This window comes from Castanea sativa, chromosome 6 (genome assembly GCF_040712315.1).
Source record: "Castanea sativa cultivar Marrone di Chiusa Pesio chromosome 6, ASM4071231v1".
NCBI lineage: Eukaryota > Viridiplantae > Streptophyta > Magnoliopsida > Fagales > Fagaceae > Castanea > Castanea sativa.
The window spans coordinates 49,937,685-49,992,382 of NC_134018.1; the positions used below are offsets into that span (position 1 = coordinate 49,937,685).

Here is a 54,698-nt window from a genome sequence, read left to right on the forward strand (position 1 = left end):
ACATATTTACTGACTAAAGTGTTATACTCATTTACAAACTAGAATGTCATACTAATTTTTTACAATAAATCTCACAATAACTGAAATGGTCGACCGTAAGTGATAGACATACTTTACAGACATGTTACATTTTCTCCGCCTCTCAAAATCAACCAAAAAAAAAACGATATTTGCATCTCTACTGAAAAATAAAATGTGAAACTCGTGATTTCAATAAACTTATTTGATATAATATACTCTACAATTTCTCTCATCCTTGGTCGAAAAAAAAAAAAAGTCAATTTGTTCTAATTGGTTCGTTTATGGCCATATAAATATCTTGGGCTTTTAAGCCCACATTTATTCAAGCACCTTTTCTTGGACTCTCTCTCTTTCTCAGTTTCTATCTACAAAATTACAGCTAGTGTGAAGTGCTTGCTTGCTTCTTCAAAGATCAAAGTTCAAACTCAGAACCAAAGCCCAAACCTCTGAGAGAGAGAGAGGGACTAATAATATTATCATGGCAACGCCACCGGTGGCGGGTGGTCCGGCAATGAACCCGGAGGGTCCAACGGCGTTGGCTCCTACTCCGGGAACAGACATGACAGGGATATGCTTCAAGGACCAGTTATGGCTCAACACTTACCCTTTGGACCGAAACTTGGTGTTCGATTACTTTGCTCTCTCACCATTCTACGACTGGACTTGCAACAATGAGCAACTCCGCATGCGCTCCACTCATCCACTCGACCTCTCTCACCTCTCGTAAGTTACCAACTTTTCCTGTTTTTTCTTCTTCTTTTTTTACCTTTTATCCAATTTGTAATTGTGGGTATGTGCTTGATTTGATTGGATTTTTAGTTTTAGAAGCTTTTTTGAGTTATTTTGGCACATGGGTTTGCTTTGTTTTTTTTTTTTTTGAAGTTTTGAGTGTGTGCTGAATAGAGGGATTAAGAAATGTGATGAATTGGGATACTTTGATTGGATGGGTTTGTAGGTTTAGAAACTTGTTGGGATTTTGATTTTTGGGTCTGTGAGTTTATGTATGGTTTTTAAGTGGTGCTCATGTGGTTGTTGAATAAAAGGGGTGAATGAAATGGTTTAAATTTGAATTGTTTCCTTGTTCTTCTTAGGGTGTTTGATTAGGATTTTAGGATGGAATCATGGAATTGGGGAGAAGGGATGAAATGCAAGGGGCAATCTTTTTTTGGATTTTTAAGGAAATGAACCAATTTTTGAGAATATTTTTTTAAATTTGGTTAATTGACTTGGGTCTTTTTGTATATATATTTGGAAATAGGATAAATGAACTTTGAAAGTGATGGCAAAGGTGTGAACTGCTTTTGAACTCGATTGAGTAAGAAACATTTTGATCCATTTCATAGCTAATGGTTAACATGATTAGCCAAAAACTTCTGCGGTTTTTGAGTTATTTTTGAATGTGAGGTGATAGTAGTTCTTTGAACTTCTGGAGATCCAGTTTTAAAGGCAATGCTAAAGATTTGGTTCATGTGGTCAGCCCCAACTGTTTGAAGTATGGCACAGTTAAAGAGTGTTATTGTTTTTATTGTATAGAAAAATGACAGGCACAGAATACATGCTATATGAAGTTATGGAGCCCCATTTATTTGTTATCCGCAAGCAAAAGAGGGATAGTCCTGAAAAAGTTACGCCAATGCTGACTTACTATATTTTGGATGGTTCAATTTACCAAGCGCCGCAGCTTTGCAATGTTTTTGCTGCTCGAATTGTAAGTGCCTTTTATTTTACATCTCTTTTCTCACTATGATAATCTTGGAACTGTAGACAATGTTAGTATGTCAGCACTTAGTGGAATAAGATATACATCCATAACTTTTGGGATATGATGGAAATCTCAGTTTCCTAAGACCCAAAGATTTCAAATTCATACTTAGGGTATGCTCTGGACATATGGAAGCCGAAGTTAGTCTCTCTTCTGCCAACGAGCTATAGCTGAACTGGTGCTTCCTTCACCTATAATAAAGGATGGAGGGTGAGATCATGGGTTCAAGACTCACTGGGTGCGTAACCTACCAATTATAAAAAAAAAATTCACTATTCGTTTTTGTAGAATATGGAGTAGTAAATGTCATCGCAGATGCCAGATAGTGATACAGCAGAATATTGGATGTCTACATCCTGCTTATAATAATAGAAAGACTGCATTGAAATTATTCTTCATAGTTTTTTATTTTAATTTTAGAAAAATAACCATCATATGATATTGATTATGTACTCTGTTGCAGAGCCGGTCTCTTTATCATATATCCAAAGCTTTTACAATTGCTGCTTCAAAGTTGGAGAAGATTGGATACGGTAACTGCTTGCCACATACTTTGCTCCTTTTCATTATGCTCCCTGCCTCCAAAATGTACATTTCTCCTCGTTCGTTTTTGCCAAAATTATTGTCAATTATCGAAGCTCTAAGGACAGTACTGTAAAAGCTAATGTTTACCTCATTGACCTATTGTTTATCTATAGTGTCTTTTCAAAAAAGAAATTCATCTTGGGATGGTGTATGTGCTTTTGACTTTTTGTTAGTATAAGATCTTGGTTTTTGGAGGTGCATTTCTTAAAATGTTAAGAATCTTTTTTTTTTCTTTTTTTTTTTTGTGGGGGGTGGGGGTGGTGGGGTGTTGTTGGGAACATAGGCTTGATCAATGAAATTTAAATTACCTGATATCATTATTGAGAAAATATAGGGTTTTTTTTTTTTTCTAGGCACGGTATTTGAAATGGCACTAATGCATTTGTGGAATATATGAAGTTTCTAATCAGTTCATATCACCTTTCATATGGCACTAAAAGTCTTTAATTTTTATTGTATCTAATACCCCCTCAATCTTCCCAGTATGTTGGGGCACTGGGGAGAAGAAGAGTAAGACTGATTGAAAACATTTGAAGCAAAGAGTTCTCTAATCAACTCTGTATTTACTTACTTTTATGTAAAACTTAGGCTAGGGTGGGCCTGAATTTTGAGAACTGAACCTCTGATTGTGCAATTAATGTTATCTTTATAGATTACTTTGATAGTTTTAAGTATCACGTAATTATGATAATCATTACAGCTTCACCTTCATGTTTCATTATTGGGATTTGTTATAATGAAAATGAGAATCTTGGTTTTGTTATTGCAAGTTCCTTATGGATAGAGAGATTTATAGAAGAATAGTCACTAATGAACGAACTCAACAAAGCCTTTCAATTTAGGGCCATCATGTTTTTTAGTTATGGGTCGATTGGTCGTAACCCCTGCTGATTGCACATCTAACTTTAATATCTTGACGGTGTAATAATTGATTTTTACCTGTACTAAACGTGTGTCCAACATTCTCTTCTCTGTCTGATTGGTGCAATATCTGATGTGTACGTTGATTTATTTCTTATTTCACCTTTTATTGTCTTGTCTTCTAATATTCTTTTTAGATAAGTAATAAAATTTAATTGCATAGTGCAAAGAAAGGGGCTGAAAGTAAACAGCCTTGGTTTTAATTTTGGCAATCTTGGATCTAAAGCATGGGTGGCTGGCTTGGTTTTATTATGATATCAAAGATAACAGATATCCAATCCTGATAATCTATAAATGAGGTTTTTTTTTTCCAAAACTTCAAATGTTTGAAGGGTTTTATTTGAACTCCAGTGTACAACGGCGGCACACCCCTTTTTTTCTTTTTTAATGCATTTTTATTACATCAAAAAGAAGATGATGAAGTCTTTTGCCATCAATCTCTCTCTGTCTCTCTATGTGCACAGGCACATGTGCATTTATGCAATTACAATATGTTTTGATTGTGGTCTTTTCTCCTTTAAATTTGTGTCATTGTTATCTTGTTCTTATCGTGTTTATTTGTTGTCATTTCTAATGCAGTTGATGCTGATGAGAGTGCAGCTGTGGAATCAAAGGTTGCTAAAGAGACAATTGATTTTAAGGAAGTTAAGCGAGTAGATCATATTCTTGCATCCTTGCAACGAAAGGTAACTTCTTTATATCTCTAGAAAATTTCCCCCATGTTATTCATTGAATTGTTTCCCCCCCTTTTTGGGCCATTGCCATAGATGCAAATTGATTAAGATAGCTGAGGTACTTGTGACTATTTCATATCTATGCTTGAAATCAATTGATTGCTTGTCAAACATTTAGTAATAAGATCTTTGTTCCTCCTCTCTGTTCGGTCAGCTACCACCAGCTCCTCCGCCACCACCATTTCCGGAAGGCTATACTCCTCCTGCCAGTGCAGACACAGAGAAAGCACCCGAAGTGCAGCAATCTGGAGAAGTACAACCTCCTCCAGTTGATCCCATTATTGATCAAGGTCCGGCTAAAAGAATGAAAATTTGAAGAACATCCGTTTCCCCAACTTAAATGTCAACTAACACTAACAATATTTTCTTTGTATGTTTATTTATCTTTTAGACCTTAATGCTGAAAGTTTCCTCTATGATATTTAGTTTTTTACTTTCATAAAATGTGTAAATCATTCTAATCAGGTTTGTCCAATGTAGTCGTTTGACATGAACATGAATGTTAATTAACAGTTCTCCATTTGATGCTGGGTGTAAACATTTTACATACAGCTGGTCAAATAAGGTTGAAAAGGATAAGGATACATAACGTGTGCAATTTGCTTTTTCATCTTTTTTGTCCTTTTGATATGTTGGTGCTAATTTGCATCTAGCAGTTTTTTGAATATACTTTTTTCTTACCTATCCAAAAAATAAAAAAACATAACATGTGCAATTTGTTCTATCAGTTCCATGCGACTCCAAGCAAATGGTGGGTTCTTTTCTCTCTCTCCCTCCTCCTCCCCCCCCCCCCAAACCACAATTTGAGCTAAGAACATATTAAAATTAATTTTACTGTTTTAGGTGATGAGAAGGTTCTTTCTTTCTTTTCTTTTTATTGATAATGATGGTTCATATATGGACACTAGGGCCCCGTTTGGTTGGGATGAAAACAAAGAGGATGGAAAAGAAGGAGAGGAAAATAGGGTGGAAAATGGAATTTTTCCTTGTTTGGTTCAGGAGAGAAAATAAGAGGTAAAGAAAATGGTATAGAAAATTTTCCCTCTAGGCCCACAAAATTTTATCCTCCTAATTTGGGAGGAAAACTAAGGAGAAAAGATGATGTGGATAGTAAATTATACAAATACCCTCATTTTTACATACAGTACGTCTCCACGTTCTCCTATTTCTTTTTTTTTCTTTTTTTTTCTTTTGACTTTTCATTTATCTAGTAATGCTGGCTTTTTGTTTTTGTTTTTGTTTTTTGTTTTTCTTTTTTCTTTCTTTGGTTTTACATACAGTTGCTTGTTTTTTTTAGTGGGACTCTCTTTGATTGGTCGCGCGCGTGGGGACTCACGTCTAGTGACTCCCTCCCTTCTTTTCTTTGCTCCCTTTTCCTTTTCTAATTTTCTTGTTGTCTTTGTTTCTCTTTGTTTTCTTTTTCTTGTATCTCCTCGGTTGTTCTGTGTTTTTTCAGGCATAGAGTAACCCTTCGTATATATATCATTCTTACTTATCAAAAAAAAAGTATGTGATAGGTACTTCTTCTTTTCCTTTTTCTTTTTTTATTATTTTTTTAAGAAAACGCTTTTGGATGATTTCTTATGCTATTTTTTGAAATGTCAATTTTCATTTATACACAATTAAAAAAAAAGTATAATGTATTACTTTTTGTTTTATTTAATAGGGATATAATAGTAAATTTATACAAATTTTATTTCCAACCAAACCAAAAAGTTTTTCATCTCTCCACTTTTCCACATTCTCAACCAAATACAAATGAGGAAAATTAAAAACTTTTTTATCCTCTCACTTTTCCATTCTCTCTCTATTCTTTAACCTTTCACTTTTTCCATTAAAGTTAATGTATATACGTAAGGTATTCATGTCCTCTCCTCTCCCTCCATCCAAAATAGGGTCAAGGCAAGGCCTAGTTTAGGTATTGCTCAAATGTAATAATGTTGAATTAAGAACTAAGCATGTGGAAACTAGACTAAAATGTCATACACATTATAGAAAACTTTCACCCTTGCAAGGTTTGGGAGAGGTGACTAGTAGGTTTGGAGAGACTTTTTTCCAAATCAAACTCAAAGCATATGTAACATCCCAGTCCAATTGCATTACTAATTTTATGGGTTTATATACTTGATATTAACATGTAGGTCATGCTCGAAATTCTAAAGTACAGATTTGGGTCGTGACAGTGGTGGTATTAGAGCATAGATTATGATTCTATAAACTTTTAGATAGATGTAAGTGTTTCTAGAAGTCAGAAATGGTAGCTTCGGTAGATTAGTAAATGTATATCTCTTCGAAGACATTTGAATTTTTGTTATGTGAATTCTGTTGTGCTCTATGTTTGTATAACGGCACGCCTAATATACTGCACATACATGTTATGCTTATCATAATGTTCATAAATATGAATATGTTAAAAAAAAAAATGTTATCCTAGTATGTATTATGTCGTTTCTTAATAGGATGCAAGGTGCCAAAATAAGTAATGTGTGCCTCAAAGTGTTTGAGGAAATTGCCCAAAGGCAGCTAATCTCCATTCTCCAGCCGGAGTTAGTCAAGGTTCTACCCAAAAGGCTTTGCTAAAGCAAAGGCCTCCTTCTTTTAGCGGCACCATAGAACCATTAAAAGCAGAAAGTTGGGTTTTTAAAATGGAGAAGATCTTTAAATTTATTGGATGCACAAATTCTCAAAAAGTTAACTATGCTGCATACATGTTTGAAGGTCCAGCTGAAATATGGTGGAAGTCACAAGAGAATCTTCTATTAGAAGGAAGAGGTGATAATGCCCATATTAATTGGGCAGAATTTTTGAAGAAATTTTATGATCAATATTTTACAGAACGCTTTAGAGATAAACAAACTACAAATTTTGATGGACTTGTCCAAGGGAGTATGGGGGTTGCTCAATATGAAGCAAAGTTTACAAAGTTGTCTCGTTTTGCTCCCCATCTTGTTTCTATTGAAGCTTTAAGGGTTAAGAAGTTTCGCAATGGGCTGGAATTCAAAATCAGACAGCATTTGACTACTTCTCGAGTTGATGACTACAAGAGTCTAGTTGTACTTGCTAAAGCTGTAGAAGAAGACCTCTAAGAACGTACAAAAATCAAAGTTGCGTTGCAACAGACTAAAGGCAAGACAGTGAAGTTCAACCAGCCCTAGAAAGAAAAATCATCCTTTAACTCCTCCAAGAAGAATACCATTCAGTACCTACCAAGAGCTATAGAAAAATGCGCACAATGCGGAAGGCCTCATTCTGGGGAATGCCGTGCTGCCAACCATACATGTTTTCGTTGTGGGAAACCTGGTCATTTTATTAAGGATTGTCCAAATAATTCTAATAAAGGAAACTCCACAGCTAGAAGTGGACAAAAGAGGCCTATGGTTTAGGGAAGAGTTTTTTCCCTCACTGAACAAGATGCACAAGTGGTATCAAATACTCTCAATATTTGCTCTAAGGCTGCCCATGTTTTATTTGATTCCAGCTCTTCACACTCTTTCATATCTCCTGCTTTTGCTGATATATTATAAATGAGTCTTGAGTTGTTAGATTGTGAACTATGAGTGTCTACTTCTTCGGGTGTAATGTTATGTGCTCAATGGTGTATAAATATTGCTGGTAGGGATCTAGTTGCAGATTTAATATTGTCACATGTGCATGACTTTGATGCCATTTTGGGTATGGACTGGTTGTCAACTTACCATGCAATTGTTGAATGTTTTGAGAAACATGCAATCTTTCTTATACCTAGGCAATCTGAATTTTGTTTTGAGGGAAATATGAAGGTTAAATCGTTGAGTATAGTTTCTGCTCTTCAAGCTAGGAATATGCTAAGAAAGGGGTGTATTGGCTTTTTGGCATATATGATTAACTCTAGAGTTTTATTTTATATAGGTATGATTAACTCTAAAGCTACTAATGAGAAGTTAGAAGATATTCCTAATGTAAAGGAGTTTCCTAATGTTTTTCCAAAAGAATTACCTGGCCTACCTCTAGATAGAGAGATTGAATTATTTATTGAACTTTTGCCTGGTATTGGTCCTTTATCTAAGGCTCCTTATAGAATGGCTCCAGTTGAACTTAGAGAGTTAAACCTACAATTACAAGATATGCTTGATAAGGGTTTTGTTAGGCCAAGTGTTTCACTTTGGGGTGCACCGGTTCTTTATGTTAAAAAGAAGGATGGAAGTTTGAGGCTTTGTATTGATTACCGGGAATTGAATAAGGTAATAGTGAAGAACAAGTATCCCCTTCCCTGAATAGATGATTTATTCGATCAGTTTACAGGGAGCATCAGTTTTTTCAAAAATTGATTTGCATTCTGGCTATCATCAATTGAAGGTGAAGAAGGATGATATATTGAAAACTGCCTTTCGAACCAAATTTGGTCATTATGAATTTCTCGTGATGCCTTTTGGATTGACAAATGCCCCAGCTGCTTTTATGGATTTAATGAATAAAGTGTTTCAGCCTTACTTAGATCAGTTTGTTGTGATACTCATCGATGACATTTCAATATACTCTAAGAGTCAGGAAGATCATGAGAAGCATTTGTGGATTGCATTGCAAACTTTAAGTGATAAGCAACTTTATGCCAAACTAAAAAAGTGTGAATTTTGGCTAGCACAAATTTCTTTCTTAGGACATGTGATATCAAAGGCTGGAATTTCTGTTGATCCAAAGAAGATTGAAGCTATAGTGAATTGGGAAAGACCAAAGACTGTCTCGGAGATTCGTAGTTTCTTGGTTGGGCTTGGCTGGTTATTATCGGAGATTTTTAGAGGGTTTCTCCAAGATTTCAGGGCCTTTAACCAATTTAACTAAGAAAGCAGTGAAGTTTGAATGGTCTGATAAATGTGAGCACAATTTTAAGGAGTAAAAACAAAGATTAGTTACAGCTCCGGTACTTACTCTACCTTCAGGTTTAGGAAATTTTGTGATATACAGTGATGCTTCTAAGAAAGGTTTGGGATGTGTTCTCGTGCAACAAGGGAAGGTCATAGCTTATGCCTTTAGACAACTAAAGTCATATGAACAAAATTATCTTACTCATGATTTGGAATTAGCAGCAGTAGTTTTTGCTCTTAAAATTTGGAGACACCATTTGTATGGTGAATCTTGTAGGATATACACTGATCACAAGAGTCTCAAATATTTGTTTACACAAAAAGACTTGAATCTTAGGCAAAGAAGATGGCTGCAATTAATAAATGATTATGATTGCTCCATTGAATATCATCTTGGCAAAGCAAATGTGGCGGTAGATGCTTTGAGTAGAAAGTCTTCGGGACAATTAGCTTGCATGCTAACTAGTCAAAAAGAAATTTTGGCAAATTTACAAAGAATGGGGATTGAGTTTATAATCAAGGGTTCAAGTACATGTTTTTCCGCTCTAGTTGTGAAGCCTACCTTATTAGAGAAAATTAAGGCCTCTCAATTTAATGATCCAGAATTAGCTAAGATCAATGATAGAGCATCTAATGGCAACATACCTGGTTTTCTCATTAGTAAGGATGGTGTTTTAATGCATGGTTTTAGATTGTGTGTTCCAACAGTTAATGAATTAAAAAAACAGATCATGGAAGAAGCTCATTGTACTCCTTATACCATACATCTAGGCAGTACCAAAATGTATCATGACTTGAGAGGAAATTTCAAGTGGAGTGGTATAAAGAGAGATATTGCTAAATTTGTAAGTCGTTGCTTGACTTGTCAACAAATAAAAGCTGAACATCACCAACCTGGAGGACTATTGCAGCCCCTCCCTATCCCTGAGTGGAAGTGGGAGCATATTACTATGGATTTTGTTGTTGGACTCCTAAGATCACTTCAAGGTTATAATTCGGTTTGGGTGATTGTAGATCGAGTAACCAAGTTAGCTCATTTTCTTCGTGTTAAGGTTAACTATCCTTTAAATAAGCTTGTTGAGTTATATATACAAGAAATTGTGAGATTACATGGGGTTCCGGCATCTATTGTCTAATAGAGATCCTAAGTTTACTTCACATTTTTGGGAGAGTTTGCAGGCAGCGATGAGTACTAAATTGACATTCAGCACAGCTTACCATTCTCTGACAGATGGACAATCTAAACGTACTATTCAGACCTTTGAAGACATGTTGTAGGCTTGTGTTCTTGATTTATGAGGCAGATGGGATAGTCATTTACCTTTAATTGAGTTTGCCTACAACAATAACTATCATTCTAGCATTGAGATGGCTCCTTTTGAGTCTTTATATGGACAAATATGTCGGTCACCAATCTGTTGGGATGAAGTTAGAGAAAGGAAGTTGATGAGACCTGAGATTGTGTAGATTACAGTTGATAAAATCCGGCTGATTCGTGAACGACTAAAGGCTACTCAAAGTAGGCAGAAAAGCCATGCTGATAAGAAACGATGAGACATTGAATTTGATGTGGGAGATCATGTATTTATCAAAGCTTCACCGTTGAAAGGAGTGTTGAGATTTGGGAAAACAAATAAGCTAAGTCCTAGGTTTGTTGGACCATTTGAAGTACTTGAAAGAATTGGATGAACTGCATATTGAATTGCCTTAACTCCTGCATTATCTAAGATACATAATATATTTCATATTTCTAATCTTAGAAAGTATGTTCTTGATTCAAAGCATGTGATAGAGTATGAACTACTTCAAATCCAAGAGAACTTGTCTTATGAAGAGATCCTAATTAAGATTTTAGATTGTAAGGAGCAAGTTTTTCGCACCAAGATAATTCCTATAGTCAAGGTGCTGTGGAGAAACCACTCTACAGAAGAGGCAACCTAGGAGGCAGAGGACGAAATGAGGCAAAAGTATCTGAATCTCTTTGTTGAGGGTATGTGTATAATTTTCGAGGATGAACATTTTTAAGGAGGGAAGGATGTAACAGCCCAGCCCAATTGCATTACTAATTTTATGGGTTTATATACTTGATATTAACATGCCGATCATGCTCTAAATTCTGAAGTACAGGTTTGGGTCGTGGCAGCATACCACCAGAAGACACTTGCCATCACACTCTAATGCACGGCTAAGTTTAGCCCAAATATAAAAGAAAAAGAAAAACATAAAAAATAAAAAGATGAGGTCCAAATAAAAAGAAAAAGATAAAAAAGATGAGATAATTTTATATGCAACAATGCACACCTTCAGTAATAGTAAATTAGCAGGGTCCGAATAATGCATTTGTTAATGAGTTATTTTAGAAAAGTTTTAATACCATATTTACGAAAAATAACAAAAAAATAATATAAAAAATATCAATTATTTTTTCCCTTTTTTCTAGAAAAGTTTCTAAAAATATACTAACGCACCATTATGGATACTTGCATTTCTAACTTTGCCATTTTAGCATATGAAAAATAAATAAGACACTCGCTCAAACGCGACACCTCAAATCTCAATAGTCATTACTAATGGTAGCATGCATGCATTCATTTTACATTTTTTTTTTCTTTTCTGAGAAAGATTCATTTTACATTTCTTGATTTGCAATTGTACACCAAATAAAAATAAAAACAATAAATAGTAAAGCTTGACTGGTACACCGTACAAGGGTACAAGTCCAACCCTCTCTTGAATCTGGAGTAATTTATATAAGTTAGGTATCCTTAATATGGTAAAGCCTTACACACCAAACAAATACCCTATCATTCTTTATATAGGAATATAATTTAAATATCCTTAAGATGGATTTGGATCCCATAATTGCAAGCTGCAATTACCATGTTATCGTGAGATGTAAAGTTTTAAAGGTAAAAACATTATGAATATAAAACACTACCAAACCGTAGGGTATTGCACTAGATTTAGATCCCCTTAAAATGACAAATAAAATCGGTAAATAAATTAAATAATTGTCCGCAAAAGATAAATTGATTTATTGGGGCTTTTAATGTTTACCATAAGTTTTTATTTTTTTATACAAGATAAAATTTGTACTCTAACTTAATCTAAGTGTATATGTGTGTGAAGCTCCCTTTTGGAAACTTGAACCTTGATCTTTGATCCCCTAAAGTTTTGGAGTATTTGAATTTTACACCCTAATGTTTCAAGATTTAAATTTTACCCTCTAAATTTAAAAAATGTTTGGATTTTACTCCCTAAAATCTGGGGGTGTTTGGATTTTATATCCTAAGGTTCTAGAATTTTGAAGTATAAAATCCAAACAGTTCCAAACTTTAGGGGATAAAATCCAAATTTTGAAACGTTAGGGTGTAAAATTTAAACACCTCAAATTTCAAAGGGTAATATTTAAAATTTAAAATTTTGAGGGTAAAATTCAAATATGAGTGTAATTAAATTACCATAAGCTTTTAAAAAAGAATTAAAAGTAAGTAGAATTGTCAAACTTTTGAACACTTACGATTGGGCCCCAAACGAGTTCAATGGGCTTTCTATTCTCCCAAGCCCACTGGCAACCAAAACAAAAAAGAAATTATTTGACTCACCGTTCATGCGACGTCGTTCTCGTCTAGACTTCGTGTTCCATCATAACACTGTTAATACATTCCAAAGAGGGAAAAAAAAAAAGCAAAAAACCACGCGCTTCATAGCGCGTGTAATACAACCTCTAATAAAAACCACAGGCAAGGCCGAGTCGTCAACAAACCCTCTTTATTTATGGTAACAACATTTAAAAAAAGCCGCGCGTACAGATCAGCACGGTCCCAGAATTGACACACTTTCTAATTCACACTCAAGGGTATTTTCGTAAACTCATCACAACCAGCTGTCGTATAAATATCCTCCAAACCCTACTTCTCTCATTCCTCGTTACTCGCTAGTCTCTCTCTCTCTCTCTCTCACACACTCTCTCTTATTTTCTCTCTCGCGGCTAGGGTTTTAGCGCAGCTCCTCTCTTTCTCTCGCTCCTCAGGTTCGATTTCTCGCTCTTAATCTATGCCTCTCTAGCTGATTCTATATAGCATTTGATTTCATTGTTATGTTTTTGTTTGAATCTGTGGAATCGATTGCTTTGAATCTTAAATCTGTGTTGGTTCTTGATTTATCTCTATACGCAATTTACATGATAATTGATGTTGCTGTTGTTGTTTTTCAGATCTGTGACATGTAAAACTATACCTGCATTGTATTTTTTCGAGTTTTTTTTTTTTATAGATCTGATTTTCTATTGAATATGTTCTTGGTTATTGACTCTTTGATTAGCTTTTGGTTTTATCTATTTGCATCTATGGTATACGAAGCTGTTAGATCTGATATACTTGAATGTGTATATATATATATATGTTTTTATTTAGTTTTGTGTTTGAATGTTTAGTTTATGGTTTTATTCGTTTTGCTGTTCTTAATTAAACGACCCTGAATTTTACGATTTGTATCAATTGTTCTTTGGCAATAAAGCTTTAAAAATTAGTTTGTTTCTCATGTCAGAGATTCATACTATTAGTTACTCCTTCTGTCCCAGTTTGTTTGTCCTCTATTTCATTTTATGATGTCCCAAAATATTGCCAAATTTCTAAAATTAAAAGTCATTAATTTACTAATGTTTCTATTATATCCCTACCTTATTGTCAAAACTATTTGAAATTTGAAAAGAAAACTGACAAATATTTAAAAAATCAATCTGATTGGGCACTTTTTTAGTTGCCTCATTTAAAATAACTAAAAAAAAACTGATAAATTTTTTTAAGGGTAGTTTTGTAAACTTATACATTTTTATAAGAAGACTAGACAATAAATAACTTTTCTCTTAAAAAGTTTGACTTTTCAAATAAGACAAACAAATTGGGACGGAAGGAGTATTTACTTATCATCCAATATTGTTTTGCATGCAATAGCTTTTTGTGCTATAGTTTATGTGCACTCAAACTTATGATCGATGCTTGTTTTATTTTATTGAGAAAATATCATTTAAACTTTGTATATCAAGGGTGCAAGAAATCAAAGAATTAGACCAAAATTGTAACAAAATAAATCCTATAGTTTTAAAAGTAACAAATTAGAGGTTTAAGAAAAAAAACAAAGTAAACCCTTATCTTATATTAAACTTTAAACACAATGCCTATTGCTTGCGCTTGAATTGGTTGAGCTGTAATTTGTTGCTTTTGGAATTACAAGGTATTATTTGTTGCACCCTCTAAATAATTGGGTTTGTGTGATTTCCTCATCCCCTCTTTATCAATGCTCATATTTATCTAGAAGAAATTTATCTATTGTTGATTGCTGTTATTGGGTTTTCATTGTGCTCGAAGTAAATTGTATTCTGACTGTTATTTGTTCATTAACAGTTGATTCAGAATGGGTAAGGAAAAGGTTCACATCAACATTGTGGTCATTGGCCACGTCGACTCCGGGAAGTCGACCACCACTGGTCACTTGATCTACAAGCTTGGAGGTATTGACAAGCGTGTTATTGAGAGGTTCGAGAAGGAAGCTGCTGAGATGAACAAGAGGTCATTCAAGTACGCCTGGGTGCTTGACAAGCTCAAGGCTGAGCGTGAGCGTGGTATCACCATTGATATTGCCTTGTGGAAGTTTGAAACCACCAGGTACTACTGCACAGTCATTGATGCCCCTGGACATCGTGATTTCATCAAGAACATGATTACTGGAACCTCCCAGGCTGATTGTGCCGTCCTCATTATTGACTCCACCACTGGTGGTTTTGAAGCTGGTATTTCCAAGGATGGACAGACCCGTGAGCATGCTCTCCTTGCTTTCACCCTTGGTGTCAAGCAAATGATTTGCTGCTGCAACAAGGTACGATGATACCATCTTATAACTAAGTATATTTGTTCTTTATATTGAGTGTTATGGTTGTGAATAATATATTTTATGCTTTGGTTAACAGATGGATGCCACTACCCCCAAGTACTCAAAGGCTAGGTATGATGAAATTGTGAAGGAAGTCTCTTCCTACTTGAAGAAGGTTGGGTACAACCCTGACAAGATTCCTTTTGTCCCCATCTCTGGATTTGAGGGTGACAATATGATTGAGAGGTCCACCAACCTTGACTGGTACAAGGGACCAACCCTTCTTGAGGCCCTTGACCAGATCAACGAGCCAAAGAGGCCCTCAGACAAGCCCCTCCGTCTCCCACTTCAGGATGTTTACAAGATTGGAGGCATTGGAACTGTCCCTGTGGGTCGTGTTGAGACTGGTGTTGTCAAGCCTGGTATGGTTGTGACCTTTGGGCCCACTGGGTTGACCACTGAAGTTAAGTCCGTTGAAATGCATCATGAGGCTCTCCAAGAGGCGCTTCCTGGTGACAATGTTGGTTTCAATGTTAAGAATGTTGCTGTGAAGGATCTCAAGCGTGGGTTTGTTGCCTCCAACTCCAAGGATGATCCTGCCAAGGAAGCAGCCAACTTCACCTCCCAAGTTATCATCATGAACCACCCTGGCCAGATTGGAAATGGTTATGCCCCTGTCCTTGATTGCCACACCTCCCACATTGCTGTCAAATTTGCTGAGCTCTTGACCAAGATTGACAGGCGGTCTGGTAAGGAGCTTGAGAAGGAGCCCAAATTCTTGAAGAACGGTGATGCTGGAATGGTTAAGATGATTCCCACCAAGCCCATGGTTGTGGAAACTTTCTCCGAGTATCCCCCACTTGGTCGTTTTGCTGTCAGGGACATGCGTCAAACTGTGGCTGTTGGTGTCATCAAGAGTGTGGAGAAGAAGGATCCATCTGGAGCCAAGGTGACCAAGTCTGCTGCCAAAAAGAAGTGAATTGTGCTGCACCGGGTTTCTGAAAGTGGTGGGTATCGTAGTCCTTACAGTAAGGACTGGGTTCTTGCTATTAAGCTATCCATAGAAGGTCTAAGTGTTTGTTTTGTTGGTAATACCTTCAAGTCTCTGCCATCGTCATGTAGCTTCAATTCACAGAATTGGGTGCTTGACCGGCGGTGGCGGGGCTACGGCGTGCCTAGTGTTTCTTGATTTACTTAAGGTGTCATGTGAGACTTATTTATTTTCATAAGCAGCTATGGAGTTTTAGGTCTGTTTTCATGCTGCCCGGATTTTTGCTATTTACATTTATAGTTATCTAGTCTGTGTGTTTTCAATTGAACAATTTTACTTGCTTTATCTCTGCTGTTAAGTTTTTTAAGGTTCGCTGCTTTTCTTTGTTATAGATCCTTACTTGTTGAATTGATTTCGGAAGAATTGACGTTATTATTATGGATTGGAGTTTTGGACTGTTGGTTCAGCTCTACAACATCTCCAATTAACAGACTAAAGAATTGAACAGTTTGTGACTAGGACATACTTGATCCATTCAGAGGCAACGAAATAAATACAGGGTCAAGGCTTTAAAGATGAGTTGAGTGGAGCTTTGTTTTTTTATTCATTTGTCTCTTTATCCAATTTATTTTCATGAGCTTATTCAATGCGATGATGTAGTAATTTATAGAATCAGCCGAGGAAAAAAAAAATTTGATGAACGGCCGTACGGCCTTAGAATGGCCTAAATGCTTTTCGTTAGAATGGCCTATCGAGCATTAATGTTCGATAGTAGCCATTTGGACAATTAAAATGAAAATAACAATTTTTATGCTCACAGTGCAACCTGCTTTGTCATGGTCGACAGAGATAATAAGGATCCAATACAACGCATATGGCAGGAAAGAAACAACACAGTAAAAAACATTAGCCTCGTGGCCGTACGGCTTTACATTCTTAAATCCTCCTTTTGGTTAAGATGATGACCTGAAACAAAAACAAGATTTGTATTTGGGAGCCAAAATATAGACACAAAACTGACAAAAACCTATTAGAAACTGTAAGATACTCATGCAGTTAGTTGTAAAACCTACTTTTGATGTGTGTGTGGGGTTGAAAATGCTCAGTTCAATAATTTCGTTAGGAACTGGAAGATAAAGTACAATACAATCACTTTATAAACAAATTAGCAGGACATTAATTATCTAGCCTTTATTAGCTATTGGGCGATAATTAAAAATATTTAACAATTTTATCCAAACGAAAATGCCTAAGATTCTACAAAATTTATTACATAATTGCCTATTTATAATTGGCTAAATATTATTTATAGTTTTCTTCTCCCCCAAAGCACAAAGGGGTAAAGGCCTCTACACATTTAAGGGAAGTCATTCATAATTCCTAGTAAGAACATCTCCATGTGCTTTCCTAGGCGATGTAAGATTCCGTGTAACGATCTTGTTCTAACTATGTAGATATTGTCCGCTTTGGAGTCTATACCCCTCACAATTTTGTTCTTCCTCCAAAGTACATAACAGTAGAGAAAAAATCTCTACACATTTAAGAAAAGTCATTTCTTATAAGAACATCCTCATGTGCTTCCCTAAGCGATGTGGGATTCAAGACCCCCTTTTTGGGCTACAACATGTAAGCTCAATGTAATAAAACTTATAGTAGCACTTATTTTAAAATATAGATGTTGAATTATATTATACTAATTTTATATAGATGTTGAATTATATTATATTCATTACCGCGAAGTTCTATTTTTAACTGTAATTGTTTTTATGATTGTATTTTGGTTATCTTAGATATTTAGAGGGTCCTTCTATCATTTTAGAGTTTTACCTTTCTTGGGTGTATGTTCTTCCTTTATGGATCATCAAGATCTCCATAGCATTCATAGAAGCTAGTGTTTGGGTATTCATGACCTATTATGTAATTGGATATGTAATTGGAGCTTCTAATTCCTCAATGAAATTTGGAGTCTATAACTCCTCAAAAGCATGATAAGACCTTCAAAAGACATACCAATGAAGGGACAATATTATTAAGCCAATGAAGCTTTGTGCTAACATAGAGGTGCAAGTGAGTACAATAGTGAGAAGCTACTGTTGGTAAGTCTTTAATTATACAATCAGCTTGACATGGCACTAAGGGATATGGAAATGACATCCTTAGTAGTATTGGGAATTTATTACTACAAGGAAATACCTTTTAGGCTTAATGATGCAACAACCACTTATCAACTCACCAGTCACCATTGCAATAGAGATAACACGTGTTCTTATGGTGGTCATCGCCTGCATTTCCATTAGCGGTCATTGTGTAACACTCATAATCAATACAAAAAAACTTACAAAATGTCGCTTGTGATATAAAGATAACACATGTTCTTATGGTGATCATCATCTGCATTTCCATTAGTGGTTATTATGTGACACTCATCATTGATTACGTACAAAAAATCTTACAGAATGTCGCTTGTGATATAAAGATAACATGTGTTCTTATATTACGAATCAATTATTGTCACTTGATTTTTGTAACGGTACTTTAATGAGTGCCGTCCCTGAATTTCTTAGATCTTTGTCTATAAATTTGGAGTCAAACCAAATCTTAACGACTTAATATATATAGAAAAATCATCTAGCCATCCAAATTAGGTAATGACAATCTAACTCCTAACCATTTTTAGGTAGTGGATTGAAGGAGACTACCCTGGAACTCAAAACTAAAAATCTATCTGAAGAAAAACTAAAAAAATCATTCACATTTATAACGTTGTAACACCCCCACACATACGTTTAGTACCATGAATTGCTGTCGCTCTCTCTCTGTCAAAACCACCTGCCATTCCCAAACCCAAAAATTCTAACCCTCACAGACACACAGTGACAGTGACAGTCACCGCCCAATCAGAAACCAGACTCAAAATACTCCTACGAACCACGCTAGCAAAACCCGGACGTGAAAAGCAAATTCCAAACTCGAAATAAAGAAAAAAAAAAAAAAAACCCAATTTGATAAAACCACAAAAAAAAAACCTTCACGTCCGGATCGTCTCGTCTCGTCCCAAAGATAACGTCACTGATGATGGCTCCAAGTCAGTACTAGGTCTCGCAGTAACTAATAAAAACCCAAGCCAAGCAGAAACGGCAGCGAACCCTAACTCGTTCGTCAACTCAACGATTCTCTTCCTCACTCGTCCTCCCTCCTTGACTCACTGTGTGCAAGCGCGTTTCTCTGTGTGAGAGTGAGTACTCAACTCGTTCTCTACAATTCTTTTGTTACAATTTTTAATATTTTTGGTAAATTATTATGCTTTTCTGTTTCTCGGTTCAAGAATTTGAGTAGTCCATGCTTTAGGTTCAGTCTGATTTTGACTTTTTTTTTGTTGTTGTTGAAATTATTGATATATTTTGGTGTTGATGATCAGGAACTTGTTTAATTGTTTGTGCGCTAAGAAATGGATTTGGAATCAGATTGTAAGGTAAAGAATGCGATCAAATTTGGTGGATTGGTTGTTGATTATTCATAGTGTTTTTTTTTTTTTTTTGGGATTGAATTGTTAAGGTAAAGAATGGAAAAGCAAGAAATTAATGTTGAGAGAGAATTAAAATGGGCAATATGGTGTTTTGGTATTAGAGGCAAAATATTTGTTTGTTTGTTTGGTTGTAATTTTACTTGGTGTACATAAGATATCTAATTTTTTTTTTCTCTAAGTGTGGTACTTAATTATACACTTGACTTTTAGGAGAAGTTGACGTCTTTTCGAATTAGAGAGCTTAAGGATGTTCTCACCCAGCTGGGTATTTCTAAGCAAGGGAGGAAGCAGGTATTTTTTGTTTTTTTTTTCCGAATTACATGCATGATTTTTTATACTTCGCAAGGACTTTAAATGTTGTGTAATGAACTCGAACAATTTCTAACCAGTGGGTAGTTCGGGCCTTTTGGTATACAGTCACTCTTAAGTGTCGATAAGTTATCAGGATGGCGGTTAATTGGGTTCACAGTTAGTTTTGAGTACAGATACTATCTAAACAAGGGTACAACAAGGTGAAGTTTTTCAAATATGTGTCTGCTTGGCGGTGCTTTGCGTTAGAGGATGCTTGCATCACCTTGTGATGCGCATTGAGTTTTCTTCAACTTGTTCAGACAATACGTGGTTAATTAGTTTGTGGCATAATCTAGCAGTTCTGTTCTCAATATATTATAAATTCTATATTTCTTCATTACCTGTTTGCCTGCAACCCTTCTATTAGAATTCTGGAGCAACTCTTGTTTATTGTTACAATAGCATGGTCTCACGCTTTTAGATAGGCTTGTTCATCCAGAACATCAAAAGACTAGTATATACAATTTTAGTACCGCACCGTGTGCATAAGTTTTTTTTTGTTTCAATTGGCTTTTCCTGGAGGATGGTTGTTTGTTATTTGAGGTGAACTTACTACTATATATCTCTATGTTCTGTACAGGATCTTGTGGACAGAATCTTATCCTTGCTTTCAGAAGAGGAAGGTAATTTGTTTAATTACATCATTATCTCTTCCATTGTGTATGTTGTTATCTTTTTTTGGTTGCTAGAATGTATGTTATTATCTTGTCGTTCTCTTTGTTATTTGTAATTATTTTTGTTCTATCATTCTCATACTTAAGTTGATTGGATTGTTTCCGTTACAAGTCTAGGTGTTGGTCTTGCTTTTTGTCTCTTTGCATTTTGGATTTAAATATTTTGCCTTGGATCAAGCATCTCATGCACGATTGTTTAACATTATCTGCAGTTTCCACTACTCGTGGTTCAGCAAAGAAAAACTTTATTGGAAAGAATGGAGTAGCAAAAATAATTGATGAGGCGTACAGGTGCAAATTTTAATGCTTTGTATACAAACCCTGATGGGTATCTTTGATATGCCATTTTCTTTTTGGACTTATTTTTAAACATGATTTTTGTTGATATATATCGTGATTGGATATGTTATTTTTGTATGATTGATACCTTAATTTATTCCAATTGTTCATTGTCTGCTTCTTCATTTTCTTGGCAATCATTTCTTTCGTCATCTCATGATCTTTTTTTATGCAATATCCTCTGAAATGCTCCAGAAAAATGACGCATGCGGAGCCTGCTGATTTGGAAAGGAGCAGTCTGAAGCCTGAAGAAGCCATTGAAAATTCCATCAATACATATGTGAACATTTGCTGCCCCTGTGGAAATTCAGTGCCTACTGACTCCATGATTCAGGTTTATCATTGTTAATTTTGCTTTATTTTTGAAAATTGTTTGAATCAATTTGGGTTTTCTTTGTGTGTGTGTATATATATATGTTCTTAAATATTTTTTTTGATAGGTAAGAAAATTTTGTATTAAAAAGAAACTACTCCATCAAAGAGATGAAGTAAAAGAAGGAAATATATACAAGCAACAAAGGAAAACAAATCAACTTATGTACAAGAAGATGAATCTAAAAACAGCAGATGGATGTTGTAGAAGTAAAACCCCTAGCACGAGACCAATCAAACAAAGTGGTCGCAAACAGCTCTAGGAGCTTATCCTCCAAAAGCACTGAATCTTCAAATATGCGATTATTTCTCTGCCTCCAAATAATCCACATCACACAATGTGGTACCAAATTCCAAACATTTGAAGAATGCTTCCCTAACAATTCCACCAACTAGCCAACAAGTCAATAACCCTTTTAGATAGAACCCAAGAAACACCAAAAGATCTAAGGGCAAAGCTCCATAACTGAAATACCTCACCACAGTGTAGGAGCAGATGATACACACTCTCCCCATTACTTTTACAAAGGCAACACCAATCCATAAGAGTACAACTCCTTTTCCTCAAATGGTCCTTTGTGAGAACCCTCTCCCATGCAGCTGTCTTGAAAAAAAAATCATGCAGCTGTCCTGAAAAAAAAATGACACAGTGTGTAGCCCTTACACCCCAAATACTCTTCCAAGGAAAAGTAATAGAGCTAGATCCCCTCAATGCACCATAAAAGGATTTTATATTAAAATCCCCCTTTGACCCCAAACACCATCTCATCTTACTGTAGTGATCCATGGCATATACACCCCATTTTTATTTTTTTAATTCTCATTTATTAGTTTTGCAAACTGTTCACAAACACAAGAAGAGTAGCAGCTTGGACTTAGTGCACTCTCAAGCAAGCCCTTCAATGTTATAACCCTTGATGTGTATAAAGAGTACTCTCTCAAGCCTCCAAACGTACTTTTTATCTCTTTTTACTATTCCTAAATCTGTGGCTGCTAGATTGGAAAGTATTCGGAGGAACTTTCTTTGGGGGTCTTTTCAGGGGAGTTTCAAATATCTTTTGGTGGCTTAGGAAAAGGTGTGTTTACCCGTCGAGATGGTGGTTTGGGGATAAGAAGTGTGTGTGGTGTCTTTTAATCAAGCTTTATTAGGGAAATGGTTGTGGAGATATGGTCATGAAGTTTCCCATCTTTGGTAGCGAGTTATCTCCATAAAATATGGTGAGGGTCAAGTGGGGTGGTGTACTAAAGTGTGCAGGAGGACTCATGGGTGTGGTCTATGGAGAAGCATTAATGGAGGGTGGGAGAGCTTTTCTAAGCATTTGTCTTTTGTAGTGGGTGAAGACACTCGTATCCGCTTTTGGCATGATAGGTGGATTGGTGATAATACTCTAAAAGATCACTATCTTGAGCTCTATGTGTGTTCAGCGGTCAAGGATGCTTGTATCTCTGAAGTTTTGTGGATTTCAGAAGGGGGTACTGTTAGAGTATGAGATTTAAGGTTTTATAGAGCTTTTGAAGATTGGGAGCTAGCTGCATCTTATTCTCTACTCCAGCTTGTCCAAACTCATATTCCTCGGGGTGATAGGAGTGATACTCTTGGCTGGCGGCTAAAAATGGATGGTAAGTTTGACATCCGGTCTTATTACCATGCGATTCGGGGTGCTTTGAATTCTTTGTTTCCTTGGAAAGGTGTTTGGAAACCAAAAATACCTAGGTGAGTGGTGTTCTTTTTGTGGATAGTTGCACATGGGAGGATCCTCACTTTGGATAATCTAATGCTTAGGGGTCGCCCGTTGGCTACTTGGTGTTGTATGTGTCGCTGTGATGGGGAGTTGGTAGACCACCTTTTTCTTCATTGTCTTGTTACTCATTCCCTATGGACTTTTATGCTTCAGGCTTTTGGTATTCATTGGGTTATGTCAGGTTTAGGGGCGGGTTTGTTATCTTGTTGGCATCAGTGGCTTGGGGAACATAATTCAGACATTTGGAATTTGGTTCCAGGGTGTTTAATGTGGATTGCGTGGTTGGAATGAAATCGTCGTTCCTTTGAGGATAATGAGAAGACGTTGGATGAGTTAAAAATTTTATGCCAATTTAGTCTTTTGGAGTGGTCTCGTTGTTGGGGTTATACTGATTGTTCTTCTCTCTTTGAGTTTATGCTTTTCCTTAGCTTAGTTTCTTGATTACTCTTTTTGTTGTGCTGTTTGTTCTATCTTTTCTTGTTGTTCATCATCATGAACAACTTGTACATTTCCTTATTATCTCATTAATAATAGTTTTCTGATTACCTATAAAATAAAAAAAAAGAAGTATAGAAGGGAATGTTTGATCATTGTGGTATAGAATATGTTGAAGACTTTTTGGTGGGAGCTTCAGTTTTGTAGGGAGGTGCATAATCGTGAATTGGAAGCTTTCAGGAGCTTCATCAATTCCATTTATAGCACTCCTGTAAGGGGGAATGGGGAGGACAAGAGTTGTTGGTTGCCTTGTAAGAGTAAGGGGTTCACGGTTAGTACTTACTACCATCTTCTAGTTGGCCATAAGGAGCAAATTTTTCCTTGGAAAAGCATTTGGAAGCAGAAGATTCCCTCTAGAGTTGCTTTCCTTGTTTGGACCACAGCTTTGGGGAAATGTCTGACTGTTGACAACTTAAGAAAAAGAAAAGTTTGCATTCTGGATTGGTGTTATATGTGCAAGTGCAATTGTGAAAGTGTTGACCATCTTTTCCTTCATTGCCCGGTTGCCATGGAGTTGTGGGATATGGTCTTCGGTTTATTCGGAGTTTGCTGGGTTATGCCAAGGTCTGTTGTTGGGCTTTTGGCTTGCTGGCAAGGTCGTTTTGGTCGCCATCGTAATGGAGATATCTGGAAGGCCGTTCTTCATTGTTTGTTGTGGTGTATTTGGAAGGAGAGAAATAGTAGATGTTTTGAAGACATCGAGAGTTCCATGCCTGACCTTAAGTCTCTTTTTTTCTGAACCTTACTTCATTGGTTCTCCGTGTGGAGAAGCCATCCTTTTCTTTCTATTTTGGATTTTCTTGACTTTTGTAATGTTCGTCTTTGATTTGTTCTCCCTCGTATACTCCCTGTGTACTTGGGAGACTCTTTTTTATATCAATGAAATTATCTTTATTACTTATCAAAAAAGAAAAAAAACAAACTGATTAGCTCATTCTGGATTTTCTAGCCAAATAAACTAGCTAACATCAAATTTAAGTGCTCAAGGGCTTTATGTGCGGAGCTTAGAAAACACATGCCTGGGCTCAATGAGGTATATAAAGACTAAAGAAACAAATTGGTAATCAATCAGGGTATATCAAATCAAAGAAGTCAGCAAATAGTAGTAGAAAGATCCTACGACCTTCTCCTTTAATTTAAAGCAAAAGGATCACCTCAGAGTTTTTTCCCTCCTCCATATTTTGTCCTTTAATTGGTTGATGCCACGTGAAGTGTTGAATTTACTGATTGGTTGACAGAATTGGTTCGGAAGCATTCTTCTGCTGTGTGGAATTTAGGTCCTTTGTGTCTGATGTGGCTTTCATGGAGGGAGTGGAACTGCTATACCTTTGAAGATGTGTAATTTTCAAGAGTGCAATTAAGGCTTTCTTTTATTAGATCACCATGTGAATGGCATGGGTATTGGTGACAATGGCACTATCACAGAGTGCACTAATTCGCTTTCTTTTATTGATAAGTAAAAATTTTATTGAAGAAGGAAAAGAGTCTTAACACAAAGGATGTCTTCAGTCCCATTTCACAGAATACAAAATCGCAAAGAGAGAGGAACTAAAAAAAATTAACAAAATACTTTGAAGGAATGCCACCTTGGGTACTCATCCAATTGTACAAGGGATGCGTACACAAAGTTCTCTGAAAAATTGCAATATGAAAGAAAGAGAATCAATAAAATCTACCAAAGAAATCAATGACAGTGATGCCAAGTGCATCTGGCTACTTAATCAACAGTCTCAAGAACACTGATTTTAACTTAGCAAAAGGCAAATCCAATATTAAGAAAAATATGAGGCAACATTCCAAATGATAAAACTCTTCTGCTTAACGTTTCCAACCAAAGAGCACATCAATCACCTTCTTAGGCATCACCCCCTAGACTCCAAGACAAAAGACCATTGCTTGCTTTCCATTACACAAGGAATCTACAAATAATGTGCTATCTCATTATTATGCTTGTGCATTTTTTTGATAGGTACTATGACTTTTATTGAATAAAATGAACATCGTGTTCATGAATCATTATGCTTGTGCATACAACACCAATTCACTAAAATAATTTTTTTAATGAATTACCTACTTCAAAACATTTGGGACTAAGGTGCAATTAATGTTGTAGTTATCTACTATTAAAATTTCCAAAGGTTGTTGTCCAAAAAAAACTTTCTTGGAAATATTATGTCAAACACCCTTCTGAGAAAATTGCACTTTATTAGAACCTCCTAAAACACTCATAATAAGATCAAACATCTTTTCTTTCACTATGGTTTAACATTCACCTTAACATCCCAGCTTCTTTTGCTACATTCTTGACTTTTTAATTTCTTTTTTGACTAATTTTCATTCAACCTCCTACACCCACAAATCGAGGAGTGATTTTATTTCTATTTGACAGTTGTGGAGATTATTTATACATTTTTTAATCTTTCATTTTTTTCATACCTTGTCTTCATTGCAAAAACCATTGAATATATCATGTAATTACAGAGTTTTTATGTCTTGCATAGGTCATACAGATCTCCTTTCAATCATTTTGATGATATCGAATTATGTCTAACGAAAAGACATGCTTCATGCAGTGTGTGGATCCAACATGTCAAGTGCAGCAACATATTGGCTGTGTTATGGAGGGAATTCAACCAATTCCATCTTTATTCTATTGTGAAACTTGTCGAATAAAACGGGCAGATCCGTATGTACTGTGTATTTCCCTTTTTTAATTCAACTAAGTACGTATAGTCCATTGATTTAACTGTGCCTATGTGATGTGGGCTTGTGTGCTATTTTTTGACTTTTGACACAGATCAGTTTTTGGATATGCCAATTTCGTAATATCTAGATGTGATGTCTGATGACACAATTTTGTATTAGTGTATTGTTTATTAATTATTTGTATGTGTGTTTGTGTATTAATTTTATGTGTGTATCAAAATTTCTAAATTCAGTGCTACTACTGATATATTTAAATCCCATTTAGACCACCATCGTTCAGATATTAGTGATAAAAAAAGGAGAATCTCTAGAGTTTTATAAGTCGTTCCCTTTTTTTTTTTTTGGGGATCTTGATTGAAGGGTCAAGTTCTTTTGGTTTTCAACTTGGTGGGTTTGGCACTTCATCCCGTCAACTTGAATTTGTCGTGTAACATGAAGACAACCACCAAGGCTACAATGAAGGCCTGTAACTAGACGGCATTGCAGAATGAGGTGTTCTTGTAGTTGTTTGAGCCACAAAATGGTTGTGTTGTGTAATTTAAGTCTCTCTCTCTCTCTCTCTGTACATTTCAATATTCCATTATTTGACTGCAAAATAAGTGAAACCTGAGGAACTTTAAAGTGGGGAATGTTGGGTTTTTAAAGTTACCATTATAACTACTTGTTTCAAGGAGATTTTTTGTGGTTAATAATTAGGAAAATTATGTAGACTTTTAGGCTTTTGATCAGGAAAGGAAAAGGGTTTGATTTTGGGGTTGCAAAGAGAAGAAAAGAGAGAGAATTCCTTTTTTCTGTTCACAGGTTGTGTGAATGGCCTTAACGGGTTTTTGAGTGCTTTGGGTAATCCCTGGCCAGGTCACTAATTTGTTGACTATTTGGAAAGGGTTGTTGGGAAGTCATTGTAATTGGGTTGTGTGGCAAGCTACACCGCTTTGCAGTATATGGACAATATGAAAAGAGAGGAATCGCCAGATTTTTGAGAAGCAATCTATGTAAGATACTAAGAATAGTTTTCTGAGATCTTTGATTGAATATTGTACTTCAATTTTTTTTTGGGTGGGGGGGGGGTCTTGTAGTTCTATTGTTGACTTTTGGACCTCATGAATGTCTGTTTGTAATTCTTTAAGGGCGCTCGCACTTGAGTGTTCTTTCTTTTTAATAAATTATTCTCTTACTTAAAAAAAAATCCTTTAATTATTTGAATACAATGACTCCTATTTAACTTTGTAAAACGAACTTCTAGTGAAATTGATGTAGGACAAAACCAAAATGTATAATAATAAGACTGAAGAAGCTAAAAATAAAAGATAGATAGTCTAGGAGTCTACATGTAGGCTTGTTTGGAGTCAACACAGAGTAAGAGAGAACAAGGCTCTAGGATTTAGCACTATACCATTGGAAAATTGTGAGGGACTATAATTCAATCAACTATAATCTATCTCCATAGGAGTACAATACCATACTTAAGTAGATGAAGAAACCTGAATACTAATGTACTTGGGAATCCCTTATTGAATTACAAAAACACATTAAATCTTGAAAATTAAATAAGAATATTAATTTACCTAATCAACTATTAAATACCTAAGATTAAATACAATTGGTTTCCAAAATTAATAAAACTTAATTAAATAAATTGATTTCTGTTATGTTTGATGTGGAACATTTGGCGAGAGTGTAACAGTCGTACTTTTGAGGATTTGGAGAGTTCGAGCAACCAACTCCTAGCTTCATTTGTGTACCTTGTTCGATTGGTCTCTAGCTTGGGGCCTTGCGTCTAGAGAGTTCATTCCTAGCTTCATTTGTAGGCACCTCGTTTGATTGGTCTCTAGCTTGTGGCCTTACGTCTAGAGAGTTCATTATGATGTTTATGAAGTCTTTCTCTTCTTGTACATATATTTTTTGTTTTTTGTAGTTCTTTTGGCTTCTTTGTGCTTATTTTTTTGTTTGGCATGAAGTTATTCTTTCTTATTTAAAAAAAAAAAACTTTCTTTGCACTTCCCGCATTAAAAATCCAATGAAAGACTGCAATACTGTTAGGAAGTCTAGAATAACATAGACCAACAATAACTAAAGAAATTAACCCCAAAAATAAAAATTTACGCTGGAATTATATGAAATTAAATGCTATTTTAAGCCTAAAGTAATGAATTGAACTTCAAAACCATATACAACTTGTGTAAACCTCTAATATATCTTGTCAACCTTTTCCATCAGTTTTGGGTTTTAGCCAACCGGTGAAATTAGGAGTCCTTGCCTTAAGTGTATGCAGTAGTTTGTTTGTTTGTTTTTATTTTATTTTATTTTTAATTAATTAATTTATTAAGAGTGTGTTTGGCATCAACTTATATAGCTTTTTGCTGAATGTACGCTTAAATATACTTGTACTTTGAAAAAGTGAGGTTTTAAAAAGCTATACTTAAAAGCTATAAGCTTAGCCAAAAGAGCTGGACCGAAACAGACACTAAATTTGTATCTATTTATAGAGTTTGCTATTTCATGTTTAAGCAAGGTTTTTTACTCACAAAATATGTCCATCTGCAGTTTCTGGGTGACTGTCAAACATTTACTACCTCCTCTGAAGTTATTTGCTTCGACTGATGGGTGAGTTCAATTTCCTTAATTTACTTCTCTGTCACTTGTATGAATTTTTTCTAACATTTGAATTTTGTTTGCTGATCTTTGCATTAGTAGTTGCATGAAAGATGTGCCCATAACCTAAAAAATTTAGCGGGTTTTAGATTCTATGAGTTACACTTTGTTGCATGTCATGTCCAGAAAATGAGTGTGTTAAGAAATATAAGTGGAAATATAAGGAAAGATAAGACAAGAAATGAGTACTTGGGTGACTCTCTTTTTAATATCAATGAATCTTTATTACTTATAAAAAAAAAAATAAGACAACAAATGAGGAAATATGTTTAAAGATTGAAGTAGCTCTTAATTATAAAACTCAATTTGTTATTATTATTTTTTGGATGGATAATGAAAACACTTTTATTAAAAAGGAAAAAAGCCAAACCAAGTACACTAGAAATGTACTATAGGGGCAAGAATCAAGAACCCGTATTACAATAATCAATTAAAATAGGAAGGGAAAAACATGAATATGTTGGCAACACTAAACTTCATTCAAGGAGATTAAAAATTAAAACAACCTTAAGCTGGAGAATGGACTGTTCACACAGCCTTCAAAGCATCTAGCATTTTATTCCCTCCAAATACACTACATCAAACAGTGTGGTACAAGCCTCCAAATAGCTATAATTCGATGTTGAATAAACTTTCCTTGCCATGAAGCTAACAACTCAATAACCTTGGGCAGTATAGTCCAATAAATACCAAACAAATAAAAGACCATAGTCCACAATTCATAAGCTATAGGGCAGTGAAGAAGAAGATGATCTACCGATTCCCCACAGCTTTTACACACATAGCACCAATCAAGAACTAGAATATGCGTATTTCGAAAATTATTTGTAGTAAGAATTTTACTTAAGGAGGTAGACCAAGAAACGAAAGCTACCCTAGGAGGAACCTTTGATTGCCAAACCATTTCCCAAGGAAAAGATATGACAGTAGTAGGGTAAAGAGAAAGATGATAACCTCGCAACTCAAAGTCTCTTCTCATAGCTGGCTTCCAACAAACTTTGTTAGATCCAGTACCCCACACATTCATGGAATAGACGAAATCCATAAATAAAGTCAAGGATTCTAATTCCCAATCGTTCTTTGGACGACAAAACTGTATATCCCATTGTAGCCTCCCCTCAGAGAACTGCATGACCTCCGCAATGGAAGAATCTCATGCCCGATTAATGCAATAAAATTTGGAAGAGCCTCCTTAAGATAACAATCCTTACACCACACATCCTCCCAAAACTTCACACCTACCATCTCCCACATCATATTGAAGGAATTTAGAAAAGTTCAACTAATTGCTTCTAATAAATTTCCACAGACTAACACCATACACCCCTGTCACAGGTTTCATGCACCAATTACCCACTTATTCCCATATTTTGCCTCTATAACCCCTCCTCCAAAGGGCACCCCTCTCCATTCCATATCTCGACAGCCATTTTCCTAACAAAGCAGAATTAAACCTTCTCAAACACGGAATACTTAACCTGCCATACTGCTCCGGCTTACGAAGTATGAGGTTGTGGTAGGTTGACGGTCACTGTAAAATTTAGTCACTTTTCATGAATGGATCCTGTTTAGATACAGGATGATAGATTCCTCACTAGTGATGCTCTGCATCAGGTGGATGCAATGAAAGTGGGCAAGAGTTAGCCAGGGTGTTCTTTGTAAGCTGTGCTACATTGTTGCCTGGGTATAGTAAGAAGTAGGTAAGGTTTCCTGCATTTCGATGGGCAGCTGTGGGTAAAGAAGTTAGTCTAGAAAAATAGTATTCATATAAGCATTCGGAATATGGGGTCTTTAACAAGTAAGTAAATAGACAGCAGATACAATGATTAGGAGGATAATAAACATAATATGGTTAATGGAAACTAAGAGACTAGGTGAGAAATCTAGGAAAATTTAATATATAGAATATGCATTATGGTATACAGAAAGAGATAAAATTAAAAATGTCGTATGAATAATCATAGATAAAAGTCTCAAAGAAGAAATTGAGGTTGGGAGGATAGGAGATAAAATTTTGTTAATAAAAATTGTTTTAGGAAGAGACAGTTAACATAGTTAGTGTGCATGCTACTCAAATAGGGTTTGAAGAATCCATTAAGCAAAAATCTTGGGAGGACATGGAGAATTGTTTCAAGTTTACCAAAAGAGAAGATTTAATATTGGGGGAGACCTGAATGGCCATGTTGGAAAAGATAGGGATTTGAAAGAATTTGTGGAGGTTCGGGGTATGGAGTAATAAATGAGTCAGGAGATGCTATTTTAGACTTCACAAAAACATATGATTTGATACTGATGAATACTTGATTCAAGAAGAGGGACTCACACTTGATTAGTTTCAAAAGGGGGACAAACATTAGTCAGATAGACTTCATCCTTACTCGAAAAGTTGATAGGAGATGTTGTAAAGATTATAAAGCAATACCAGGAGAAAGCATAACCACTCAGCATTGGCTGGTGGTACCAGGTATTTATATTAGAAGTTGGAAAAAGAAGAAATATTAGACAGAAGCCTTTTGAAGGGATAGAAGCAAGTTGTATTTAAAGATATGTCAACCAAAGAAGTACTTGGAGTTTTTGATAAGACAGGGGAATATAATGTTCATGTTCTGTAGAGATTTCAATGACTGAGAATTGGAGTTGGTAGATTCAGTGTTTGATGTGTGTTCATATTATGTGGCATTGAGCAGGTCGAGAGATGTACATTTCTCTTGGAAAAGCATTTGGTGTGTTTAGGCTCCAAAAGTGGTTGCATTCTTATGTAGACAGAAGCTTATAGAAAGATTGTGATGTATGATAATCTCATGAAGAGACAAATCGCTCTAGTTGATTGGTGTTGCTTGTGTAGGAGTGTTGGTGAGACTGGATTCTTTTGCTGTTGCACTGTGACATTGCATATGCATTATGGACCTTTGTTTTCTTGGTGTCTGGGGTTCAATGGGCAATATCAAGGACTGTTGTTCATCTTCTATTTGGATGGATGAGTTGGTTAGGCAAACAATCTTCTTTTGTTTGGAAACTAGTCTCCTATGCCTGCTGTGGATATTGTGCAGAAAGGAATCATATACTTTTGAAGATTTGGACGCTTCAGTTCAGTTATTCAACTGAAGTCACTTTTCTACTTTATCATTGTTTGAAAGGATATTGTGTTTTGGTTCCTATTTATGTACTCATTCTATTGTAGATTTTTCTCATTCTCTCATAATGATTGTAATCCTGATTTATTATATTCTTTAGGCTATCTTATGTACACATGCTAGTTCGTCTCCTTCTATACAATTTTATTACTTATCAAAAAAAAAAAAAATTGTTAGTTTGATTGTGAAGAGGGTGAGGCAGAAAACTAAGAGCACTCACACAAATCCTGAAAAGCTGTTACACAACACTAAGAGAGATTTGGAGTATAGTCAAATCCCAAGACCAAGAAAACAATGAGTAGTCCATGCATATCTTATGTCAAATTTGTTTTTTGTTTCTTGACTAGGCCTAGTCTTTAATTGATGTTTTGTTTAAGGTCATCTGCTCTTCCGATGTGTTCTATCCTAACCTTATTTTCAATAAATTTTCAGTGCAAATCCACTGCGTGCGGATGTAAAATTTCCACTGACAACAGCCGAAACACAGAGTCCTGAATATAATGTTCAGGTTTGTTTCAATTCAATGGTTCATAGAGGAGTAATGCTAGTACCACAACAAAACCCACAACTTTGCCACAACTTGCCCATGTGGCGAGTTGTGGACCCACATGGACCTACCATTTTTACTTCACCACTCACAACTCACAACTCACCACGTGGGCAAGTTGTGGGTTATGTTGTGGTACTAGCATTATTCTCCATAGAGTGGTAGTTTGTGTATCAAGTAATTGTGGTCTTTTGTCATTTATATGTAATAAATTTTTATTAATAACTACATTCTTGTTGTACAGGTTTGGTGTATACTTCTCAATGATCATGTTTCATTTAGGATGCAGTGGCCACAGCATGCAGAATTACAGGTTAATGGTATGCAACTTGATGTTTTTCCTACTCATTGGATGATGCATGGCTGGCATTTACAATGTAATGGTGTGTCTCATTGTCAACTTTCTGTTCTGCTTTCTCCCTTTTTTTCTTTGGTGTGGGAGGGGGCACATCTGTTGTTCTGGGAATTACAGTCTCTGACTATTTGAATAGCTTCACAATATGCTAGTGATTTTAAGAGAAAAGGAGAAGGGGTGGGGGGGCACGGGCGGGGGCGGGAAGTGGAGTAAGCTTTAAGACAGTCCTTGAGGCCAGGCCTTGAAATGAATTACAAGGGTACCTCTGCCATGGCTTGCTTATGAGGTTTTAGTATGTTATATTCCACAAGTACTCACTTGAGGCATATGCCTTAAGATCTGAGCCAACGATGGTTGAGAGCTAGGGAATTGGAGTTAAGTTTGTAACTAAGCCCATTGTTTTTAGTCATTTTCTTAACCATGTATTTGTTAGCGTTTCAGTGTGCTAACTCACCCAAACTCATTGAATTTGGTTAATTTTGTATACCTATGCAAAGATCGCTCATGTGACTTGTCAATTCCGTTAATTGGACCTTTCATTTGGTTGATTACAGGCCATGACACTAGGTTCAGCCTGACTTTTGGGTAACTTGGTCCTAAATTGGAATTAATTTGATTGTTATAACATGCTAGTTTGGCCCATACGCACATGTTGGTTTTGGTTTAAATGTAGTAAAAGGACAAAGTTTGGCTTCAAACATGTTTGGAGCCAATGGTTCCAACTCCACTCAATATCTTTTTATTAGATGTGAATTTTGACAAATCCACTATCAGATTACATTTTCTTCTCATATCCTTTATACTTGCAAAATTTCAAGAAAATCAAATATCAATAGCTATATATTTATATAAGTCAAAGATCAATAGCTATGTTTTCAACAAAATTTCAAATATCCAGTTTTTTTGTAATATAAGATCATGCATAAAAAATTAGTATATGGATTGAATAGTAAAAAACATCTTATTGGCATGAAATTTGACATGAGTGCTAAGAATATAAAAAACATGCAATCCAACAGTTAGAGTCACAATCTTTGGATTCGTGTATGGTTTTGATCTATTCCACAAAGGTGCGGGGTGTGGGTTCTAACAATCTTTGTTAGAAGCTAGCCAGGTGTCGAGGTGAGCGGGTATTATCACTCCCTATCCCCCTCTACTATCACTTCTTTCCCATGGAAAATGATGTGGCAATCGAAGGTTCCTCCCTGGGTTGCTTTTTTCTCTTGGACTGCTGCTCTAGGCAAGATTCTAACTATAGACAATCTTCTGAAGAGGCATTTTGTTGTTCTTGAGTGGTGTTATATGTGCAAAAGGTGTGGGGAATCTGTAGATCATCTCTCCTCCTTCACTGTCCTATTGCATATGAGATGTGGAGTATGGTCTTTTGCTTGTTTGGTATTTGTTGGGTGATGCCGCAAAGGGTAGTGGATTTGTTGGATTGTTGGTCATGCAATTTCAAGCGTCATCATAACATAGTTATATGGAGGATGGTGCCGCACTGTTTGATGTGGTGTATCTGGCGGGAATGAAATTCTAGAAGTTTTGAGGGTCGTGAACGGTCCATTCCTGAGTTTAAGTCTTTTTTCTTTTTTACTCTTCTCGAATAGTGTTTAGTTTTACCATCTTTTCTTGCATTTCCCTTCCTGTGTTGCTTGATCATTGTAATTTGGTTTCTTGATGTTTTTGCCTCTCTAGTACATTTCCTATGTACGGGGCTGTGTTCTTCTTTAATATATATTTTCCATTACTTATAAAAAAAAACGGTTAGATTTTTAAAATATGTTATAGTGTTAATTTTTTTAGTGGGTGTTGGAGCCAAACTTTGTCCATAGTAAAATAATTCTTGTCGTTGACCTAATGTTTTCATGGTTTTGTTCTTGTTATAATTTTACAGGTATGACTGTGAGGACAGTTAATAGACCTGGATCACAGCTGTTAGGTGCTAATGGTCGTGATGATGGTGCATTAGTGAGTAATCTTCTTTTTATCATATGCTGATGTATTTGATGATGTGTTAGTTGATACTCCTCTTCATTTTCGGTTCCCCCCCCTCCGAAGTTAAGTTTAATGTCTTGTTTTTTCCTTTCAGATCACATCATATATCAGGGAAGGAATTAATAATATTTCGTTATCAGGATGTGATGCTCGTGGTTTTTGCTTTGGCATCAGACTTGTACAGCGGCTTAGTGTTCAACAGGTACCCTGACCCATCTTTCATGAGCTGATACTTGAAAAAAATCATATTGTCTCGGAACTCTGATGATGGAAGTTGATTAGCATGGTCAACAAATCATGTGGATTGTGCATTCGTGGAAAACACTTAAATCTGTAACTAACGGTAGCTTTCATTATGTTGACACTTAACTCTGTAACTAACATTTGCTTTCATTATGTTGACATCCTTAATTGTCGAGCTGTTAGAAGTTTACTAACTAATGATCTTTTCTCATTATTATTTTTTTAATCATCATTTTAAGTGCCATTGAGCTCACACTTTCTTCTCCCATGTGAATGGGTGGAGGATTTGTTGTGGCTCTTAAACCCACCGGCCGTGTATATAGCTTACTAATATAAAAAATCATCATCATTACCTATCAAAAAAAAAATCATCATCATCATACTGTATTGTTATTATAAAATTTCATGGAAGATTTACTGCCTGATTTTCAGATTTGAAATCAGTATACCTTGGCATAATCTCAAAAGAGTGTCCTTTGTTTGGACAGGAGCTTGGGGTAAGATTATAACTTATGATAATCTTATCAAGATGGGCTTCTCTTTAGTTGGCTGGTGTTGTATGTGTTGGTACATTGGGGATACAGTGCATCAATTGTTGCTCCATTGTGATGTTGCATATGTTTTATGGAGCATATTTTTTAAGCTATATAGGGCTCATTGGGCGTTGCCGTTGATGGTAGCGGACCTATCTTGTGGGTGGAGGAATTGGTTTGGGAAAAACTCCTCAGAAGTTTGGAACCTTACTTTGTTATGTTTGATGTAGATAGTATGGGAGGAATATAATAGCAAACTTTTGAGGGTATTGAGAGATCGCTTGATCAGCTGCAATCCTTCTTGATTTGAAACTTGTTTGATTGGTCTCGCATGTGGGTTTTTACACATTGTAATTTTATTCTTGAATTCCAAGACTTCGTTTTTTTTCTATGATCCTTTGTATTTTCTTAAGATATTGTGTGTTCATCATCATGAACGTGAAGTAATTTTCTCTTAATGAACTTATTACTTATGCAAAAAAAAGTCTATAACCATCGGACTAAATTTATAATAAAATGGCATGTGCTCTGTTTCATCTCTTAGCATGCAAGTAATTGCTACATTTACATTAAAACTAATTAGTCAGAGTCTAAATATCTTTAGGAAACATTTTTTCATTAAGTAGTCATATTCATTATGTAAGTTATGAGGAGTTATTCTTGCATATCTTTGTGTAAACTGTTAACTTTTCACTAAATATATTTGTAAGTAGTGAACTTGTGTTATCTAATCTTGGTCCTTGGTACAATGCTTCTTGAAGTGCATTTCCTAATTCCAAGTGTCTTTATCTTTCTTCTTCTTTGTGCTATGCTCTCTCTCCCCCCACTTGACTCCCTCTTAACGTTTAGGTTTCAGTGCCATCTCACTAATTTTTTTTTTTCAATCAATGCCTAGGTTCTCAACTTGATTCCGAGAGAAGAAGATGGCGAGCTTATTGAAGATGCACTTGCCCGTGTTCGTCGTTGTACTGGTGGTGGGGCTGCTGCTGCAAATAACGATAGTGATAGTGATTTAGAAGTCATTGCTGATTCAATTACAGTTAATCTTCGCTGCCCTGTAAGTGATAATTTTTACTACTTCATCTAACCCATTTGCTTTTGTTGTGCTCCATTCCTCTTTAATTTTCATTTTGTGGTGATTTTATGTTCATGCACAATTAGTATATTCATCTTATGAAGGTCTTTGCTGTGTGTGCTGTGTTTAATGATGCTTTTTACTAATTTTGATTATTCTGAGGAAAATTTGAATATTACATTTTATAAACTTGGAAATTGGAGTTCGTGACCTTATAAACTCGGCGTGTTTCCTTCTTTGTGTGGACTGCTGTATGGGATAGGATCCTTACAGGTGACAATTTGAGGGGTAGAGGGATGGTTTTTGTTGACTGGTGTATCATGTGCCATTGTAATGGGGAGACGGTGGATCACTTACTACTTCATTGTGGTAAGGCTTATCGGTTGTGGTGTCTGGTGTTTAGATCTTTTGGGATTTCTTGGGTCTTGCCAAGATTGGTTGTGGATACTCTATTTGGTTGGTGGAATTGGCCTGGAAAGCATGTGTCTAGCATTTGGAATTTAGCTCCATTATGCTTGATGTGGTGTCTTTGGAGGGAGCGAAATAGGAGGATATTTGAGGACATGGAAAGTTCGGATGACTAGCTGTTGGCTTCTTTTAGTGGCTCTCTGTTTGATTGGTCTAGGGCTTGGGGACTCACTTCTAGTGATTCTCTCCCTTTATTCCTTGGCTCTCTCCTGTGTAATTAGTATCTTTTCATTTTTTCTCTCTTTCCCTTTGAATTTTTCTCTCTGCCTTGTGTTTTTCTGCATAAGGTAGTGTTCTTGAATATATATCTTTTTTACTTATCAAAAAAAAAAAAAAAATAGCATAGGTTTTGATTTGAATGGTAATTGGTGTTAAATTACCGATTCTTCCAAAAACTTAAGCTATTAGAAGATAGTAAAATTAATTATTTAACCACATAATTCTAACACTCCCCCTCACGTGTGTGCTCAAACTACCTTTTGATAGGTGAGGCCTAACGCATGCGATTTTAAAAGGAAGGTAAAGTGGAGGAGACAAAGATCAAACTTAGGACATTTTGCTTTGATACCATGTTAAATTACCAATTCTCTCAAAAACTTAAGTTATTAGGGGATGGTAAATTTAATTATTTAACCACATAATTCTAACAATTGGACTCAACAAGTATGATCTATGTTTTGCTGTGGCCTATTAAGGCCATGAAAGGGTAGGATCATATAAGGGTGCTAAGGTATACTATCAGTTAATTGCTGACCTCATTATCACCTCAGCCTCAGAGTGGAAGTGGACCATTCTCTGGCATCTTATGTGCTCATCGGCCTAAAAGATATCAAAATCTTTCTATGTACTCAAACTGATATCTGTTTACTTGCTTTGCCTTTAGTCATCAGCTGTGAACTGCGTATCCTTACACATAAGGAGCCCATCATTGTTGCAGAATCATATGGGACATTATTCTAAATGTAATACCAGCTTGATTCTGATTCTATTAAGAAACCGTTGTCATGCTGGTGTGATTGTGTTTCATGAAAGTGGTAATGAGGACTGTTTGTGTTCTAGTTGGTTTATGAGAAAATCCATGAAGTGTTTAATGTAGATATATGTGCAATTTAGAGCTCATTATTTATTTTGCCTCCTGAGTTGTCTTCATTTCATTTTCACAGATGAGTGGCTCTAGAATGAAGGTAGCTGGTAGATTCAAACCTTGTGTCCACATGGGTTGTTTTGATCTTGAAACTTTTGTGGAGCTAAACGAACGCTCTAGGAAGGTGAGTGGTTTGCAATTTTCAATGATTATTTGTAATTGTTTTATGTAAAACTTCATAAATATGAACTATTAATTTACTGTGGTTGCAGTGGCAATGTCCTATTTGCCTCAAGAACTACTCCTTGGAGGACGTCATCATTGACCCTTATTTCAATCGCATTACGACTATGGTAGTCCTTGTAGTTGACATCCTGAAATTCTTGAGTTTTATAGTTTTTGTGACAACTAATAGAATAAGAAACATTATTTACTGTTTATTTGGTGGGATAGATGAGAAACTGTGGAGAAGACATGACGGAGATCAATGTGAAGCCTGATGGTTCTTGGAGTGCAAAGACTAGAGGTGAATATAGTGATCTTGCTCAATGGCATTTCCCTGATGGTTCTCTCTACATTGCTAAAGATGAAGCTACTTCCAATTTGAAATCCTTAAGGCAGATCAAGCAGGAAGATGGCCTAGAAGAACATAGAAATCTTAGCATAGGTATGGAGAAGAATCACAATGGGGTTACAATTAGCAAGCATCAGCATATCGTCCTCTCCTCCAGGAATCAAGAAGAAAATTGTGAGAATAGTGACCTGAATGTGATAATGATGTCCAGCAGTTCCACTGGAAGTGACAGAGATGATGAAAACCCAAGTATTAGTCAGGACCGTGGTGGGAATATTGATATCTGTACTATTGATGGAAATGAGATCAATTCCATGCCTCATAATTCTGACCCTGCTTTTGGAATTTTAAATGGTAGACCTGCACTAAGAGAGGATGCTCCAATCATAGTTCTCAGTGATTCAGAAGAAGAGGATGACCATTTGTGCTCATTTGTGGAAGATTCAGCTCTTAATGTGGATGTGACTTCTTGTTTGGGTCTCTTTAATGGCAATGCCAGTGGCAATGGCAACGGCAACGGCAACGATATTGGATTCTCACACTGGCCATATTCTTCAGGTACTCAAGCATGTCCTGGCCTCCAACTTTTTGGCACTGATTCAGATGTCTCAGATGCTTTTATTGATTTGGAGCATGCTTCAATTTCTTCTTCAGCACCAATGAACTGTATTGGAGGAGCTTCAAGGTTAACTGTAAATTCTGGCGGACAGGTCCTAAATTCTTCTGTTTGCCATACCAATAACGAAATAGATAATGGTTTGGTTGAGAATCCCTTGGCATTTGTTAGTGAGGACCCCTCACTTCAAAATTTCCTTCCAAATCAACCAGCTGATATGTTGGAGCAGTCTAATAGGGACCACCAACATTCTGCATCAAATGGCTTTGAAGATTGGATTTCTCTTAGGGTTGGAAGAAAAGGCGAAGAAGGTGTTGACAGTGATGTTGAGGTTCCTGCAGTGTCTCCAGCTGCAAATGGACTAGATTTGAGAAACCGGAGTGGTTCAAATGAAGGTAGAAGACTTTGTCTAATAAATGTTACATTTCTGAAAGCAATATTTTATACCATAATGGACCTATTAAAAAGTTTTATGCCATTATGGAATTCAAGTTCTATACTTTTCTTTAGGAGACTCAAATCTTTTGAGTTAGTAAAATTTTTGTTACTTATATAAAAAAAGGTATTCAGGTTTCATATGATTTGAATCCTTCAAAATTACGTTTTCATTATATTTTAACCATTATCACCTCTTTGTGATAAGAAATTTTTAGTATTTTTAGAACTTCAGTCAAAAACTTTATTTTGTGTTCCTTAGGGGCCTGAACTGAAATGAAACTGAATTGCTAAGTATGTCAACTTGTGCTGTAGCTGTCTTTCTTTTTAATAATTATATCATAGAGATTTAAGGGTTGTAAAAAAAATCTGTACATGTCACTTTCATGTCAGTAAGTTAATAAGAAAATGTTATTCCATCTCAGACTTTTATTAATGTATGCCACTTCCGTTTGTACATAAAAAAGTTATGACCTGACATGGGCATCATATCCTTAATACGTGCCCAAAAATTAACCTGTTTCAGTATTTCTGGGGCAGATCAGGTTGAAATAGGATGCTTGTGATATTATATTTTTTTGGTAGAGGAGATTGGATGAAATTTAATGGATGCCACTTCCATTTGCACACAAAAAAGTTTTTTTTTTTTTTTGATAAGTGAAAAAAAAAATTGCACACAAAAAAGTTATGACCTGACATGGGCATCATATCCTTAATATTTGCCCAAAAATTGGATGAAATGTTACCTTAAATTAGGTTTTCTGCTCCCTGCATGAGTAGCATGACAGTTGAGCTTTTCATCTGTGTAAAACTTTTCTTTGATAGGTCATAGAATTTTATTCAAAAAGAAGATTACTTCATGTTCACGATGATGAGCACTAATAATCTTAAAATTTTACAAAGAATCAGACAAAAAAATTATCTAGTTCTCCCTTGAAGCTATAGTTACCTGGTCTATTGATAGGATAAAGCCTTTTTGTTTAGTTCAGGGATAAGGAGTGTTCTACACTTTTAGCAACCCATCTAGTTGGGATTTTGTCTTAGTTCAGACTCTCTCAAACGCTAAAGTTTTCAATTATCCATGGAAGGGGAATAATGAGGCTAACCTTATTTATGTTATAAAATTAGCAAAATCTTGGAATGATGGGTTTTCTATGTGCCTTGGTTGACAATTCTTACATTCTTGTTCCTTTTTTGAGTGATGCTAATGATACTACAAATTTTACTACAATAAGCTTACAAGTTAATGTATCATCAATTACAAAAAAGTAATTTAGACATTAATTTATTATGTTGTTGAATTGGCATAGTCACATTCATTGCCACGTCAGTTGGTAAGCCTTTTGTAGTAAAATTGATTGCAGCGTTAGTATTTTCCGTCTACTTTTATCTTTGATTATCATTTAGTTAATTCTGTCCTTTGCAGCTGCTATAAATGCACATGGGAATGATGAAACTAGGTCTGATAGAGCAAGTAGTAGGAAACTTTCAGATGGCCCTTTCTCCTTCCCTCGCCAGCCACGGTCTGTGAGACAACGAGTTTGTCTCTCAATAGATTCAGACTGAGTAGATAAACTGGACCTTGCTTGAAGTTACATAGAGGAAGCCACTGGCAATCTTATTTATGTTCAGTATTTCCTTGGAGAGATGGCAGTTATCCTGCTCTTTGTTTCATGCCTCGCTTTAATTCCGAATGGGGAAGCAAATATTTTATTGGTAGATATGATGCATGCAAACGTTGGTGATCATGATGTCAATTGTATTCTCTCTTGTGCATTATAGTAGTACTGGCAGTTCAGGAACTTCTTTATCTACAGGTGAGCCCTAACTTATGATCTTGGTATAAGGTTTTAGCTTTGGCTGATATGTCAAGATCCCAATGATAGATTTTGGTAGATATGATTCATTGGATATTGCGGTGAAATATAAATGAATGAAGTTAATAAACATCTACACTAAATATTTTATTGGTTAATGTTATGAGATACGTTAATCTAAAAGCATGACCAACAATATTATACAAGCTTTAAATCACAAGTTTTTTTTTTTTTTTTTAATTTAAAATTTCTGTCGTTATTATTGGTCTGTTCTTATGTACTGTTTCTCTTTTTCAATAGAATTTGCTTAACCAATGAATAAATTTCATGTCAAAATTCTTGTTATAGTTAATTTTAGAAAATTCTTTCCAAATTGTATGTAGCTCCGGGTTTCTACACACTGGCCGTTAATTATATTATAGTACTGCTGGAACATATTTTGCTATATATATATATATATATATATTATTCATAACTTCTTCTGTTTTGGTGTGTGGATTTAACAAGAGTACCATGGTTGCATATGAATAATGGTACTTTGACTAATCTATTGAGAATCCGTAGTTGACTTCAAAAAATTTGAGATTAGGACTTTGTTGTTGTTGTTGTACAATTGTTGCATATGCATATATTCATTCTTTACATGCTCTTTTACAAATATGATTGGCAACACATGACAGAAAGATAGAAATTTTCCTTATTGAAATCACCCATGCATAATCAGTTACTATAAAAATAAAGGTGAAAACACTATTTTGGTCCCTACATTTTGGGGTCATAGTCAGTTTGGTCCCTGCCGTTAACTCACTAACTGAAAATATCTATGTGGCTAACGGTGTGTACTGCTGGCATCCTTATTGCTGATGTGGCTACTAAAATAATAAGAAAAAAATTCAAATAAACATTAAACAATACTGCATCAGCTTATAAATAAATAGTAAAATTAAAAACAAAACAAAAACATAAAAAATGAATTCCTCGTATGGGAATGATAAAACCGTAGCCATAATACTAACATTCATTAACTCAGAAAAAGTATTGTAACATTCATCAACTACGTTTGTAATATTGTTCAGACTATCTTTTTGAAAACAAACATTAATGAGCAACAAGCCAACAATTCTCTTACTCACAACTTACAATCAAAGTCATTTATTTTTGTCCCTTCCATCTACTGGCACTATCATCATCAATGAAGCCCAGAAGGACCAAATTGGTCAGTCAATATCCTTCCTTGCTGTTCATTGCCACGAGCCACCGTCGAGATGGTCACCTTTCTCTCTCCTTTTGTCTCTACTTTTCTTGGACTCACCTACTCGGTCTCTCCTTTGATCTGTGATCGTGTGGGAGTTTGGGTTGTTTGATGGTTCAAAATATGTCTTGAGTTGTGGTTGAAATTTGATTTTAGGGTTTGGTGCTGATGGATCTGGGTTAGTTGGTGGTGTTGGGTTTGGTAGTGGTGGAGCTGGATTTGGTAGTGGTGCTAGACTGTTGAGGTGCTGGTAATTCAGGTGTGGTAGGGGTGGATTTGGGGTAGCGGTAGTGCTGAACTGATGAGGTGGTGGTAATCTGGGATCAGTGGTGGTGGATCTGGGTTTGTGGTGGTGAACCTAATTGCATATAATACTGTTTGGTTACTAAGAAATTGCAAGAAAGTAAAAAAGAAAATTGAGAAAGTAAAAATGAAAATGAAAATCTGTTTGGTTACCAAGAAAATGGCAAGAAATTTATTTGAAAACAAATAAAGAAAAAAATAAAATTTGAAAAGAAGAAGAAGAAATTATTTTCTGAACGTTGATGTGGCTGTATTTTTTACCATCTAAGTGCTGATATGGACACTAAAATTTAAACACGTTAGCATTAGACATGCTTACAGGCAAATGTGGCTGAGCTTATGAAGTTCATTAATGGGGTCCTTTTTGGGGATGTAAGCTTCTTTAGGGCTTTTCATGTTCGGGAAATGGAGGCTGTGTTGAGCTTCGTGGTTACAATATATGGCTCCTCAGTAAGGGGGTTTAGGGAGGATAAGATGTGTTAGAAACTAGATAGAAATAAGGGGTTTATAGTTAAAGATTATTGTAGTCTTCTAGCGGGCTCTATTGATTTTTGTTTTCCTTGGAAAAACATTTGGAAGCAGAAGATCCCTGCTCGAGCACCTTTCTTTGTTTGGATTGCTGCTTTGGGAAAATGCTTGACAATTGACACTTTGAGAAAAAACAATATTTGGATATTGGATTGGTGTTATATGTGCAAGTGTAATGGTGAATCGGATGACTATTTTTTCTTCATTGTCCAATTGCTATGGATTTGTGGTTTGTGGTTTTAGGTTTATTTGGACTAAGTTGGGCTATGCCACAATCAGTTGTGGGGCTTTTAGCTTGTTGGCTAGGCTGGTTTGGTCATCATTGAAATGGGAATATATGGATATTCATTCCCTATTGCTTAATGTGATGTCTTTGGAAGGAATGAAATTGTAGGTGTTTTGAAGATAATGAGAGATCCATACCCGATTTCTAGCTATTTTTCTTTAGAACTTTATTGGATTAGCGTTTGCTTTGTGAAACCAATCGTTCCCTTTTCTTCTTGTTTTTCTTGATTCTTGTGATATTAATAAACTAAGCTAGGGTGTCCCTTTTGATATGAATAAAGCTTATTATTTATCCCAAAAAAAAAAAGTGCACACTGTTAGTCACGTAAGCATTTTTCGTTAGTTGTTGATTGTAGGGACCAAACTGATTGTAAATTGAAAATAACAGAGACCAAATTGATTATTACCAAAATGAAAGTACCAAATTTTCTCTGACCCCAAAATATAGGGACTAGAATGGTATTTTCGCCAAAAATAAAAACTTCACGTAGTGGTGTATAGTGATGAAAAATAAGGCAAAGTTGGTGATCAATGATTGGGGGACCAAATTATTTGTGACCTCAAAATATAGGGACTAGAATGGTATTTTCTCCAAAAATAAAAGCTTCACATAGTGGTGTATAATGATGAAACACAAGGCAAGTTGGTGATCAGTGATTGGGACTTAGTCATTTTAGGGTTTCCAAGACACAGTGGGGCTGTGGCATTGTGATGATCGATTTTCAGTACAAAGGGAGGGACTAGATGTCCAAACCTGCAACACCCAAGGACAGTTTTGTAGGTTGATGGTTTCAACTCTGGATCAAGTGGGTTTTTTCATCTATTTTGGTAGAACGGTTTTGAGGGTGTAACTATTCCATCCTAGGGACCTAGGGTACAGGTCTCACTGTCTCAGATGGACTGGTCTGATTTCCCAGTTCTAGGCAAGCATGTAATTAACAAACCGTGCTTGCCTAGGACCTTTAGAAACCATATAGACATCCCCCCCCCCCCCCCCTCCATCTTTTCTCTCCTTTTTAGTATTTAAATAGGCTGACATTCTACCAAGCAGAGGACCTATTTATTACCTATACAAATTTTGACCATGTTGGTTTAATCACTTTGATTCTAATGTCAGTTTTCTTATCCTCCTGACAGGTACAGTACATTCTCTTTCTGTTTCTTGCGCAGTAGTGGTATTGAAGATTTGCAGGTGACTTTTCCTACTTGCAAATATACCCCTTTTATTTCAAGGAAAGGGGACCAATTTATTGCAAAACCTTCGGACATTGTGGGAAACCTCAACTTTGTAACCTGTCCCCTTTGACCTACTAAAGTAAATAACCTATAAATGTTTAAGCATGAGACTGTATGACAAGATTCTTCTGTAAATAGAAAGTGTTGATTTGCAGAGTTGATAATTATTATGCACTTGCTCTTATCAAAGTGCGAATTTTGACTTTTACAAAAGAACATGCCAGTTTTTTGCGTTCACCAATTTTTTGGGCCCAGGGAAAGTTAGGGTGTTGAAGGATCCTTGAAAGCATGTGATGTATTTCTGTATTCCTGACAAGATAATTTTCGAAAGAGGCGGGCAACAAACAGGAAGCATTGCAATTTTCATTGTTTAGCGGTGAGGGTTTAGCTTTAGCAACGAGAAAGTGCTGCTATGGTATCTGTATGTTGTAGAATTTTATGATGTATATATGGCTGATTTCATACATTAAGCTGTCATTTCTATTTTATTTGTACAGATATCTGCTCTAATTCAGTCTTGGGCTCTGATTGAATTGTGCTGGTAGTAATCCCTTGTATCAAAGTCTTTCTTCTTCTTCTTTTTTAATATATTTGTTTTTTTTTTTACAAGACGCTTGTGTTTTGTTCTGCTGAGTTTTTGTGGTTGTCCAAATCAGCGAGACACGAAAAACACCTGTTGGAATGGTTGGACATAACAGCAGACTAATAAATAGGCATTTCAAGTGATTTTATATTCAGGTCTTGATACAGCCAAGAAAGAAAATGTGATGCCCCTTCAGTATGGTTATGTTCTGCATTTTGTCATTTCATGATATAAGAGAGCTATCCTTTTTCACGCTTACTCGTGAATGAGCGCTGTTTTTCGTGGCAGCTTTTTTTTTTGGGTTAACAGGCATGATATTAAACAAAAAGGAAAGAGTTACAAACGGGCCAAACAGGCAGGAGGAGTAGCAACCTGCCTATAACAGTACAGACCATTGCTACCAGATACAAGTAATCTATTTATCATCTGAGGGAAAAACATCAAAAACAACAAAATCCTCCCTCATACAACATCCTTTCTTAGCTAAAAAATCAGCCCACTTGTTCGCCTCTTTAAATACATGAGCTACCCGAATCTGTGAGTCTTGCCATGAGAGATCCGCAATCAAGGAGCAAAGGAGAAAATAATTTGTTAAAATTGTCAGCCTTATTTAGCATCTCCACAATAACCTTGGCATCAAGTTCTACTTCCAAGTAACTAATTTCCAGCTGGTTGGCAAGAGTTAATCCATCTCTCAATGCCCATAATTCAGCCATTACACTTGTAGTGTACCCAATTGACCTCGAATACCCCTTAATCCATCCCCCTTCACTATTTCTAATTAAGTTAAGCCTCCATTGCTTGCCTTGCCTGGATTCCCAAGTGAGACCTCATCTGTGTTAAGCTTATGCCAACTCGGAAGAGGTTTGAACCATTTGGCAGGAATAACAGCTCTGGAAGCAACCTGCTTGGCCTTACTTACACAATAGTAATACTCTTTAGCTTGGCTAAGACACACCTTAGCAAGTGTGGGATTTGGGATAGAGTTTTCAAACACAACTCTATTCTTCATAAGTCCTTGTGGAAGGACTAAGTGATAGTTAAATACATGTTTATATTGCATACAAAATATATGCAACGGAAAATAAACGAATGTACTTCATTCACAATTGTTAACATGTATAATGCAACTTTCAGAATTCAAAAACAAGTGAGAGTACGGTGCGGTGAAATTCAAAACAAAATATTAGAAGTACTCGGGAGCACTTTTAATCTTCATTCCAATTTCACTTTACGTCGAAAAAGTATGGTCTCTCAATTAGTTTTCCAATGGAGAATAAGAAAGTGTGTCACATTCACAAACACGCTATTTTACAATGATGTCACATACTTTCACAAAATTCTGTATGTTTCTCCCTTTGTATCTAACTGATTATTTAGTTTGGCTAGTCTTTTAGGCCTTTTCAATTGGGCTTTAGTGTGTGGCTTGGAGTGGGACTAAAATAGACCAATAAGACACTAGCTCTAATGGGCCTTGGGCTTCTCTGTCAACTCTTGACAAATCCAAAGTTACCATTAACTATATTCAATACCACTATATAAATATAGTTGCACTCTAGACCTTATTTATAAATTATATCTCAAGACTTTATTATACATGCAATCCCTTTATAAAATATTCGTAGTAATACAAAGTCATGAATGTAGACTGCCACTTTGTAAATTATTATATTTTAATCCTTGAGTATCTGGTTTAATTCTTTATGTTATTTATCATATATTTATGAAATTTACAAGAATATTTTAATCCTTGAGTATCTGGTTTAATGCCCAACATATCATCACCTATCCCTTTCGTTGCCCTTGTAAGAATGCCTAACATATTATCCATTATAACTATGATCTATTATGGAAGCTTGTTACAGTATTGTGGAACTTATGTTGTAGGAGGAACAACAGACTAGCGTTCGAATTCAAACATCTCGATCTACAGCACCTTAACATCAGAAGTGTGTGTTCTAAGGCTGTGGAGTGGAATTAATTAATCATATTAGCAATTTATCTATATTCACGCCCATAAAAAAAATAGTGAGGGTTCTAGTTAATTTAACTGATAAATTCTCTTGTGATCGAATAAAAGATGATAAAAAGTAATTATCAAGAATGGATGCTATATGTTGAAATTTTCAAAAAAATATATAATTAAAAAAAGTTGTGCTGTGTAAAGTAAAACAGAACATGACATAATTACTTGTTAATCCATTTAACAAAATGACATAATTATTAATTAAAACAGGCCAAAATGGGCAATTAGCTACAGTTGCTGAAGAATATAGTTAGTAGGCATTGGTGCGAAAGTAAACATAATTCTAACATCTCGAGCTTAAGAGAGTCGATTTTGGGGACCAAAATCGAGTCTCAAAGACTCGATTTCCAAGGTCTATCACGTCTGATGTGGCATTTTATCCACGTGCTGACCACCTGGAAATCGAGTCTTAGAAACTCGATTTACAAACCACCCAAAAAAAAAAAAATTCCAGAAATCGCGACTTGGGTCGCGGCCCAGGCGCGCGACCCAGGTCGCGACCTGCGCTCCTGGGTCGACCCAGGGTGCGACCCAGGTCGCGCGCTTGGGTCTCACGGCCTAGGTAGCGTCGCCTGGGTCGCGCCGCCTGGGTAGCGCCGCCTAGGTCGCGCTGCTGGTCGGCGGCGATGGGCCTGTGGTAGCTGACCTTGTGCCGGAAGACAGATGCAATAAGGAAATGAAACTCAGAAAAAAAAAAAAAAAAAGAGAAGGAAAATAAGGAAAAACAAGCGAAAGTTATAAATCGAGTGTCAGATACTCGATTTTCAGGTAGAGTCCACGTGGAAAAAATGCCACATCAGACTTGATCTGACCATGAAAATCGAGTCTTTGAGACTCGATTTATAGCCTAAAATCGACTCTCTTAGACTCGAGATGTTAGTAAAAAATATAGTTTAAAAACAGTACCTACTAATTATAATGTTTAAAAATTAATGCTAATGGGCCATTTTGGCCATTAAAACACATCCACAACTTGTAAAAAATGGCCAATTTAATCTTTCAACACAAACGGTGTTAACATCTACCGTTAATAACAAACTTTTCTTTAAAAAAAAATTAAAACTCAGATCTAACTCTCTCTCTCTTCGTTTCTATTTTTTAATCTTAGACTCCCTCAACTTTCTTTTTCTTTATCCAAATAATTCTTTGAGATTTTCTCGCTTTTTCTTCTTAAAATAAACAACACAACAATTCCTTTTTTTGGTTCTTTTTTCTTCAAAAGGTGATTACTCTGCTACTTTATGCTTGGTAGCCAAAAAAATCAAAGAGAAAAGCTTAGAAAATCAACAGGAAAATCCATAGAAAAAGCCTCATCTCCTCCATGTAGTGTTTGGAAGCCGAGAAAACAAAAAGAAAAAGAAAAAGCTCCTTAAAAAATAAGCCCTTTTCTCCTCCACAAAGAAAAACAAGAAAACCCAATCACACCATCTAAGCTCCTAAATCCACCACAAAATTGCCATCAACCACCAAGCAAACATCTAAACTGTTGATACCAATATCAGCCAAACCTAAATCTAGTCCCACCACCGTAAGATATCCACACCGAAATAGAGAGATGAGAAAGGAAACATCAACCACCAAGCAAACATCAAAACTATTGATACCCATGTCAGCCAAACCCAAATCTAGTCCCACCATCGCAAGAATCTCCACACCAAAATAGAGAGATGAGAAAGGAAGCGGATCCATTATCCATCATCGGCAAGATTTAGACAACCAAAGGCAAAGAAATTTGAGAGAGAAAGAGTGTTAGATGAGATTATGAAAAAGAAAAGAGAAAGGGAGTCAAATTTGGAAAAACAAAAATCGAGAGAGAAAGAGAGTACGGTGAGACTAAGAAAAAGAAAAGAGATGAGAGAGTAAGACTTTGTTATTAACGGTGGATGTTAACACTGTTTGTGTTGAATGATTAAATTGATCATTTTTAACAAGTTGTGGATGTATTTGGTATTTCCTCAAACCTCAGGGTAGTTTTCTATAATTTACCCTTAATTTTAACAATTCAATTTGAGCTTCATATTGTTGGAGATATTACACAAAGTTATAATGGAAGAATAAGGTTAACACAAAAGAAAAATAGAAAATTGATAACTTGGAGGCACTATATTATTTTCCTTAGACAATATTTGCCATCCACACTTTTGTTGTTAAAGGGTTATCACAAATTTATCCCCAGGATACAACCAAGATGTTAGGTTCTACAGATAGCAATTCTAGAGAAGGACCACAGGATTTCTTGTGTTTCTTTTTCAAGTAAATATAAGCCTCTATTTATACCCATAAGGTTATGTTTCATGAAAAAGCACGTATGGAAAGTTAGTTATTTTTCAAGTGAATATAAGCCTCTATTCATGAAAAGGTACATATGGAGAGTTAGTTATTTTTTCATAAAATGGTTAACAAAAATTGAAACCTCTTCAATTTTTCTAAACAGTTAGCATAAAATTCTGCAGAAAATTCAAATTTTCGAATTTTCACTTAGAAAATTCTAGAACTTGAATTTTCACTTTATGAAACCATATTCTCCAAACTCAAAGATCATTATTACAACCTATCCTTGTATATACCTATATATGCAACAGTCCCCCACTAGGTTGTAATAATATTCACTTGATTGATATCTTATCATGCATAATGGAAGGTGTCTTTCAACTTAAACCTCCTTTTAGTGTAATTGCTCAAGAAATCAACAGAGTTAATGGTGGCTTGGTGCTTAAACCAAAACTCTTATGTGTTGAAATTGGAAACAACACACACATGAGAACATCCACAACACATTTAGAAATCCAAGTTGTTAGCATTATTATGAACATGTACAAGAGAAAATCCTTTTACTCTTGCTAGAAGCGACACCACTCCTATGTTCACAAGGTGAAGTTCCTTCTTATGTCCATGTTACACAGACATTTATGATTTATGAACTTCATTAAGAGTTTAAAACTCATCCTCAATTTCATCATAACAATCTGCACTAATCCATCCTAAATGAGACACAAAATTAGTGTTCTTCCTAACCACATATCAATAGCTTGTTGTTACCCTTTAAATCTCTTTAGATTAAATCAATTTAAGGTTGGGTTCCTACTATTGGTGATTCTCTTAAAAGAGTTTAAAGCTCATCCTCAATTTCATCATAACAGTCTGCACTAATCCATCCTAAATGAGACACAAAATTAGTGTTCTTTCTAACCACGTATCAATAGCTTGTTGTCACCCTTTAAACCTCTTTAGATTAAATCAATTCGAGGTTGGGTTCCCACTATTGGTGATTCTCTTAAAAGAAGAGTTTTAGTCCCATTCCAATGGATGTTACCCTTACCAAGTCTCTCAAGTCTCGAGACACACTTCTATAAAGGACCTATTTTATATATAGAATTACATAGGCAATAGACTAGTCGAACCACATTTGACTTGCCTTACGTATTTTTGTCTTAGACTTTTAAGTCTAAGTTCACTTTGTATACAACTCATGTATACCATACGCATTGTGGTTTTACAACTACAGTACAATGAATGGTTTACTATGGTCATGGCCACGACACTTTATCAAAACCTTAGTCAATTTGTTTCCTTGTCCATTACCATTGTAATCAATGCTCTCAATTCAATTCTATATTAGAGTAAGAAATACACCTTATTTCTTTAATGCTTGCACATAGCACCCCCACATGTAGTGATTATCTAAGTAGACATAGATATTATCACTCACATCAATAATAGAATTAAACTTTAATATTCTATATAATAGATATTCATCACAATTAAGTATTTTCTAGTGATCAACCTCAAGTTTTAGAAACTTTGAAAGTCTACATACTGTGAAGCCAATGTCTAATTTAGTTCCATACATGATACGCAATATGTACTTAATTCACTAGCAAACTTGAGCTATGCATCCACCCTTCCAGTAATCTCTTTATTTAATATTGAAATCAAAGTGTCTTAGCCTCTTTAAAGATATTAAAATCTAAGAAGTAAGTTCTCAACACAATGAGATAACACAATTCCCAAAAAAATGAGAAATCACTAATCTCAACACAATGAGATTACTCAAATCTCAACAAAATGAAATAACATAAATCTCAAAATGAGATTAATATAGTGCACATCTCTACTATATTTCCTTACTTGATTTTTATTCATAAAAAACTTTCATTTAATTAAGGAAATAAAACCTACAAGTCTTTCAAGCAAACTTTCTTACCAATATCACTTTTTAAGAAAGTCACTTCACATCTATATGATGCATACTCAAATTATACGTGGAGACACAATCCAATATTTCATTATTGATCGTTGAATGTTCAATTAATGAACCCACTTGTACTCTCTTTATTTCACAAAGAGGTACTTTCAAAATAGGATTACAACATGTTCTTGTTTTTAAACTCGAGACATCTACCACACATGGTAGAATTTAATCACAATGAATTTAACATCCCTCGATGTTAATTCTCAATACCTTTATCAAGCACATCTTTGATGCACATTAGCATTCTTATGAGTCCATGCCTTATTTAAGGGTTATACCCCTACACTTTCTTGGAAATTATAATTTCACAATTTGAGTTTCTAAACCCCACAATTTGGATTCTCAATCATTCCAAAATTCACATATATACACACACTATAATTACATATATCAAAATGTAGTAATAAAATATAGTGAATTTCTTTAAAATTATATGAATGGTTTTAAAGATACCAAACTATAACACAAATAGTTACTAGTGTATAGATATCAAAATTCTATATTTTTCCCTTTGTTTCAAACCTTTTACTATTAACCTTAGACCAAAAGATTTTATATCTTATTCTAATACCCACTCACAACCAATTGGTTTTAAAGCTAGATGTAGATCCATTAAGACCCAATTATTATTAAATAATATTGAGTCTATTTCATCATTAATAGCTTTTACAATAGAAAACTACATCTTTTTAGAAGCACAAAGCTTTCTAAAACTTTAGGATCACTTCCCTCAAAGAATACCATGGATATTTAATTAGGACTACCCTTTTATTACCTTTAACAAGGTAAACAAGAGCTTCACATGAAATAAAATTTGGATTGAAATCCTTTTTATTTCTCAAACTTTGACTCCACCTTTGTTCACTTAGTGAACCACATTTAAATCTTTAATATCACTTAATGTTATATTTCAGATTGGAGTCATTTACTCGTGTTTAAGTAGGTATCAGGGTATCCTTGAAATCATCTTTGAATTTAAACTCAATAAATTCAATATCCTTTGATTTCACTCTTATATTAGACATTAAGTCTAATAAACTACATACCCTCGAATTTACCCAAAACCTACATATACACTTTATATAGCTCTTTGACTAATTAGTCTTCTTTGGTCTATCATTTACAAAAGGTTAAACACCCCCATAGTTTAAAAGGATAAGCATTTGGTCACTTTTTCATTTCTTAACACATATGAAATACTTTTGAGATGAAACTCTATTATGCACATGGCATACACTAAGCAAAGCTTTTTCCATTGATCAGATAGGAACTTAGTTGATTGCACTCAAGTTTATGGCATTCACCATATCAAATAGAGTTCTCTCTTTTGACCAAACAATTTTATTAGAGTGTATGAGGGACAGCACTTTGGTGTATTATGACATGTTTCTCACAGAAAATAATATACATTTAGAAATATTCATCATTTCTAGTTAATACACCATTCAATTCAAATCATCATGCTTATATAAATTATATCATGCTTTGACATAAATTTCAAGAATTTGAAATTTAAAAGTCTCAATCTAGCATGCCACAAATAAAGAATCAAAAATATAAGCACAACCAAAACATATTGATAAATAACACTCATATAATAGCATATCCATTGCCTACTAATATCCCATTCTTGGACAAGTCCGTTCTTAAATAACAAATTGGCTTTTCTTGATATTAGGTATATGAAAATATAGCATTGGTCAAGAGAATTTCTTGCCAAAACTCAATTTCACTTCTATAATGCACTTTTCATGAACTTTTACCTTACTGTGGATGTCCACAAGCATCTCTAATTCTATGGAAGACTCCTCGTAAGTCTTGAATTGTGCCTTGTAGTTGCACACATGCAACATTGCACCTAAATCAAAACACCAATCAGAAAGATTTGTAATTACAGCCATATGAAATATAGTGATCTTTATTACATACATCACTCACTATAGCAATAATGTCCTTAATGACAATTGCTTCATTAGCATTTCCATCTTCATCCTGCTTATTCTTTAAGAACTTACATTCTCAAATGTAAAGGTCTTCTTTCTACAAAGGAAACATGACATTCTACTTGTCATTGTTGGGATCCTTATAGTTGTTCTTCTAAAACAATTCACACTCTTATTCACATTCAAGTGTTTATTGTTCTTACTATAACTTCCAATTTTAACATTGTTCACATTCACTTAAGAATTGTGTTAGATACACCTCTAATTGGACTTTCCTCTTCAATTTAGTGATGTGGTCTAAATTGATCTAAAGTGAGATTTTAGACTTGTTTTTTAATGTCTTCACATAGTTTAGAAAACCACTTAAGAAAATATTCTTATACTCTATCACTTTAAGAGTTTAAATTCCCATCCTTTAGATTTTCTACTTCACTTTATAACATTTAAACATGTTAAAATTTCATTTTTATATCTCAATTCAAATAAATTCGCAACACATGCAAATATTCTAACAAATAAACTCATCAATCAATTTAAAATTCAAACTACCCATGGACAAGAAATTTGTACCTTCAATGTTCAAACTGTGAACATGGTTTTTAATGCATTCACAATGTGAAAGAATCATCACATTGTCTTGCCAACAAAGAAACTTGTTTCTTTAAGTATTATTTCATTGAATCTTCTTTATGATCGATTCATCATTTGAAGAACTCTTCAAATCCAAGCCAATTGCTCTTTCTACTATGTATAAATGGTTCCATCAAAGCGATCCAATTTCACCAAACCATGGTTCAACACCTTCAAAGTTGTACCATCATTTACTCCTTG

At 35.3% G+C, this 54,698-nt stretch overlaps 4 protein-coding genes across 6 annotated transcripts; all 4 read left to right on the top strand.

Annotated features, from left to right (window-relative positions):
* The first annotated feature begins 389 nt into the window (after nucleotides 1-389).
* On the top strand, nucleotides 390-4,607 carry LOC142638247 (mediator of RNA polymerase II transcription subunit 6-like). The gene is made up of 5 exons (XM_075812269.1): nucleotides 390-744; nucleotides 1,555-1,729; nucleotides 2,247-2,316; nucleotides 3,869-3,975; nucleotides 4,178-4,607. Exons 1-5 carry the CDS (start codon nucleotides 500-502, stop codon nucleotides 4,337-4,339), a joined length of 759 nt encoding a protein of 252 aa, XP_075668384.1. The 5' UTR covers nucleotides 390-499; the 3' UTR covers nucleotides 4,340-4,607.
* Nucleotides 4,608-6,668: 2,061 nt separating this feature from the next.
* On the top strand, nucleotides 6,669-7,109 carry LOC142640125 (uncharacterized). The gene has a single exon (XM_075814220.1). It carries the CDS (start codon nucleotides 6,669-6,671, stop codon nucleotides 7,107-7,109), a length of 441 nt encoding a protein of 146 aa, XP_075670335.1.
* A 5,677-nt stretch (nucleotides 7,110-12,786) lies between these two features.
* Nucleotides 12,787-16,071, top strand: LOC142638649 (elongation factor 1-alpha). Its single transcript, XM_075812696.1, has 3 exons — nucleotides 12,787-12,897; nucleotides 14,270-14,741; nucleotides 14,833-16,071. Exons 2-3 carry the CDS (start codon nucleotides 14,280-14,282, stop codon nucleotides 15,712-15,714), a joined length of 1,344 nt encoding a protein of 447 aa, XP_075668811.1. The 5' UTR covers nucleotides 12,787-12,897; nucleotides 14,270-14,279; the 3' UTR covers nucleotides 15,715-16,071.
* A 2,691-nt stretch (nucleotides 16,072-18,762) lies between these two features.
* LOC142638650 (E3 SUMO-protein ligase SIZ1-like) lies at nucleotides 18,763-45,669 on the top strand. Of its 3 annotated transcripts, XM_075812698.1 has the most exons (19): nucleotides 18,763-18,961; nucleotides 19,145-19,198; nucleotides 19,463-19,543; nucleotides 20,184-20,226; nucleotides 20,490-20,568; nucleotides 20,812-20,950; nucleotides 25,799-25,911; nucleotides 28,476-28,535; nucleotides 32,150-32,225; nucleotides 32,509-32,584; nucleotides 34,514-34,587; nucleotides 34,709-34,816; nucleotides 36,286-36,447; nucleotides 38,097-38,201; nucleotides 38,290-38,370; nucleotides 38,471-39,149; nucleotides 39,246-39,602; nucleotides 41,069-41,459; nucleotides 44,965-45,669. In XM_075812698.1, the coding sequence occupies exons 2-18, from the start codon at nucleotides 19,175-19,177 to the stop codon at nucleotides 41,206-41,208; spliced, it is 2,397 nt and encodes a 798-aa protein (XP_075668813.1). In that variant the 5' UTR covers nucleotides 18,763-18,961; nucleotides 19,145-19,174; the 3' UTR covers nucleotides 41,209-41,459; nucleotides 44,965-45,669. The 3 variants fall into 3 exon arrangements, with proteins under 3 accessions (XP_075668813.1, XP_075668812.1, XP_075668814.1); XM_075812697.1 differs by having other exon boundaries at nucleotides 38,471-39,602; XM_075812699.1 differs by lacking the exons at nucleotides 18,763-18,961; nucleotides 19,145-19,198; nucleotides 19,463-19,543; nucleotides 20,184-20,226; nucleotides 20,490-20,568 and having other exon boundaries at nucleotides 20,820-20,950; nucleotides 25,727-25,911; nucleotides 38,471-39,602.
* The last annotated feature ends 9,029 nt before the right edge of the window (nucleotides 45,670-54,698 follow it).

Bases quoted from the DNA above. Each gene is read 5' to 3' on its own strand.
- LOC142638247 (XM_075812269.1), top strand. From the start codon at position 500: ATGGCAACGCCACCGGTGGCGGGTGGTCCGGCAATGAACCCGGAGGGT. The intron at 745-1,554 runs GTAAGTTACCAA...TTTATTGTATAG, and splicing joins CTCGACCTCTCTCACCTCTC to AAAAATGACAGGCACAGAAT. The intron at 1,730-2,246 runs GTAAGTGCCTTT...ACTCTGTTGCAG, and splicing joins ATGTTTTTGCTGCTCGAATT to AGCCGGTCTCTTTATCATAT.
- LOC142640125 (XM_075814220.1), top strand. From the start codon at position 6,669: ATGGAGAAGATCTTTAAATTTATTGGATGCACAAATTCTCAAAAAGTT.
- LOC142638649 (XM_075812696.1), top strand. From the start codon at position 14,280: ATGGGTAAGGAAAAGGTTCACATCAACATTGTGGTCATTGGCCACGTC. The intron at 14,742-14,832 runs GTACGATGATAC...TTTGGTTAACAG, and splicing joins TGATTTGCTGCTGCAACAAG to ATGGATGCCACTACCCCCAA.
- LOC142638650 (XM_075812697.1), top strand. From the start codon at position 19,175: ATGGATTTGGAATCAGATTGTAAG. The intron at 19,544-20,183 runs GTATTTTTTGTT...TGTTCTGTACAG, and splicing joins CTAAGCAAGGGAGGAAGCAG to GATCTTGTGGACAGAATCTT. The intron at 38,371-38,470 runs GTAGTCCTTGTA...TTGGTGGGATAG, and splicing joins TCAATCGCATTACGACTATG to ATGAGAAACTGTGGAGAAGA.